We start from the raw sequence: 57,500 nt of genomic DNA, 5'->3' as shown, positions 1-57,500 counted from the left end.
GTGAGAAATACTTAGAAAAGCAAATGGATTTGTATGTAGCATTTATGGATCTAGAGAAGGCATATGATAGAGTTGATAGAGATGCTCTGTGGAAGGTATTAAGAATATATGGTGTGGGAGGCAAGTTGTTAGAAGCAGTGAAAAGTTTTTATCGAGGATGTAAGGCATGTGTACGTGTAGGAAGAGAGGAAAGTGATTGGTTCTCAGTGAATGTAGGTTTGCGGCAGGGGTGTGTGATGTCTCCATGGTTGTTTAATTTGTTTATGGATGGGGTTGTTAGGGAGGTGAATGCAAGAGTTTTGGAAAGAGGGGCAAGTATGAAGTCTGTTGGGGATGAGAGAGCTTGGGAAGTGAGTCAGTTGTTCGCTGATGATACAGCGTTGGTGGCTGATTCATGTGAGAAACTGCAGAAGCTGGTGACTGAGTTTGGTAAAGTGTGTGAAAGAAGAAAGTTAAGAGTAAATATATATATATATATGTATATATATATATATATATATATATATATATATATATATATATATATATATATATATATATATATATATATATATATATATATATAAATATCCCTGGGGATAGGGGATTAAGAATACTTCCCACGTATTCCCTGCGTGTCGTAGAAGGCGACTAAAAGGGGAGGGAGCGGGGGGCTGGAAATCCTCCCCTCTCGTTTTTTTTTTTTTTCCAAAAGAAGGAACAGAGAATTGGGCCAGGTGAGGGTATTCCCTCAAAGGCCCAGTCCTCTGTTCTTAATGCTACCTCGCTAACGCGGGAAATGGCGAATAGTTTAAAAGAAAAAAGAAAGATATATATATATATATATATATATATATATATATATATATATATATATATATATATATATATATATATGTATATATATATATATATATTAATGAAAGGTAAATCGTACTTCGGTAGGAGATGAAATGGTTTATTCAACTTTCCAATACACGACATGTTTCGTGGAGACAGTTCACCTCATCGGGTGTAAACAATTCATAAACTTTGAAATCCCAACACCAGCACAAAGCCTCGTCCATCAAAGATAGCCACAGTAATCTACGAATTCATGATACCCCTACAAAATTTGTTGATGTGCACATATTCATAATTACTAAACCGTCTAGCTAAGTCACTACTTGATCTAATATTGACGTCAAAGTTTCAGCTATCGATGAGACAATGTCACCTGGGGATAACAAAGATTTCCTCTGGGTTATTATTAAACTATTTCTCGTCTCACCAAGTACGAAGGCTGTGTGGGCCCTCTGGTGATCATCGGTCAGAGCACCAAAGTTATTGGCTGGGGCAGAGACACGCAAGTGATAGCTGCTGGTGAGGGATAAACTGCGAGGCGTCAGGCACTGACACACTGTTGACCCAGATCCGCATATGACAAGAGGATGGGAAAGATATCTAAACATTCTAACATTTTTTTGCGACGTAAAGAACTGTAGGGATGAATCTTATATGTATATACACAGACACTGTATCTCTCTCTCTCTCTCTCTCTCTCTCTCTCTCTCTCTCTCTCTCTCTCTCTCTCTCTCTCTCTCTCTCTCTCTCTATATATATATATATATATATATATATATATATATATATATATATATATATATATATATTCATACATATCTCTGGAACCTGATTTTCTAATTTTATAAGAACCCTTTTCCAAAGGCTACTAAAGCTGTAAGGTTGCGCTGCACTCAGTAGCAGGAACATAATGAACTCTTTTTTCTCTCTTTTTTCAACAGATGATGATGATACAGCCGTCCCAAAAGAATGGCAAGTACTCATATATATTTCACATATACCTGATAACATCTGCCTCTCTCTCCTATACTTCGCCTTCGTGTTATTGTCGCTGTGTCTGGACCAATGATAATTTGTCTTCCTGATCAATCATCAGCCTTGGACGTCCGGGATTGGCGAGATGACACACGATTAATTACTATCCTGAAGGCCCTTTGCTATTCCTGGCTTGACGTTGATAATCCCCACACCTTCGAAAGCGTTTTGGCTGAGCGATTCCGTTGAACCAACAGGTATCTGAGAAATGTGGAACAGCCTAATGTAATCAGAAGGTAATAAGAGATTAGTGATCTATGCCTAATGTAATCAGAAGGTAATAAGAGATTAGTGATCTATGCCTAATGTAATCAGAAGGTAATAAGAGATTAGTGATCTATGCCTAATGTAATCAGAAGGTAATAAGAGATTAGTGATCTATGCCTAATGTAATCAGAAAGTAATAAGAGATTAGTGATCTATGCCTAATGTAATCAGAAGGTAATAAGAGATTAGTGATCTATGCCTAATGTAATCAGAAGGTAATAAGAGATTAGTGATCTATGCCTAATGTAATCAGAAGGTAATAAGAGATTAGTGATCTATGCCTAATGTAATCAGAAGGTAATAAGAGATTAGTGATCTATGCCTGATGTAATCAGAAGGTAATAAGAGATTAGTGATCTATGCCTAATGTAATCAGAAAGTAATAAGAGATTAGTGATCTATGCCTGATGTAATCAGAAAGTAATAAGAGATTAGTGATCTATGCTTAATGTAATCATAGGGTAATAAGAGATTAGTGTTCTATGCCTAATGAAATCATAAGGTAATAAGAGGTTAGTTATCTATGACTAATGCAATCATTAGATAATAAGAGAATAGTGATCTAATGCTTCTGCAATCAGAGGTAATAAGAGATTAGTGATCTATACTTTTCATACTGCATTTGTTAACGGAGAGGGAAAATATTTCATGATGTTCATGCAGCATTAAGACATAAGAGAAGGTCAGTATTTCCTGTTGTTAATGCATTCATGCTTTTAATGATTCTGGAAGAGATGGGGATTTTGATACACCACCCTGCTCGTACAGAGTTCCATTAGAGGAGATGGTTGAAACTCAATGCTGTTCGTGCAGCATTAAGACACAGGAGGAGGTCAGTATTTCTTGCTGTTCATGCTGCATTCTGACCGATGAAAGCTGATGCTATACATACTGACGAACGGAAAGTTGAATATCGATAATCCATGCTGCTTACACAGAAGCAAAGGCTACAGGACACTAAAGCTGAAACTTTTCTTACACATATTGTTTTTTTATGACATGTAAATACTGTCTTCTCAAGCCAGAGATTAATTCTGATCAGTACTCACCTTGGAACAAGCCAAGGTGAAGAGCTGGCCGAGCAAAGGTGAGGAACTGGCTATGCAAAGGTGAGGAACTACCTAAAAAAAAGATGAGGAACTACCCAATAAAGATGAGGAACTATCCAAGCAAAGATGAGGAACTATCCATTAAAAATGAGGAGTTACTCATTAAAGATGAAGAACTACCCAACACAGATGAGGAACTACCCAAAAAATGATGAGGAACCACCCAATAAAGATGAGGAACTATCCAAGCAAAAATGAGGAACTATCCAATAGAAATGAGGAGCTACCCATTAAAGATGAAGAACTACCCAATACAGATGACGAACTACCCATTAAAAATGAGGAGCTACCCATTAAAGATGAAGAACTACCCAATACAGATGAGGAACTACCCAAAAAATGATGAGGAACTACCCCAACTAAAGGTGAGCAACAACCTCATTCTTTCGTGCATGCTTTTAGCTTTCACTTCACTCTGGCCTCTTGCAAGGAGAGGAGGAGGAGGAGAGGAGAGCGGCGTGCGTCCTGAACATGGAAAGGGTCTTCTGATGTTATTCAGACTTGACAAAATATTTCATAAATTTCAGATGAGATTATCTTATGCTGACGCTGGGGTTAGAGAGAGAGAGAGAGAGAGAGAGAGAGAGAGAGAGAGAGAGAGAGAGAGAGAGAGAGAGAGAGAGAGAGAGAGAGAGAGAGAGAGAGAGAGAGAGAGGCTGCTGCTGTCGTGCTCCAGTCCTGCATATTGTCATCCGTCGAGGGTAAGACAATGGAATGCCAAGCTTATTCAGGGAAAGACGAAGCACTGAGAACATTACACTGAATATTGCTGTTTATCTGAAGTATCGTAGATCAGGCCTGTCATATCATGCATAACCTTAAGAAAACTTACACATGGCCTCTACTTTCAGCTACAAATGCCCTCAACTCTCTTACATACAGCCTTAACTTTCAACTACACGTGTCCTCAATCTTCAGCTACACACGCTCTTAACTTTCAAATGCACATGTGTTCAACCTACACCCAGTGTACCGAGTAAGCAAAGGCTACCACATACCTATCAATGTTTTTGACTGTTCACTTTGAACCCTCAGTCCGTTCGTGCCAAAAACACTCGTAAAGATCCATTGATATTCAAATCCTGTTTTATTCTGTATCATAGATTCTGAAGATGTCCCGTTACATGAATGAAAATGAGTTATATATATATATATATATATATATATATATATATATATATATATATATATATATATATATATATATATATATATATAATTTACTCATAAAGGATTTCTTCTTTTATCTGTACTTAGTTCGTGCAGAAATATATATACGTCATCGCCAGATTTGGACTAATCATTACATATAATTAATTCACAAGACTCTGGGGATCTTTTCAATTGATTTTTGATTAAGTTCAAACAAACTGTTCGTTAATATTCATTAAAAGGAATGATCTATAGGTCTTTTGAAAGGCAATTTATCAAATCTTCAGTAATGCCAAATTTATGAAAAGAGTCCTTTTGCGTCGCAAGTTTAAGACTTCCAATGTCTCCCCAGCGTTCTCCTTTGAATCTATTTTACAAAAAAGAACGTAAATTGTGGGTTCAGAGTGGGTAGAACTCTTCCCTTTCATATCCATAACAAAGGCGTCTTTTTTCAGTGCACAAGAGTTGGAAAAAAAACATGTTTTTCTATTCCAGGTTACTGTACTACAGCTTAACCTGAGTGATAGAATTTTTGAAAATATATCAGAAGTGTGAAAAATAGGACGACACACACACACACACACATACACACACACACACACACACACACACACACACACACACACACACACACACACACACACACACACACACTCATCCTCCAACCCACGATGGGGTAGGACGCGTGTCAGTGGCGTTCTCTGGTCATCTGCAGATCAACATGCCCACCTCGAACTCTTTCTCTCTTTCTCTCTTTCTCCCCTTCTCTTCCGGCTTGATACTGGGATTACGTCAGATTGGACCGACCATCTTCACACAGAGGTTTCTACCTTCAATGAATTGGATTGTGAGAGATATACATATTAGATACCTTTACCCAGTGAACACCAGTTACTCAGAGAGTTTCTGGAGGAGCATTATGTCAAAGCTTAAGTCGCCTCAGAGTAAACATTCACACTAACATATTCTCCAGGTCTCTGGGAGGTGAGACAATGACCCAGCGTCTCCATAACAGCTTCCTCGAGGACTAGAGGAGAGAATCCTGAGTGTAAACACTAACATACTGACAGCACCAACCTCATACCACCAAGACTAACCTTGACTGACCGACGTCCGTCACCACCATCACCTTGTACCAGCCAGTGCTCGACCACATACAAGATTTGTCCTATACCCACTCCTGTGAATGCCCTAAACAATCCATAAAGAGTTGCACTGCTAAAACAAGCAAATAGCCTAGTTTTCCCATTGTTTTGTGTATGTGTCATCTACTATATTACTCTGACGCAACTAATGTGAACATATTCATCACTTAATGTTCACCATTAGATACATAATGTATGTCAACATAGTATTACTGCAGTTCAACAAATATGTAACTTTACATCACTTAATGTACGCCATTAGATACATAATGTATGTCAACACAGTATTACTGCAGTTCAACCGTTATGTAACTTTACGTTACGATATGTTCAACAAATCATCGTTAAGTCTAAAATGTATAAACCATGAAATATGACAAGTAAAATTTCCTGTACAGTGAAGTTAGACTTCACTTATGTGTTTATCCAAAGCGTTGGATTACCAGCCCCACTTTGATCTTAAGCTCCCTTGTGATTAATTAACTACTAACTATTACAACCCCCTTAATTATCTAATTCCTCAATTGTAATTACCAGCCAAATGAATGCCTTAATTCAACAAACTAGTCTGTATTTATCTTATGTATCAAATTACATATCTGACTTAGGTTGGGGTGTGTGTGTTTGCATAAGAGTAAAGCTATAATACATATATACCATATATACAAGGGTAAGAGACAAGGCAACACGAGTGTAAAACTTTCTCTCCATAACACAAATTTGTAGTCACACACACACACACACGCACACACACACACACACACACACACACACACACACACACACACACACACACACACACACACATATATACTCACACACTGGAAAATATAATCATAAAGCAAATGATGATTTCTTTCAGAGAAAGAACTATCATAAATAAGTGAGAGAATACTTTTTAAGTGATAGGAGATCATAAGTATATTTCTACAAGAGGGTGAACTCTTTAAGCTTATTCTGAAGGTGCCTCACATAGCAAGCAATTTTGGAAGAATGAATATGAAAGCCTCGCTGGATTTTAAGGAGTATCAGACATAACGTTGGCATTCAAGGGTGGGCCGTTTTGATAACTGTTTCTTTCACTCTAATGTCTTTCCCAGTAATTATGGCCTGGTACGCCCTAAAAGACAGATCTTTCACTCCCTCCAAAATTACTAAATATTTATCCTTGTCACTTCCCTTCCCCTTTCTTCCCCTCTCTATATTTCAATTAAGGCCTGGACTTGATGTAGACATTCCTATAAAGAAAATATTAGACTTCCAAACGTGTAAATTTCCCAATGTAAGATCTTTTCAAAGTCATCCAATGTGATTTTGATGATGCTCAACATCTTACTCAGAAATACTTTCACTAAATTCATCATTCCAAATCTGCTCTTGATTTATTTCTTTTTTTCTTTTTTCTTTTTTGGTAAAAGCAAATACTGTGCTGCAGTAAAGTGAGACTTGATTGGAAATTACCTACGTTGCATTTCGGTCATGCAATGACCTGATCACTCACATCATTACAGCGTATCGCATGACATTAATCCCTGATTAGCAAGCCCTTTCAGGGGTCACGTCATGAACAGCCTCGTATCGACGTCTCTCTCTCTCTCTCTCTCTCTCTCTCTCTCTCTCTCTCTCTCTCTCTCTCTCTCTCTCTCTCTCTCTCTCTCTCTCTCTCTCTCTCTCTCTCTCTCTCTCTCTCTCTCTAACCGCATATTCCTAGTCACGTCAGCCGTTCGTGTACACCACCACTCGAACACGAACATTCTCTGCCACACTGAACACGGGTTTGCGCCGGAGTTTACTTCATGTCCTGACGAAGGGTAATCCCGCACCTCGCCCAGCGTCGAGGGGAAGGTCTTCAGCCATTCTGAACTCTGGTCTGAAGAGGATTACTCTGGCCTCTGCTAATGCTTCGATCCCTGGTACTCACCACCAGCCATTGCCCTAGGGGGTGTCAGACCATTCCAAGTGCATCAAAAGGAGAAAGTATTAAATCCATCTTTTACCTGCCAGTTTGTCTCTTTGTGGTCTTGTACTTCCCTTTTTATTATCTGCTCCGTTGTTCTTTTCCATCCACTATTCCTCCATTAACACCTGTGTCTCCCTTTATCCCTCTGTATCTCCCTTCTATGCCTGCTGGCCTCCCTGAATCTCTCCCTGCTTTCCTTTATATGTCTATCTTGATATATTTCAGCCATCTTGAAGTCCCTAACCTGCTTGTGTGTGTCCCGTCTGCTACATTGGTCTATCTGCTTGCCTACCTGCTTGCCCTTGATATATATATATATATATATATATTTTTTTTTTTTCTTTTTTATACTTTGTCGCTGTCTCCCGCGTTTGCGAGGTAGCGCAAGGAAACAGACGAAAGAAATGGCCCAACCCCCCCCCCCCCCCCCCATACACATGTACATACACACGTCCACACACGCAAATATACATACCTACACAGCTTTCCATGGTTTACCCCAGACGCTTCACATGCCTTGATTCAATCCACTGACAGCACGTCAACCCCTGTATACCACATCGCTCCAATTCACTCTATTCCTTGCCCTCCTTTCACCCTCCTGCATGTTCAGGCCCCGATCACACAAAATCTTTTTCACTCCATCTTTCCACCTCCAATTTGGTCTCCCTCTTCTCCTCGTTCCCTCCACCTCCGACACATATATCCTCTTGGTCAATCTTTCCTCACTCATTCTCTCCATGTGCCCAAACCATTTCAAAACACCCTCTTCTGCTCTCTCAACCACGCTCTTTTTATTTCCACACATCTCTCTTACCCTTACGTTACTTACTCGATCAAACCACCTCACACCACACATTGTCCTCAAACATCTCATTTCCAGCACATCCATCCTCCTGCGCACAACTCTATCCATAGCCCACGCCTCGCAACCATACAACATTGTTGGAACCACCATTCCCTCAAACATACCCATTTTTGCTTTCCGAGATAATGTTCTCGACTTCCACACATTTTTCAAGGCTCCCAAAATTTTCGCCCCCTCCCCCACCCTATGATCCACTTCCGCTTCCATGGTTCCATCCGCTGCCAGATCCACTCCCAGATATCTAAAACACTTCACTTCCTCCAGTTTTTCTCCATTCAAACTCACCTCCCAATTGACTTGACCCTCAACCCTACTGTACCTAATAACCTTGCTCTTATTCACATTTACTCTTAACTTTCTTCTTCCACACACTTTACCAAACTCAGTCACCAGCTTCTGCAGTTTCTCACATGAATCAGCCACCAGCGCTCTACCATCAGTGATTTATATATATATATATATATATATATATATATATATATATATATATATATATATATATATATATATATATATATGTATTATGATATCAAGGCAAGATATCATTCCCAACATTCACATGGCAGATTGTGTTTCCTCCGTATTCTATTACTCTTCCTGATGCAGGAAATTATTTCTCTCAGCCTAATGCATGAAGAAGAAAAAAAGAGGGGATCAGAAAACTGAATTTAAGGGTACAATTCAGTTTGGAAACAAGATTAATTTCGTCCCTGACCCAATTTTCTTCTTTTGTATCAGTTTTATTACATTTATATCAAAGACAGAAAAAAAATGCAACGTAGCTGTCTATGTGTAAATTACCTGTTGAATAAGGGTTAGAGATCTCCTGTGTATGTGTGTGTGTGTGTGTGTGTGTGTTTGTGTGTGTGTGTGTGTGTTTGAGTGTGTGTGTGTGTGTGTGTGTGTGTGTGTGTGTGTGTGTGTGTGTGTGTGTGTGTGTGTGTGTGTGTGTTTTAAATCCAACCTCACTTAAAGTCTTATCCACTGAAGAATGGATGTCTTCTTTTTTTTCGTTCGTACATTACGTCTTCGGGAGATAAGTGTTGGCGCAACACACAAATAGTATAGTCCAAACCTAGAGACAAACAGAGGAGTACTAAGGATAGAGAAACACATATATAAATTCGGATGTGGCCTAATTTATTAGGTCGAATGTTCATATATGTCCAATTATTGCTGGAAAATTGACCCTGGTAGTTCCCTCTGCCTGGGATAATAGCGTAGACAATGCAGGAGTTTGTGGTATACCCACGTAACAATTGCTTGCTTCAGAAATTGGTGAAGAAGAATGGTGATCAGAATCTCGTATTAGAAAACCCATTCGCCTTATGATACAGAGTCGATTAAACTATTCAATCATATATGTTTCATGATGGAAATGAGTTATTCACAATGAGAGAAAGGTGTGGAAGATAATGCTAAGATCATACACGCCTCAGTGTATATAATATGATACACGTTTGACGCAATATATGACCTTTACAAGAACATAATCTGTGGTTAAAGCTTCTTTCATTAGCTAAATGAAGTGATTTATATAAGATAAAGAAATCATATAAATGACTCGGATATATGTACAAGTCACTTATTTGCATGGATAATGTATATATATATATATATATATATATATATATATATATATATATATATATATATATATATATATATATATATATATATATATATATATATATATATATATATATATATATATATATCAAATTAACATTCGAAGCCTAGAAGTTCACAACCATCTTCAGAATTTTTTATTAAAAAAATAACACATCCTCACTATCATTACATAAACACATATGCAAACTTTAACATTTACATTATTGAATAATATTGAATAACCTTCAAGTAACAACAATTCCTAATTTATTTTTTCATGAAGATTAAAAACTTTTCGAAAGGTAAGAATCAACAAATAGTCTCGATTTGATCTTTTTTATATATAATTAATAGCACAAAAGCATCAACTTCTTTCCACACTATAGAAATTATATTTCCTCCACACAATAGAAATTATATTTCCTCCACACTATAGAAGTTATATTTCCTCCACACTATAGAAGTTATATTTCTTCCACACTATAGAAGTTATATTTCCTCCACACTATAGAAGTTATATATCCTTCACACTATAGAAGTTATATATCCTCCACACTATAGAGGTTACATTTCCTCCACACTATAGAAATTACATTTCCTCCACACTATAGAAGTTACATTTCCTCCACACTATAGAAGTTACATTTCCTCCACACTATAGAAATTACATTTCCTCCACACTATAGAAGTTACATTTCCTCTACATTGACATAAAACTGACTCTGAGAGATGATTACATCTGTCTCTCGCGAGATGGTCTGTGAACAGAATGATCGCTCCTTTTCCATATAAGTATTTCCAGGATGATGTTACCTTTGGAAGTGTTAGATAACTTTGTGACTCTCTTCTCCTTACGACTGGAACTAGAAATGCTGTGAAACTTCCGCTTCGTGTGTTTCCTTATGAATTTCGGAGGGTGAGGGAGTAAGACAGTGGAGACTTAGAAGAAAGGATTCTACATGTTGACTATATCTACATAGTAGATCTGACGGTGCAGTAGATAAGGCTTTAGTGCGAGTGGATGGATACAAAAAAAAAATAAAGTGTCTTAAGTTTAAGAAAGCTAGATGAGAGGAAACCCAGTTCATCAAACATCCTTTGGGGGTTATTTTCATAATGCTCTCTTATAATGCCTCCAAAATTCGTAAATCCTCTTCCTTGTCTCTTCTTTTTCCATTTCATAACCCATTCTACATTTCAAATAAGTCCAGGACTCGATTTGGACTTTTTGTCCGTGACTGGAGCCTCCAACGTTAAAAAAAAAAAGAAAACATATAACTTTTTGATGTAGTCCAATTCTGTTCGATCCTTGAGCACGACGATTCGACCCTTCTCTTACGATGGCCTGGCCTTTGATGTGACCCTTTTCTGGAACAGGTCATAAAGTTAGACCGTCGTTCCTTAAGTCGGACATTTAGGTTCAAAAGGTCGAACCATCGTGTAAGTACGGTTTACGACCTTCAGGAAATAATCGTATATATCAGCCTTGTGTAAGAAATGATTTACATTCAATAGTCGTACGTTTTTTAAGTCTTCCCTCCACACACTTGCAGCAGCAGTTTATTTCAGTGTGTCATTCTTTTTTTCTGGACATCTTAAGGGCAAATTTGCAAGCTAATTCCCATCTTTAAAAAGAAAATCAACGTAGGTCTTTAGGATAGATAATTCTCAGACTCTAGAAAGGATAGACAATCCTAAGACTCTAGAAAGGATAGATAATTCTCAGACTCTAGAAAGAATAGAGAATTATTCTTAAGACTCTAGAAAAGATAGATAATTATCCTCAGACTCTAGAAAGGATAGATAATTATCTTCAGACTCTAGAAATCACAGTCTCAGACTAGATAAAGAGCTGAAGATCGAGGACTGCAAATTTAGACTGTCTGGCCCATGAATCACGTCTCTCATTCCATAAAGAATAAATAAATCAGTTCGTTCATTTAATCACTTAACTGCCAATCTGAAGTGCTAATGCTAATCTTACAGTACGACCTCCCCAACATTTCGATAGGTGGACACATATACATTAAGTGGCTACAAAGACTTTATGAAAGATTCTCTGTTGTTTTTACTTTTAATGTTTCCCTGTTGTTTCGTATACCACATAAATGGATTTGGGTAAACTATTTCATTTACTGGTTATTGGTTTACTAGTTCGCGGATGAACCTCTGTAGGCTTTTCTTAGTAATAATGATAATAATAAAAAACAATAATGATAAAGAAGAGACTAAGATACAACTCTACTGAAATCAATTCGTATGAAGGGGCATTATCACTAGTGCCATATCTTTATCCTCTAAGAATCCTTCGATTTATTAGCCTCATGTGTTGCGCTAATCTCATCTGGCATGCGAGAAACACCTGCTGTATTAGCATCATTTACTATACTTGCTTTGCCTTGAAAATATGTGTTTCCAAAGAAAACTGGCAGGCTGGTCAACCAATAATTCTACTAATTAAGTGATGGAATAGATGAAGAATTAGAGTATAAAACGTTCCTCTTGACTAAGGCAAAATACAGAAGCACCGGGATTTCTAGGTTTGCAGAATCTCTTCTTAAAATCTTAAAAAGTACGAAATATAAGTGTGCAGAAAATAGCTAAGTTACCCTGGTTTTCCTTAAGTAGTGTATCAGTGAGTACTTTTACTTAAAACCCCGAGTACACTTGTACTGGAAAAAAAACTGGGATAGTTGAGAACACAATTGTCCTTGGGATAGAGACGTATCTGTCCCTGGGACAGAAATGTGTCTGCCGTGTTAGTCTTCCTAGTACTGTTGACACAGCAGGCTCAAGTTTTCTATGGCCTTGCCTCACCTAAGTAGTCATGCACTCCTTACATGTATTTCTCAACGTGCTTACAACAAAGCGTACAATGCAGAGTATGTTGGTTTCATATAATGATAATGCATCTAATCATGTCTTCTTTCGAGAGTAATTCTTATTCAGAACAGCTGCCATAATCATTAAGAAATGCGTCTCACGTTTACCAACTCTACTGAGACAATAGGAGATATAGTATTCATTTTGAAATCCCATCAAACCAGTAAAGATTTTAGATTCTCTGGGTATATACATCGGTGATCCTGTGTCTATAGCAAACTGTTTAAAAACCGTTTCATTATCGTGTCTACAACGGAACGTTAAAGTTTGTATGGCATCTACATAATGAAAACAATAATCCATATTGCACTGTGATGGCCAGTTGAACATCTGTAGGCTACATGAAGCTACACTACATAAAATGATCAGACATATCTCGGTATAGACGGTGAGCGATATATAATAATGTATCAGAAAAATAGCCCATTCACAACATGGCACTGTGATCAAGTATATCACATATATTGATATATAGTATTAATGATATAATGGTACAACTTGTTCCGACTGTCATGATAAGGACACGGAAAATATTCACATTTCAAGCTACGAAATTTGTGTTTTCATTTATGACAAGGGGGTTAGGGATTGGTGCTCTCTGGGCTTAGAGCATAAAAGATCAAATAGCTGGTCTGATAATGTAAAATACATTAGTTTATTAGCATCATTAAGCCATTTCCCCGCATACATAAGGTATTGAGCCCACAAAAATGTATGATTTATCAACGGCTGTAGTAGTGGGGAATTTTGGGTCAACAGCTGTAGTAGTGTTAGTTTTGAATAATCTCATCATCCAAGTTAATGAATCATATGGTCGAGAATGACACAAGCATCTAGATGGAGTACCACCTTAATGGCTGGGTATCCTGTTAGGAGACTAAAAGAATTTACTTGCCCCCACGCTACTTTGATCTGATTTGGATGTATCTTGTCCAAAGGTCTTCTTCACTGCTGTTGATAAATGAGTAAATATGTCGTGTGCAAACATCAAAGTTACTTCAACCATCTTTGGTAGAAGACGTACCTCATGATCCGTTAGATTAGATGAATTCCCAACATTCTCCAGGAATGTTCTTCAAACATCAGTGTTCACATCCATATCATGAAATGTTCTAGATATATATATGTATATATATATATATATAATGGTCGATCCTGTATAATCTCTATTTACATCGTATATAATACATCATATACCTGGTATAATGCAACACACACACACATACACACTGAATATGTCACCCTCAAGGCAAGAGGCGGAAATATACAAACAACTTCGAGATATACAAACGACTTCGTTCAACAAGACAAGATATAATATTCTCTGGGAACTTCATCGAGACATTACAACAGTTTAAGTACAAACAAATCTCTTACCTCTACGGCAACTCATTAACATTGTACCAGAGCTGTGAGATCTAATTGGTCGTGTGACAATTCAGCAGAAACCAACAATGACATCTTTAAGACAAATGTGTATATCCTATGTACATATTAACAAATGCAATGACCACAGGAGGGAACCAGCTAGTCTTCAAGGCTATAGGCTGCTCCCTGCACCCAAAGTGCACTAATCGAGCCGCGAGTACATGTTATGGACTGTGTTTTCGTAGTGGAGGCTTAGCTGCTTACGACGAAGCTTCAGTGCCGCCGTTACCAACCCTGTGTCTGGAGTCCAGGGTTCTAAAGTCAGGTACACGGCCGCTGGAACTTCCCACCGGTTCAATCCGCACTTCTTGCCATGAATCTGCAACTCCTTCAGGATGGATTCCTTCACTCTATCGTCCCTGCATAGCTCCTCCATGCTGACGCTCTCGTTGTCGATGCCAACGCTGGATGCTACTTTCCAGAGACGTTCTGCTGAGGGTACAACCACAGCCACAGTCTTGTCCTTGGTGGAGTCAGCGAAAACACAGATGTTCTCGACATTGGAGAGTGTCTTCAACTTGGACTCGGCGTTTCCAAGGGATACATATTCGCCGTGTTTCAACTTGACTAAGTCTTTCTTCCTGTCGATGATTTTCAACGAACCGCACGAGTTCATTTCGCCAATATCCCCTGTGCGGAACCACCTCATCCCATTTTCTTCGTAGAAGGACGCTTTGTTTTCCTCGGGGAGTTTGAAGTAACCTTTACCCACCACTGGTCCTCCTACTACTATCTCTCCGCGAGGGTTGGGCTTGTCGCTCACTCTGTAGTTCCCTTCCTCCCAGTCGATGAGCTTCATGATGACCCCAAGATTGGGTCCTCCAGTGTGTCCCGTGGAGACGTCATCCTCGTCCATCCCAGAGATGCAGGAGGACGTCTCCGTGGACCCATAACCCACCTGGATTGACACGTCGAAGATGGCCCTCATTGTCTCGTGAGTCTGGGGAGATAATGGAGCACCGCCCACCACCAGTCTCTTCAGGTACCCCCCGAGCTCCTCTTGGACCCTCCTGAAGATGAACATGTTCAGGAAATAAGACGTGAATGGGATGTATTCTAGCCAGAACTTGTATTTCACAGCCTCATTGAAGATCAAACTCTTTATCCATCCCTGTTGCTCAACTTTTTGAGAGACGCCTTTGATGATACGGTCTAGCACCAGAGGCACGGCGTTCATCACGGTGGGTTTGGCGACTTTGGCATCTCCGTTTGTGCCTTTCATGACCTTAGGACTGGTGCTGGTTAGCGTGAGAGGGGATGAGTAGAGAATAGTGGCACCCAGAGAGATGAGTGCTGTCTCTGAGGCCAATTCCATGATATGAGCAAGTGGTAGGAAGGAAAGATACCGGTCCTCTGGACCAACATTCATCTGGACGGAGTAAGCAATCACACTGGCTAAGATGTTGGAGTGTGAGAGTTCGACACCCTTGGGAGTGCCCGTGGAGCCACTGGTGTACATGATGATGGCCGTGTCATCGGCCTCAGGGACGGGTGTAGAAATATCGACCGATTTTGTATCGGCAATCAAGTCCTTGAAGGGCACTAACCCGACATCTTTGGGGAACTTACTAACATCTCCAACACCTTCTAGTTGGTCTTCCATTACGACGACCGTCTTCACCTTCGGACACTGCGACAGGATCCGCGTGACCCGGGGCAACAAGTCGCATGTAGTGAAGACGAGGGGCACCTCCGTCTCGCTGATACCATGGGCCACGCCTGCGTCCGTGAGGGTGGTGTAGAGTGTGACAACTGTGATACGGTGCTGGAGACAACCCATGGCTGCCACTAGCCACTCGGCTCTGGTCTCTGCGAAGACCACCACTCGATCTAGCGGCTGAAGACCTCTTACCCTCACGCCTAAACCCACGTCCACGGCCATCTGCTGCACCTCCGAGTAGGTCTTCCATCTGTACTCCCCGAGTCTGAGCTTCTCAAAAGTTTTGCCATTCTTTTCCGTCCTCTCCCTCTCCAGCAGCTGGCGCGTGGCGAGGCAAGGCTTCGAGCCGTAGACGGAGGTGGCATATCTGAGGGCCCCTGGGAGTGTGGTCACTCCAGCATCAAGGAACTTGGGTGCGAGTCCTGAGTCTGGAGGGTAAGGCTCTCCCGTCGGCTTAGCCTTCACATACCAGCCCTCAGCGGTCTGGACGCCACGCACCGCCATCCTGGAACTGGAAAACGGAAAGGTGTTAGTGGAAAGATGAGGAGAGAGGAAGATGGAGAGAGAAAGAGTGGAACATTGAGAACAACACAAAAATGGCTCTAGCAAATACAAAGGAAAACAAGAAAAAGAAGATAAAAACACACAATGATTATCTATCTATCTCTATCTATCTATCCTTTCTCTAACACAGTCATCACTACCACCATTTCTAAGTCTGATAAGTGAATCAGGTAAATAAAACCGTCTTAGAATTTCACTTACATAATGCTCAACACGATGTGTTTGTGTGTGTGTGTGTGTGTGTGTGTGTGTGTGTGTGTGTGTGTGTGTGTGTGTGTGTGTGTGTAAAATGAATTCTAAGTCACCAGCATCAGGTACACTGAAGTATAATACATTACCACGAAGTATGATTTCAGTGTGACACCAAAATCGACGCCGCTTCATCCACTCAAGTTTCTACCTTAAAACCTAAACGTGGAACCAACTCTGAGAAAGACGTACACACTCGAATTCCTAACCTTCAATACATCTACCTTATCTCGTGCGACAACATCAGACCCCAGAGTTATGTGGGAATTCTAACCTCTCACTGGGATGATATCGATCCAGACCACAGCAAAGCTTCATTCTTTCCCATCTTCCTTCTTCTTAATGTAAATGAATGCAAAAATTTTCATTCTGTCATTTATCAGAGGTAAATGTCCCATTTTCTTCCTTCATCGTCAATTTCTTCTTGCAAATTACGAAATGGAATCGCTATAATGTGAGGTTTGTTCATTTGTTGTTTCTATACCTATGATTTACCAGAGGCTGTGGGGTGGTCTCCCCTGATTACACGCCAGTGTAGGTGAATGATGTGGGCGCGACTTGTGAGCAGAACAGGCATCATGATTTGTGCGGAAGGATTTGGTTTGTGTGTGATCGGTGATGGAGGCAGGGTTTGTGACTGGTTTGTGGTGCGAAGCGTGGCTTCACACAAGGTGTGTGTGTGTGTGTGTGTGTGTGTGTGTGTGTGTGTGTGTGTGTGTGTGTGTGTGTGTGTGTGTGTGTGTGTGGTGTAGTATACGTCTAGTGATAGACTTGACCCCCAACCAAGGCGTAGCGCCTCAAGCAAGCTACCAACCTCCAACCCACACATCATCCTTCTGAGACATCAGTTCATCCCACCTGACCTCGACTTGCCTCTTACCCCGCAGGAGAACCCCGTCTATCATCCTCCCTTAATCACCGTGTAGGTAAAATGGCCCAGGAGTTTGTTTAAGGGATCTCCTGCAGGTGAAATAACCCCTGAGTTTGTGTAAGGGATTCCCCAGGTCCTTGGAGCAGCGGGCTCCACTAGGTAATGCCTGCTTCATAACCTTGCCTCAGTGGGGACCAACTCGCTACTCACACAAGGCTGAAGGCCACACTGAGGATTAGCGAGCGAGTCTGCCTTTTATAGAAAAGAAAACAGGTTGTAAGGGTCTACAGGATATAGCCAGATAGACTGACAGTTAGATGAACAGAGAAAACAGTGAGGGAAAAGTTGGTCAACTTATACAAGTAGTTTCTTATCTCCTTAAACCTCTTTTATACAATTAGATTAAAAGAGATTAGTTAGAAGCAAAGTGAGAAAAAGATAGAGAGAGACACATCAACATATGAACAAATAGAAATGGTATATAAGTGATAAGAAAGTAGAAATGAATACTCATTTATACTGGCAGCTGCACGAGATTTATATAAAAAGCTACACTAAATTTATATAGACAGTTATTCAAAGAAAAACAAACAAACGTATATGGTAACCATTGTTAAATATTTCGTCAAATTTTCCTTTCCTTGCACAATACTTAGAAGACTACCTATCCCAGAGAAGGCTATCTATCATAGTTATCCCAAGGGAGGCTATCTATCCCAGGGAAAGCTGTCTATTTCAAAGCAGGCTATCTATTCTAGGGTGGGCTGCTTATCACAGAGAAGGATATCTATCCAAGAGAGAACTATCTATCTAATGGTTGCCCTATCTGTCTTAGGAAATTGGAGGTCGATATTTTACGTAACCTATGACACGAGCTCCACATGTGAATTGCAGAAGCGACCAGCTGTCTGGCGGGATATATCAGAATCACTATCAGTATAAGCACATTGGTAAGGTAATTTTCAACCCTGTTCTTAGTGAGCATTAGGGCGAAACTAAAATATGTTCTTTGGTTTGGTTACCACATCTAAAGGAAGCATCAAGAATTAAGGCCAGAAGGGCCAGAGAAGGGAAACAAAGATGCTACACAATATCTAAAAAAAAGTTAGGTTTTCAGAGAGAGGTTAAAGGCCAAAAACGTGCCAGTTATGTAAGAGAGAAGAGTGTGGGGTGATTTGATCACAATGCTCAAGTCTATCAATCATTCTGATGAACAGGTCTTCGAAATATGCAAAGATAGAGCAGCTGGAAATACATGATAGAGCAGCTGGAAATACATAAAAAAAAAGGGGGGTTTAGAAAAAACGTGTTGAAAGAAGATATTAAGAATTGCTAAGATGATATCAGAATAGTTGATGAATGGATTAAGCTAAGGGGCAAGAGTGTGAATGATGAGGGTATACAAATTACCTATGAAAAAAGTTGTATGATTTGGGAAGTTCAAAAGATAGGAACCCCTTCGAGTGTGGAACACCATCAAACCCTGTCCAGTACAACTGGGAACTCTCTCTCTCTCTCTCTCTCTCTCTCTCTCTCTCTCTCTCTCTCTCTCTCTCTCTCTCTCTCTCTCTCTCTCTCTCTCTCTCTCACACACACACACACACACACACACACACACACAAGCCATGATGGCTGGATGAGGCAACCTGCCATAAAAAAAAAAAAAGTAACAGGTTTAATATTTTTTCCTCGTTTTCAATTTCAGAATTTTCGTATCTTCTCACGAGAGATAAAAACTGGGTTCACAGTTTTTTTTCAGTTATATCTCATCCTTTAAAGAAACGCACAGAGCTGCATAATGCAGGTAAAATGGCTAGAATTACAGATGAAATGTTTTTGAATTTTTGTATAAGATTACAGATGAAATGGTATCAAATTTCATATAAATTTGTTCTAGCTAAGCTTTAAAGCCGGGAAAATTTATTTATATCATGACTTGTCCGAGAATATAATACTAATACACACAAATGATTCACAAAACACATGCGTCATAATCTCTAGAAATATCTCAATTTTCATCATCTCTTGTATTTAAAGTCTAGTAGATTCACTATTAGTAATACATATTTATGTTTAATCCATCCAGCTCGCGTTATACATTTCTCATTGTCCACATCCTATTTAAAATCGTTAATATAATTCATGTTTCATCATTCATGAGATATTATACATCACCCTCACCGTACACACCTGCATGAGGTATTATACATCACCCTCACCGTACACACCTACATACATCACCCTCACCGTACACACCTTCATACATCATCCTCACCGTACACACCTTCATACATCATCCTCACCGTACACACCTGCATGAGGTATTATACATCACCCTCACCGTACACACCTACATACATCATCCTCACCGTACACACCTTCATACATCATCCTCACCGTACACACCTGCATGAGGTATTATACATCACCCTCACCGTACACACCTACATGCCACATGTCACCTGTACTCATTTGAAAACCCCTTTTTTCTTGCTAGTATTCGGGCGTGCGCTGCATCAAGCAGGAGGAACTAGGAAGGTCATGGAGGAGATATCTTACCCCACGTTGTTGTGGGTCACGCCCCTGTTGCTAGCAGGGTAAAATAGCTCGGTCTCCGGGCTTGTGTGAGAGTGTGGGGGGGAGTGTGTGAGAGTGTGGGGGGGAGTGTGTGCCCATAAACACCCTTCGGTGCTGGCCCTCTGAAGCTTGGTGACGGTAAAGTGTTTCTCCTGGGATTAGTGTGTGTGTGTGTGTGTGTGTGTGTGTGTGTGTCTGTGTGTCTGTCTGTCTGTGTGTGTGTGTGTGTGTGTGTGTGTGTGTGTGTGTGTGTGTGTGTGTGTGTGTGTATTCATATGCTTCTCTGGGTACACATACATATATTAAGGACATGTATGTGTCGATATTGAGTATGTGTGTATCTTTTTGTGTGTGTGTGTGTCTGTCTATAACACGCGAGTGTGTGTATGTGGACGGCTGTCGAAATGAACATTATTGCCTGGAGAGAGAGAGAGAGAGAGAGAGAGAGAGAGAGAGAGAGAGAGAGAGAGAGAGAGAGAGAGAGAGAGAGAGAGAGAGAGGCACCCATCATCGACACATCTCTACCACACTACTCATCAAGTCATGAAGTCTTTGTAAACTCACATAATCTACATCGGTCAAAAATCCTCTACATGTAGAACTACTGGACGATGATATTCCCAATAATATTCGTTCACTTGAATATTCGTAATGCCTCCCACATCTTATCACTTGTCGTAATACAACACAGGGTGTCGTCCATCCTTAGTTTCCCATGCATCCTGAATCACTTCTTCTGGTAGAAAGATAAAACGAAAATTGTCCAGTTGGTTCCTCCATGAAGACCTTCCCTTCTCCAAACAGGTTGATAAAACTGTTCTAAGCTTGGTTATGACAATTGTACATAACCCACCCCCACCTCACCCATACACACACACACACACACACACACACACACACACACACACACACACACACACACACACAATCTTCAGTCCAGAAACAAGTATGCCATTTCGACCTTGGCAGACTGGAAGAAGTTGGTAATTTCCTGGATCAGGTTCATCCCTTGTTTTTCTTCCAGGAGTGAGTCTCTGGAACCTCAGAGAGAGAGAGAGAGAGAGAGAGAGAGAGAGAGAGAGAGAGAGAGAGAGAGAGAGAGAGAGAGAGAGAGAGAGACTGGAGCCTCCAGCTGAATTCAAAGGGTCACTAAGAGGGAGTTAGTTTTAACTGCCTTCTGTTTTTTCCTCAACTGTTGTTAAATCTGTCTCTCTTTGTCTTCATCTTTCTCTCCTTCCCTGACTTTGACTCTCTCTCTCTCTCTCTCTCTCTCTCTCTCTCTCTCTCTCTCTCTCTCTCTCTCTCTCTGCCGGGCTGCCTGTCACCAGCCTTCACATTACCATATATAGGAGACGTAGGGAAATCTGGAGGCGGGAAAGACCGATAAGCAGTCTCCCCTCTCTCTCTCTCTCTCTCTCTCTCTCTCTCTCTCTCTCTCTCTCTCTCTCTCTCTCTCTCTCTCTCTCTCTCTCTCTCAGGTCTGTCAATACTGCCTCCAGACCGGCCATCCAATTAAGCCAGAAACAGTGTCCTTGTTACCGTTCACTCTACCTACAGATTTTCACCATTTCATACAACCCAACCCAGCCAACAGGCTAACAAACGAAAAAAAAAAAAAATTCAAATATATATCACAAGTGATAAAGCCAATGAATGTTCACATATATGCATGTACGCTTATAAAGATAGAACACACACACACACTCCCCTGGCCTAGGATGAGGTGTGTGTGTGTGTGTGTGTGTGTGTGTGTGTGTGTGTGTGTTGATATATACTCAGGATAACAAAAATATGGCACGTATACACAAGGTTAAGAGACAGGGCAACAGTACTGCAAAACCCTCTCCCTGCAACACACAAATAATCATCGCACATCCAACTTTTATTGTCTATGTAACTTTCCTCCCTATGTGCCAGAGATGTATGCACATACATTTGACAAACCACTTGAAATGTTATTCATAATGTCGTTGGGGAAAGGTAGGGCGCTACGGAAGAGGAAGAGGACAAGTCATATCTATCTTTAAGAAAGGAGACAGCGAGAAGCGGCTGAACTACCGACCAGTCTTCTTGACAAGTATAGTATGTACAAACTGGAAGAGATAATCTTGAAAAGACTTCTTACAAAGGAAAGACTACCTTAAGTGAGTACCAGCACAGGTTCTAGGAAAGATTCCTACGAAGGAGTGATCCCCGTGTTCGATGAAAGAGAAGATTGGATGGATTGTCTGTAGCTGGACTGCTGGAAAGCCTTTGACCCTATTACCACGCAAGAGGTTGATAATGGTGGTGGACCTTAAGGAAGAAATAAGCTGAAAGCTGTATCGAGAGAAAGAAGATAATGTCGGTGTGAGGGAACAAAGGACGCATGTCAGGGAAGTCATCTGGAAATGGGTTGTGGTCACCAGTGGCATATGGTAGGGCTCTGTTCTGGGACCACTTCTCTTCTTCATTTAGAGAAAAGACTCGATGGAAGGATTGGATTCCTAATCTAAATACGTTTGCGGATGATGCTAAAGTCATGAGGGAAAGAAGGAAGTGTGGAGGGTTGCATAAGCTTACAATATGACACAGACAAGCTCTAAAGTTGGAGTGGTATATGGTTGATGGAATTCATCCGCGTGTGAATTCAAGTAATGAAACTGAGACACACACTGAGGGAAGGACTCAGTAAGAATATCATCAAGCTGGATATAAGCTGCAGGAATCTGTGTATGAGAAGAACTGGGGAAATGGAATCACCCTTGACGTATCACCAGAGTCCTACATTAGAAGAATTGGAGAGGAGACAAACTGTCTGTTGACAAATAGAACCAAAAAATTCAAGTAGTTGGTTCAAGAAATATTCAGTAAGCTATCCTGATCTTACATAAAGCCAAGACTAGAATATCAGTTTGGTCACCGCACCGAAAGAAGCCCAGAGAACTAATAGAGAAGGTCCTCAGGAGACTAACACAGATAATATCAGATATAGAAGAGCTGAGTTACGGAAAGGGGTACAGGGCCTTAAATTTTACCAAAATGGATGACTGAAGAGTGAGGCGTGACCTGATCACAAATGTGAAGTTTTTAAAGCAGTTCGATGATTCAACAGTGCACAGTTCTTTGAAAGGTGCAGGGACACAACAATCATAGACATATAACGAAATTGAGCTAAAAATTTCTTAGAAGAGATGCAGATAGAATACTCTTATAGCATACAAGCGTATGAATGGAGTCAATTATATAACAAAACTATGAATGTAGACAGCATACTAGGGTTTAAAATGCGGTATAATAGTGGGGAAAATTCAAGAGGTGGGGACCTACGAGTGTATAACTACCTCCCCCATACAATATGAATATGTAATTACAAATGGATAAATATAGGAACACACTCAACACACACACACACACACACACACACACACACACACACGGAGAAGCGACTCCAGCCTTAAATTTTCCATTACCCAAACACACACAGACAAGCAGAACTAACACTGTGAAACAAACGCCCAGATTGGAATGCCTGAACTCCTCTGTCGGGGGCCCAGGTTGGCTGAATGTTTCCCTACGCAATATAACTGTACTTAGAGGCGTAATGGGGCATTCGATCATAAAAATTGGCCGATTGGGAGCATGGCACGAATACTGGGAGTTGTTAGGACTGAAAATGGGTTTTTAATATGGAATTTATTGTGGGCGAGAGCTATAAGGGGAAGGTATGCTTTACGGAGATGTGGGGTGTGTAAGTGTGTGTGTGTGTGTTTGTGAGAGAGAGAGAGAGAGAGAGAGATCAACTAAACCGATCAAAATGATCTACATTAGACTTACATAACGCGATAACAAAGGCATTTACGTTGATTCTCATCTGTCAATAATCATTGATAATGGTTCTACAATGCAACAATAATAAAGTCATTTATGATTTATGTATCATAGCAGATAACTGATCATAATTGGTCTATAAAGAATCGCAGGTATAGAGTTCTATGATGCCTGTCTATACCTCCACACCAACGTTCGTGTTCAAAGGGGATTCGAATGCCAGTTCTCCGTGTGAGAATGGGTTCATAGATGCTCACTTGAGGGTTCATGTTCAGGGCCTCACGAGAGTGTAATCCGAGCCTATACACATTAAGATTTGGAGAACGTCTGAATGTGGAAATCTTCCAAATTTGGAGACACTTCAAATGTAGTAATCCTCCAAAATAAGGTGGCCCTCCAAATGTGGTGACCCTCCAGATGTGGTGACCCTCCAAATATGGTGACCCTCCAAATGTGAAGGAGAAAAAAAAAAGAGGAGGAAGACGAAGACGAAGAAGGAGAGTAAGAAGATTAAGAAACAAAAGAGAAACAAAGAAAAGGGGAAAAAAAAAAAGGCCTGTCAGAATCCCATATAAAAACAAAAAAAAAAATCTCTAGATCTCCTTTCCTGTGTTGGTATCCCCGTTTTCGTTCCCAGAAGTCGGCATCCCGCTGGTCGTTTTCGTGATATAACGCCACACTGAGATGGAGCATTGGGGAAGTAGGGAAATAATAGGGCAGGGATCCAGCAGGACCTGGCACTGCTGGTGGCGCCCTTCAGACTGAAACACCTATTGGAACAGCTTGGGATGACTGGGATATGAAGACCAACCTGAGTGAATGGGCATGGAAAAGAAATGATTGTGGATAAAACTGGTTTTAAAAACTGGTGGAAATAGGTGGAAATGGGGGAGGAAATAATAGGCGTTGAAATTAGGTGTGTGGAATGGGACGTGGAATTAGGACATTTCACCTCCGGCTGAATTGTGGTAGGAAATGTGGTGAGGACATTACACCCAGCAAATTGGATGAGACCAGAAATGGTAATGGTGTATATGGAGTCTTAAATCCTCGGCAAAACTGTGCTAAATACTGACACCTAAAAATTTAAGATAGAGGGGAAGGTAATTCGATAATCCTGTGCTATGAATCTCTGAAATAGTGGTGCATATTAATGTAATCAGTGCTGAAAAATAGGAAACCCTGATTTGAAACATGTGGTACCGGTAGTTCAGAAAATTTGGAAATGACTCTGTGCCAAACTCAATGTTAAAATCATGAAACAGAAAAATTAGTTTAACGAATGGCAGAAAGCGAGTGAAACAATTAAAGAAATTGGAGAAGTGATGATTGGAAATTGGGCGATTAGAGTTTGAGACCCGGGAGAGATGATTGGAAGTTGGGCGAACTTGAGTCTAAAAATCTGGGAGTGATGATTGGAAATTGGACGATTAGAGTTTGGAAATAAGGGAAGTCATGATTGGACATTGGGCGATGGGATCTATAAATTGGGAAGATTATTAGAAATTGGGAGGATAGGGCATGAAATTGGGGAAATCAATGAAATAGGACTACCTGACCAATTAGGTAAGGTAAAGAAAAATTAAATGTCTAAGGCCAGAAACTGGTAAAAGTAAAATTAAGGAAAAATTTAGAAATTTTCCATGAATTTTCAAAAAATTTGCGAAAAGACATTGAATATGAAAAAAAAATCGTCATATCAGTTACAGTCATAAAAAAAAAAATTCAAAGTACACTCCTTTTTTTATAACTTTCTCGAGCAAAGATCTAAAATATCGTATTGAAAAAAATATGTAAAGTGTCGCTATACGTAAAGTGTGAGTGCCGCTATATGTAACGTGTGAACGTCACTATATGCAAAGTGTGAACGTCGCTATATGTAACGTGTGAACGTCACTATATGCAAAGTGTGAACGTCGCTATATGTAACGTGTGAACGTCACTATATGTAAAGTGTGAACGTCGCTATATGTTAAGTGTGAACGTCGCTATATGTAAAGTGTGAACGTCGCTATATGTAAAGTGTGAACGCCGCTATATGTAACGTGTGAACGTCGCTATATGTAAAGTGTGAACGCCGCTATATGTAACGTGTGAACGTCGCTATATGTAAAGTGTGAACGCCACTATATGTAAAGTGTGAACACCGCTATATGTAAAGTGTGAACGCCGCTATATGTAAAGTGTGAACGTCACTATATGTAGTGTGAACGTCACTATATGTAAAGTGTGAACGCCGTCATATGTAAAGTGTGAACGTCACTATATGTAAAGTGTGAACGCCGCTATATGTAAAATGTGAACGCCGCTATATGTAAAGTGTGAACGCCGCTATATCAAAAGTGAGACCAACCGTTGTGTACCCGGTGAGGGCGTTCATCTCCCAGTATGAATATTTATAGGTTTCTCTGTGATACCTGAGCGAAAATACCGGTAGCGAGTATGGAGACCACTGCAGTGAATGACACATGCGACGAAAAGCCTTTGAAGAGAGAGAGAGAGAGAGAGAGAGAGAGAGAGAGAGAGAGAGAGAGAGAGAGAGAGAGAGAGAGAGAGATACTCGGCTCAGGGGAAAAATCTATTGAAGTTCGGTAAACCCGTAGGAAGGTGGTGAAATATCGCCCTTGTCGGTATCCCCGGGGGGATTACTATGACATCTGCACACATGCAGCTAAGTGTCTGAGACGAAAAATAAAGGATAAGAATATGGACGATACGATGTCTTCTGAAACACTGTATAGACTAATGATTAGAAAAGAAAAATAATCTTGTCCTTAAATAATGAGAGTTGGTTTCTGGTGTATGGACGAAGGTGTGACCTGACCGTGAGGTGAGGTCAAGACACACACACACACACACACACACACACACACACACACACACACACACACACACAGACACACACATACACACGTATAAACAAATTACCTCAGCACTATATCTATTTCCATTATCCCCCTCCCCTGCATTGTGTCTACTTCCTTTGCATTATGTCTACCTCCCCTGCATTATGTCTACTTCCCGTGCATTATGTCTACCTCCCCTGCATTATGTCTACCTCCCCTGCATTATGTCTACCTCCCCTGCATTATGTCTACCTCCCCTGCAATATGTCTACCTCCCATGCAATATGTCTACCTCCCTTCATTATCTCCCCTCCTCTTCCCCTGCACTATTATCCTCTCCCCCCTGCATTAACCCCTCCCACACACCATCATCACCACCTTCCTTCCCCACCCTGCACTACCACCAGAACCCCTCCCTCTCCTCCCTCGTTCACCTAACCCCCCCCCCCCCAGCAACGTCTTCCACATCAAAATGTAATCAACATTCTCCAGTCCCATCATACATCTTCACATCACTAGTTCGTGTTCACATATATACCCTGCACAAGTTGGGTATTACCCACCTTGTGTGGGGGGGTATATACATTCCCTAATTACCCAAAGTAATTAGGGAATGACTAATTAAATCCTTTGGCTATAAAGTCCATAACGGGCATCATCGACTTTGGGTAATTACCTGCAATTACGCCACTAATAACAGTGGTCATTTCAACCTTTTTTTTTTCTCATCATTAGGATCTTATACTCCAGATCAACAAAAAAAAATGGTCTCGATGCAGACGCCATGCACTCGTTAACACAGTTCATTAATCTACTCGTTAACCGTTTCGTTATACGAAGCGGTTCGTTAAATTGGGTAACTACCGACCAGTTTAAGTAATCGCAGAGAATTGCTGTCGAAGTCAGAAACTCATGCATCACTCGAGGGGGAAAACATCCATTTATGCAGGACCAAGATTAACACAAAAGTGTACAACTAGCACTGAAATACTAGCAGACAACAAACATCAAAATACTAAGATGAACACTAATACTAGACCACTAGCATCAAGTGCTACAGTGCTAGTATCAACAACTAGCACTAAAGTACTAGCATCCCTAACTAGCACTTGAGTATTAGCATCAACAACTAATCCTACAGTACTAGCATTTACTTGCACTACTACTAGTTATAGCATCAAAAACATAGCAGTAAAATACTAGGATTAAGAACTAGCATTACAATACTAGTATCAGTAACTAGCACTACAGTATTAGCATCAACAACTAGTACTACAGTACTACTAGCATCAACTAGCATTACTGCCAGTAATAGCATTAACAACCAGTACTACAATACTAGTATGAACAACGAGCATTGCAACGCTAGTATCAGTTACTAGCATCCTCTCTCTCTCTCTCTCTCTCTCTCTCTCTCTCTCTCTCTCTCTCTCTCTCTCTCTCTCTCTCTCTCTCTCTCCCCCCCCCCACAGCAGGACCTCTATACACCCCTGTTCCTCCCCACCCGTCTCTTGCCTCGTCTTACTAAAATCCCTCTCCTCCTTGAGGGCCCACAATACAAGGCCACTTTCTCTCCTTTATTTCCCCGTGGAAAAGGGCCAATATGTTTAACAGGAAGAAGCATAATAAAACCACAGGAGTCTTTTCTTTACGACAGACCCAGCCATGTCTACGTAAGTCTTTCTTCTTTTTTTTTTTTGTTTAAATTTTATTTCCATCTTGATGCATATAAAATTCTCTCCCCCTGCCCCCTCTCCTCCATACTTTATCACTGTTTCCCGCGTTAGCAAGGTAGTGCCAGAGATAGACGAAGATAGGCAGCATTTCTTCATATCCATTCTCCAGCTGTCATGGGCAATGCACCGATGATACAGCCCCTTATCCAAAACCAGGCACCACGGATCTCTTTATGGTTTCCCCCAAGCCGTTTCTCCACCCATTATTTGACAGTACGTCGACCCCTGTATACCATACCGTCTCAATTCACTCTATCCCGTGCATGCCCTTCATCCTTGTGCATGTTCAGGTCCCTGTCTTGCAAAATCTATCTCACTCCAACCTTCCATTTCCAATTAGGTCAACCGGTTCTCCTTCCCACCTCCACATCTCACACCCACATATCCTCTCTGTCAACCTCTCCTCACTCATTCTCTCCATAAGTCACTTCGTTGTGTATTTTCAATTTCTCGTTGAAATTTTATGCATATGTTTTATAGATCTTTCGAAATGATTTATGAGATTTCTTGTAAATTCTGTGTTTAGAGCGTATGAGAAAGGTGAGAGGTGGGCAGATTAGAAAGGGTAGTGAGTGGTGGGATGAAGAGGTAAGGTTGTTAGTGAAAGAGCAACGAGAGGCGTTTGGACGACACTTACAAGGAAGGAGCGCAAATGACTGGGAGATGTATAAAAAAAAAAAGCGGCAGGAGGTCAAGAGAAAGGTGGGGTCAGTGTGTTGTTGATTGCTTGGTTGAGGATGTTCACTGTATGTATGGAGCTTGGTAAGGTGCATGAGGATTGGCGGAATGCATGCACAGTGCCAATGTACAAAGGCAAAGGGGATAAAGGTGAGTGTTCAAATTACAGAGGCATAAGTATGTTGAGCATTCCTGGGAAATTGTATGGAAGGGTATTGATTGTTTACCAAATGGCGTCATAGCTTCATCTCTTCGTTGTATATCTACTGGCTGTTATATTTCCCACTTGTGTCTCCCCTGATGATGTGATTATTACACGAAAGTGCACTTGGGAACTTATCGTGTTTCATTTTCCCCGTGGACTCGTAGGAATATACTTGATCACGCGCAAAATTGTGATCCTTTCCAATATATATACATATATATATATATAAATTGCATGATTCTATACATAAAAATCTATATAATCGATATTAATACGATACTGCAAAAAGGACATTTATTCTCTTGGGAATTAAGATCACCATTCCTATCAACCATCGCCGTACCTTCACGTGAAAGGAGACATAATTCTGATCAAAAATCTGTAATGAATATTGAAAAATAAAAAGTGTCAGAATTCGCACAAGAATTTTAAGAATTTTCTATTGAAAGCATATCTTTATAAAATCTAAACATCGCATCACATGCAAATGCAGAAAGAAAAAAATGTTATTGAAATAAACTCTAAGATTAAACGGTTTCTCATCTTTTTTAGCTTTTTCGTCTTTAGTATTTTTAGATATGTCTAAAAAGAAAATTTTAAAGATCCAAAGAGATAAGGGGCCTTAAATTGCTCTATTGAATGAGTAATTGAATAAACTAATATATATATATATATATATATATATATATATATATATATATATATATATATATATATATATATATATGTATATATATATATATATATATATATTATAAAGTCATGAGTAACTTTCATATATGCATAATTATAGGCCCCCAAGTATAGGGTTTTACGATGCATCTAACCTCAGGTAAGAAGTGAATTGTAAAAACTTTCAAAAGAATATGACTGATATTCTTACAGGCATACAAACTGGTCATAATGAACTGAGGATAACATAAGATCACCCTGTACTGCTGGGATACAGGTACAGCAAGATACGTGATATCGCTTACTTAAGGAAGACTTTTGAGTACATTGTTGACTTCAACAGGACTTTGAGAAAATACTTGACCATTGGTCAATAACTATTGATAAAGTGTTGATTTCTTAGTTATGTTGTGTGTGATAAGGTACTAAGTGTGCAAGGTCATTATTATCTGACATGAAATTCAGGGTACGAGCGTCTGATTTCAGGGAAATCAGTATTACCATCATATATCATTGGTCCATCCTCACACACCTATAATACATATACAGCAGAGGGAGTTCTTAACAGGGGTATTCAATTTCAGATTTTTTCCTTCAACCTCGATACTGTCAGCTGTTCAAAGTAATACACCAGCCTTTCTCTAAGCTCAAAGAAATCCACCAGACTTCCTTCTAGGCTCAAAGAAATCCACAAGCCTTTCTCTAGGCTCAAAATAAGTCCCCTCAGTCTTCCCTTTAGGCTCAAAATAGTTTTACTAGCCTCAGTGCTCTCCTCTCTAGACATACTAGAGCTTAATATTTTCCTTTCTAGATTCATAGAAGCCCACATACCCCCCTCCCTTCCACTCACCTTTAAGCTCACAAAAGCCCACTACTCTTTATACTCACAGGAACTTATTTGCCTTACCTTAAGGCTCAGAGGAACTTATCTGCTTCTCAGCAAGTCTCAAAGGAACTCACATGCCTTCCCTCAAGGTTCAGGGGAACTTATTTGTCTCCTCTTAAGGCTCACAGGAACTCATTGCCTCCCATCAAAGCTCAAAATATCTCACTTGTCTCAATACTCAAAGAAACTCATTTGTCTCCCCTCAGGGTTCATATAGACTCACTTGACGCACCTCAAGACTTATTGGAACTCACTTGTCTCCTCTCAAAGCAACGAAGAAGAAAGCAGAAGCAGTGAGTGAAGCCACAATAGTGATGTCCGAAGTGGTAACGAAGGAAGCAGCATTTGTGAGGGAAGAAACAAAAGCTGTGAGGTTAGAAACAGCAGTTGAGGGGGGAGAAACCAAAGTTGTGAGGGAAGGTACAGCAAGTTGTGAGGGAAGAAACAGCATATGTGAGTTTAGGAACAGCAGTTGTGACGGAAGAAAGAACAACTGTGATGGAAAGAACAGCAGCTTTGAGGGAAGGAATAAAAGCACTAGGGGTAGAAACAGCAGCTGTGAGGGAGGGAACAACAGCGGCTAGAGAAGGAACAGCAACAGTGAGGAGAGGAACAGCAGCTGTGAAGGAGAGGAACAACATCTGTGTAGGGAGGAACATAGTAATCATGTAGGCAACATATATTTTGCCAGTGTGTTGCTTAGCTCAGCAGTCATGAAAGTCTCTCTCTCTCTCTCTCTCTCTCTCTCTCTCTCTCTCTCTCTCTCTCTCTCTCTCTCTCTCTCTCTCTCTCTCTCTGTGCTTTGCTATCCTCCCTCGTAACTGCTTTTAAGGTGACTTCATCTTTTTCTTTTCAGTGATATTAAGGCCAGACTGCCTTGTTTGGACTTTGGGGTCTATGTGGTCTGTGTATTGATGTAACGCTCTCTTATATTGTACGAAAATAGTCCCTCTGTTGATAGTACCAAAAACGAAAAGCAGATATTATCGTTATATACAAAGTACTCACACATCCAGCGACTTTTTCACCTGGGAAAATTATGAATACAATGCGTATCGAACCTGCAGATCAAAGGATCATACAAAATCTACTATAATCTACTTTAAATCATGAAGCTCTTCCTCGGAAACCACCTTCTTAATCGATCCAGAAAACATAGCGATATCTGGGAGACAATCCATCCAGGTTTAAGCGAATTTTAAAGAATATTTGGACCTAGGGAGAGAAACAATCATAAGAACTTTCTCCACTAAATTTCAGTTATTCGATATTTTTCTTCGTTCTTTTCGTGGTATTGGCACCACAGGTGAGCCAACATTTGGGCCATCTCCAACCACAATACCGGACGACATGCTTGGTACCGGAAGGAACCAGAGATGCAACTAAACTCAGCACATAATAGCCCATATTGTCACCAACTTGTACGAGCTAGAATTGCCTGTGTTTCGAGATGCCATCTCGCCTGTCTTCCGCCCCTTGCCTATAGCACTACAAATACGCCCGTCGGCTCCACTGCTTTAATAAGAAAAATGTGAAAAGGAAGAAAAAAAAGTTATATTTATATCACTAATATAATAGGGGTAGTAAAATATGTGTCTCAATAAGAAAATATAATTGGAAAATAACGACAGGCAACTTTTCCTCCAACGTTTTACGTCCGTTCGGTCCTACACAACACACTCGCCTCCCAAACCATCGCTTCAATGTACCATATTGAGCATCTGTTCTGTCTATTTCTTCCTCTTAATCACCTCAAAATGACCTACAAACACAAGATGGTGTCATGGGTATCATAAGAGCACCTGGAAATTGATGGAAATACTCGAAAATGAGGAATTTATCAGAGAATTCAAAGTGTTTCGCTGTCCACCTCACCCGAGTGTTGCCAGCTCACGCAGGGCGAGGACCCCGCTAACAACACCCAGGTTGCGACGAATCTTGCAATCTAGTGCAACATTTGCGACAACCCTAGCCTTATGATCCGGTCATAGACAACCATGGGGGAATTCTGAAGAACCTGAATCATCTAAGATGAATATAAGAATCAAGGGTACATCACTGTCAAAGATTTACTTGATTCATCGATTGGTGCCGGATCGGGGGAGGATGTGAGGACCCTGTTATAAGGAACATGGTCGACAAGCCGCATTTGCCGGTATGCTTTAATACACCTCGAGGTTCTTGGCCATCCCGTGTTACGTAATATCAAAGCTACATACTTTCATCTTGGTCACTAGAACACACTAAACCATCCATAGATAACCAGCGATAGCCGTCTGATGCATAATACACCACAGGAAGGAAAAAATATCAAGACAGTGAATCAGTAACGCATGCGCATGGCGTATCTTACCTGCTCTGGCTAACGTATGAGAAATATCATCACATAACGAGTAATCTATTGCTAATTACTAAGTCATAAGATAATCCTGGACACCCTAATTAGTTCAGACAACACCGCTCACGTAAACACTGTATGGTACGTTTCAATTCGACAGATGTAAACAAATCCTCCATAACTTTCCTCATTTGAAGGGATGCCTTGTGCTTCCTACTCCCCTAAAAATCCTACAGAAGGATCCTCACGTCCCTCGAGAAGCCCTACAGAGCAAGGACACGCGTCAGGCAACCAAAATGACCTCACCTGGTTGGTTGGAGGAAGGATATAATCCTTCAAGTTAAGTCGTCGCGAGAGAGGGCGCATACAGTCCACACTCGCGCAGGGTATACGTTCCTCGTGTTTAACCTTCTCTCTTTTCCTAGTCCACCGCACTCACAAGCAAGTAGTCCTGGAGGCCTCAGAGGGCGTGAGACACGAGGTGAATGCAGGAAGGGGCAGCTAGGGGTGTCGGCACCACGAGGTAAACACACGCTTGGCTTGGACAGCCCCCCGACACCACACGCAGCCACTGCAGTAACTACTGAAAATATTGATCGTTGGAATCGTACGATGCGCGGGCTGGGGGGGAAGTGAGGCGGGGTTGGTGGTAGGGAGACGGGTAGTGCTGAGCTGGCAGCGAGGGAGTCCCACTCTCCCCCTACTGGGGTAATGGGAGGGGAAGTCAGCTGTTTCGCTCTCCCCCGCCTCTCGTCTCCCCACATGGCCTCACCCTCCCTCCCTCCTTCTCCGGCCACCACCAGACCACCACCGGACCCCCTGGCCAGAGGACGTACGTACCGTGACCAGAATTCGGATGCGACACTTCCCCACCCCCACAGTACTGCTCTCCCACACTCACCACAAGGGAGCATAGAGAGGGGGTAACAGGGGAAGGAAGGGTGGGGGTAGATGGTCCAGTGAAAGGGGGGTGGGGAAGATAGTCCAATGAAAAGGGGGAGATGGTCCAATGAAAGGGGGGTGGGGAAGATAGTCCAATGAAAAGGGGGAGATGGTCCAGTGAAAGGGGGGTGGAGAAGATAGCCCAGTGAAAAGGGGGAGATTGTCCAGTGAAAGGGGAGTGGGGGAGATAGTTCAGTGAAAAGGGGGAGATGGTCCAGTGAAAGAGGGGTGGGGGAGATAGTTCAGTGAAAAGAGGGAGATGGTCCAGTGAAAGGGGGGTAGGGGAGATAGTTCAGTGAAAAGGGGGAGATGGTCCAGTGAAAGGGAGGGCAAATGGTGTAGTGAAAAGGGGAAGGGAGATGGTCCAATTAAGACGGGAAGGAGGAGATGGTCCAGTGAAAAGGGAGTGGGGGGTAGATGGTCCAGTGAAAAGGGAGTGGGGGGTAGATGGTCCAGTGAAAAGGCGGAGGGGGGGTGGAAAAGTAACATAAAATCGACGACCTCACAATCAGAGAATTTCAGGTCAAAACAGAAGCGTATGACCCTTCACGGAAGGAGATAAAGTCATTCTGATTACCTCCCTCTGTTCTGATGACCACTTCATTTGCGGGTTATCTCGTCCACTTATAATGACCGATGACTGTTGGAGACCGAGAGATAACTGCTACTCAACTCCATGTGAAAGACATAATGTGTTGGATAAATGATATCCCGAGAACAATGTTGTTTCACGAAACGAATTCATGGAAAATCTAAAATGCACTGCTAACTTTATTATCGTCTTTACTAACCTCATTATTACCAGTACTGCAACGTAACATGAAGTTGGAGACATAATGTAGGCTTTACTAACTTTATTTTATCATGATTAATTACTTTGTTGTGTATATTTGTTTCACCAAAGCGAAACCTTCCTCTTTTACGCGTATGTGCCCACAAGTCGTCCAATATCTAACACTATAATTAAATCTCTACTCTCCATTCCTGTGTTGATATTTATATAGAATTTAAACTACAGTTCCCCAGCAGATAATCTCATCAGGTCTTCTGTTCTTTCCCCCCGACGTATATACGTCCCCAGAGAATGAACTTGAGGGAAGCAGTGTTTCCCAAAGTTTGGGAGTATGGTTACGAAACCACGCAGGCCAACCCAGCCCACCCGTTCGTGCCGTGGGCGGTAGGCGTAGGTCGGGGGGGAGTGGGGGGAGGGGGGGGGGAGGAATTAGGTTTGACGAGGGCGGGAAACAGCGTCTGTCGTTGACCTCACTACCTTGCATTTTACCGCCTGGGGCACAGGTGAAGCGAGGCGGGAGGGCGAGCGAGCGGGCGTCTCTGAGAAGCTGGTTACGGAACCTGCTTCGTTGACTGCAACTTCCCCCAGATCGAAAGTTCAATGGAAGGAGGTTAACGCACCGTTTACCCCGGAGGGTTAGGAGGGTTACCCAACCTGTGCAGTCCTCCTCACAGATCCAGCTGCTCAGCATTCATACCAAGAGAGAATGAGGTAACCACCCAGTCTGTCATTATGGACGGTGTGTAAATCCGCATTTTCACACGCAAAAGTCTGTCCAAATAAGTAAACCATGCACACTTTCCAGAATATTAAACGATATATATATATATATATATATACATAAATATATATATATATACATATATATATAATATATATATATATATATATATATATATACATATATATATATATATATATATATATATATATATATATATATATATATATATATATATATATATATATATATATATTTTTTTTTTTTTTTTTTTTCTTTCATACTATTCGCCATTTCCCGCATTAGTGAGGTAGCGTTAAGAACAGAGGACTGGGCCTTTGAGAGAATATCCTCACGTGGCCCCCTTCTCTGTTCCTTCTTTTGGAAAATTAAAAAAAAATGAGAGGGGAGGATTTCCAGCCCCCCGCTCCCTATATTTAATAATATATATGTTAAATAGATACTTTTGTATGTGATTGTGCTGAGAGGGGCAGCTGGTGGATGTCTGATCACTATCTTGTGGAGGAGAGGATGAAGATGTGTAAAGGTTTTCTGAAAAGATAAAATGTTATTGGTGAGAAGAAAGTGGCAGGTAAGTGAGCCTGGAAAAGACACACACACATATATATATATATATATATATATATATATATATATATATATATATATATATATATATATATATATATATATATATATATATATATGTGTGTGTGTGTGTGTGTGTGTGTGTGTGTGTATTCTTCCTTCACCGGATTCTAAGGGAATTAGATGAAACACGTAGACATCTGGGGCTCAGAAATAGTAAGGGTCATCGCTATGTATGATATATCTATACTGGGGTCACCAGCTCCACTATCTGGGGTCACCAGCTCCACTATCTGGGGTCACTTGCTCTACCAGTTCAGAACAGGCGTTAGTGTATGATTAATTTTGAAAGCATTAGTCTTTAGCTAAAACCTGTCCTAGTTAATATAAATAAAGAGGATGATAAGGGATTAATGTTTGCCACTTCCTGGCTGAAGGATTAATGTATCAACACATATTTTTTACATGCATTGATGGATATATATATATGAATATATATATATATATGTTCATTTTCCAAAAGAAGGAACAGAGAAGAGGTCCAGGTGAGGATATTCCCTCAAAGGCCCAGTCCTCTGTTCTTAACGCTACCTCGCTATCGCGGGAAATAGCGAATAGTATGAAAAAAAAAAAAAAAAAAAAATATATATATATATATATATATATATATATATATATATATATATATATATATATATATATATATATATATATATATATATATACACAGGGATCTGTTTGTGGCTAAAGAAACAAGGTGGATTTATATGTCTGTAGGCTAATGTTTAGCATCTAAACATGTTTAGATTTTCGGGGAAACAATCCTTTCTCTCTCTCTCTCTCTCTCTCTCTCTCTCTCTCTCTCCCTTATTGCAATATTGCTTCGATTTCTTTTCTATTGTTTTTCTCATTCGTAATCCGATTAACGTAGACTTTCAACATAATCAGGCCACAGTTTAGAAGTTGCGAAAAACATGTTCTCTAAAGAAGATGTTTCGTAAATATCGATATTCCATTTAACAAATATCTATATTCCATCACGCTAAGGTAGCTCACTTCACTGCTACTGGCGCCCCTGAGTTTGCACTACGTACAGCGAACGCATCACAAATATCCTTCCTCTTTGAGGTAAGTCTCTGGTGATGCCTCACACTTAAGAACTCTACAGATACGAGTCAAGATGGAGGAAGATAAGCTGAAAAACTTTTCCATCCAATCATCTGTCACGAGCAGCGTATATTAGCCCCAATACGTCTCACGGACTCTTTCAGCCCTTGTAACAGATTTGGATGAGATCGGCCTATGCCAGCACCAGGAAAGGTGGACGCATCATTGATAAAAGATAAGGAATCACCGGCTGCCTAAACACTCGTGTCACACAGGTGATGCTTCTGAGGGCAATAATCAGTTGACTATGAATACAGCTCGAGTGATTATGTAGGTCGGGTGATCTCTAGTGGATAGATAGAGATGTGGGGGAGATGTTGATGGTGTTGTGAAGGCTTGAAAGATAAAAAAAAGGACGAAGAGACTCGATAGTGATGCTGATAACGTGGGAAAGTCAAATAAAGAACAATGTGAACAGGAGAGCAGATAAGAAAGGAGATAGAGATAGAGAAAGGAAAGAAATAATTGAAAATAGAAAGGATAGTGGAAAAGATGATTATAAACGAAAGAAACGGAATAAGAGGAATTAGAGAAGTTTATTCGTCGAGAGCATAACGAAGATGAAGAATATATATATGTCAAATAAAGACTGAGAAGGAAATGAATAGAAATAAGAGGAGAAAAATAGCCCAAGCTGAAAAAAGATCTGTATTTTGAAACTTGGGCATTTCGCATTTGCTTTTGCTCTTTTCATTGTAAGAATTCATCGTTCCAACCTTCTGTGTCCAGTAAAGATACCAAGGGAATGATCTCTTCCTCCTATAAACCTGGAACCATCTCTAGATCACTATTACATATAGTGTATAGCTTTTAAAAGAGAATCAAGTATCTTTCAGTCATCTCATAATGGTTCAAAGGAATTCAGGAGTCGATGCACTGCTTCACGTTGGTTTTAAAAGATTCAGGAGTCATTCTGCAACTTTAAGAAGGTTTAAAATTATTCAGGAGTCAGTCTATTGTTTCAGTATTGCCCATAGGGATTCAGAAGTATATACTTGACTCTTGTTGCTTCAGAAGAATATTGGTGTAAATCTATCGTTTCAAGATGGTTCAAAAAGGATCGGGAACTACTCTTCCTCAAGGTGGCTCAAAATGAGTTTCGAGTCATGCAACGGAATCACATCGGCTTAAAGGCTTTCAGGTGTCACTCTATTGACTCACATTGGTTTGAAATGAGTCAAGGGTTCTTGTATTATCTCAATGCTGTTTTAAACGTATTAGGGAGTCATTCTATAGTCGCCTTTTGGTTCAAAAGGCTCGAAGAGTATCTTCATTGTCTCAAACTGGTTCAGAGAGATTCATGTCTCTCTCTCCTGTCCTGAATTAGCTCACGCAAACACTGAAGTGACGTTCTATTGTTTGATATATGTTCAAATATTCCTTGATATCACTATACACTCGTCATCTCTCAAGAGGAGAACCATGAATAACAAAACAGGTGATATTCTGTTGCGTACAATTGTGGAATTATGTTCAGGTTTCCATCAAGTTAAATGAAAAGCGCTCTGGGATAACATTATCCTGTTTGGCCGTAGCCAAGGACAATCCTGCCTATATTTGTCCCTTAGGTGGTCTCAGTGACAGACCTGTTTATAGACCTCTTTGGACAAGAAACAGCTATGCTAACTGTACTTTTAGGATCAAAAGCAGCAATCATACAACTTGTATTATATCCCTATCTGGATATACTCTCTTTAAGCACCCTTATGAACACTCTTGCATGAACATGTATCATGTTGAGAGAGAGAGAGAGAGAGAGAGAGAGAGAGAGAGAGAGAGAGAGAGAGAGAGAGAGAGAGAGAGAGAGAGAGAGAGAGAGAGAAGATTGATACTTGCATACCTCAACCAAATCTAAATGACGAAAAAAGAAATGGGTTATATAACTCGTTTCCTGAGAAAACCAAGGCCAAGTGTCGCTATTTTCTTTTTTTTTTTTTTTTTCTTGTCCCGTGCACTATGTAACCACTCGCCTCTTTGCCCTATGTATGTCACCATCTGGCTAAGCTTTATGTAAGTCGTGTAAGCTCGAACACAGGCGGGATCCCATATCGTCGTCGTAACTCGTAATCTATTACCAAAAACAAACGAGCATCATGTATGAATGTGATATGTTGGTCATAACATATTCAACATGATCTCTCTCGTTTTTATAGGTCTAGGGATAATAAGTGGCATAAAAAAGGAACAGAGATGGGGACCAAGTGAGGATTTCCCTCCAAGGGTCGTGCCTCTGTTCTGGACGCTACCTTGCTAAGTCGAGAAATGGCGGATATGTGTGTGTATACACACATATATATATATGTATATATATATATATATATATATATATATATATATATATATATATATATATATATATATATATATATATATATATATATATATATATATATATGTATATATATATATATATATATATATATATATATATATATATATATATATATATATATATGTATATCGCCCCAGATCCGATTTCTATGACAGCACTGCTGTTACCCAAGACATTTCTAAAGAACCTTAGAGTCCAAGGCTGCTCCACCTCCGGTAGCAGGGAAATGTAGACTCCTTTGGCGTGAGAAGATCTTCGTCGAGACTGTACTCCTAACGGTACAGTCTCGCCAGAGGTGACCTTTCACCCGTGGTGTAACCTCGCGCAGGCGGAGTCCGGTAACACCCTGAGAGAGAGAGAGAGAGAGAGAGAGAGAGAGAGAGAGAGAGAGAGAGAGAGAGAGAGAGAGAGAGAGAGAGAGAGCTTTGGTGGGAAGCATCAGCTCACACCCTAAGATAAGCTTAGCTAAACCCTGTTGACGAGGGTGGCACGGAAGCCCTAGGAATGGCTTGAAAGTTAGATAAGCGTAGGGAGGAAGGAGGAGAAGGGAGAGCTTAGAGGCCAAGGGAGAAGGAGAGGTAGAGTGAGAAGAGAAGGGAAGAGGGAGAGTAAATTAAGAGGAAAAGATGTATAGAGTTAGGCGGTGGAGAGAGTGAGTGGAGTGGAAATAAAGGAACGAGATTAAGGTAAGATTTGATGGAAGGAGAAAGAAAATTGATGAGAAAGGAGAATAATGGGTAAAAGGACGAGGAAAACCGCAGTGGGGAGAGAAGGGAGCGTAGGGAAGACGTGGGTAAAGTGTGCTGGGCGGGAGAAAATGTCAGGGAATGATGGAGGGTCATAGCCAGTAATCACCTAAGCTCGCGCATCGTCAGGGAATACTTTTAACGCACATAGAAGATCCGGATAACTGTGTAAGTGGAGGCAGAGAATAGCCACACACACACACACACACACACACACACACACACACGGAGACCCACTTAAGGGAATATTTTCCTGCCTTGGGTTCTGTCTCGGGATGATTGAGGGAAAAAGATGGGAGATTAAGGGCCGTGAGTTCCCGACAATTGGTTCTGTTTTGGGATCTGTAATGAAAAAGACGTTGGTTGAAGATCGTGTTTCTTCCATGAGAAGTTCTCTGTCTGGGCTTCAGATAGAAATAGGGTGTTTATAGCCATGTTTCTCCAATGAGGAATTCTACACCTAGATCTAAGATGGAAATAGAGGGTTTATAGCCATACTTCTTCAATGTGAGATTCTATATCTGGATTTCAGATAGATATATTGCGTTTATAACACTATCTCTTCAATGAGGGATTCTATATCTGAGTTTGCGATGGACGACGTTGACACAGAGGGCGTAGAAGAGTCTTATATAACTTCTCCCACCAGTAAAAGTGTCAATTGTAAGAGGGACGACACAATGGCGTTCTCCCTGATGGTGGGCCACGAGCGGGTTTTTGATGCAAGCAGACGCATGCAGCTGAGGTGAAAATAAGGTATCCTCTCTCTCTCCTCTCTCTCTCTCTCTCTCTCTCTCTCTCTCTCTCTCTCTCTCTCTCTCTCTCTCTCTCTCTCACACCTGGGTTCTTTTTTCCCCAGTATGCCAGCAATCAACGCGTAAAAACTCCCTGTTCTCATACCATTAATGCTCAACTCAGGGTGTGTGCAAGCTCCCACACTGAACACAAGCGGTCCATCGACTGGGAGACAAAACCTTCATTGCTACATAGGAACGTCACGCGGGGGGAAAAAAATCTATTCCAATCCTCGCAATATAGGTGAGGGGGTGAGCTCACTCCTCCCTCCCTCCCTCATACGAGGAAGTGAGGGAGCGAATGTCACACATTTTCATGTGAGATTATGAGCTTCAAGACCAAGGACTTGTATACTTGGAAGTGACTAATATCATAGGAGGATTCCCAGGACACGAACTTCTGAAAATGACATAAAATCGTGACGCTTAAATGGTCACAAACTGAAAGGGTTATCCACGTCGTCAAAGAGTTGATTGGCAACACTAGATCACATCCAAGATTCAGCTACCATGAGTGAATACTTGACTCATCACACTCACCATGTGAGGAGAGGCGATTCACCTTCATCCAAAAAGAAAGAGAAAAAAGTTTGAGATCATTGCACTGAAAGGGTTCAACGTCCGAACTACAGAGATTTGAACGCTACAAAGCAGCAACAGGATACAGATTTAAATCCTACAAAAATCAAAGCAGCAGGATAATGCAGTGATCAGTTAGCTACAAGGGTTTTTTAACCACTGGGGTAAAGAGGTTTTATATTGTGTTCCAATAGCATTTCTAACCTATTTCAACAGATGAGATAGACGATTGAACCCCATAAACGTAATAGGAATTACGGTATATGTATATGACAGGTTCTTGCCTCTATATTTTTCGATCTGGTAATTAATTTCTCTCTCACTCGCAATTCTTCATTTTCTGGTGTTTGCTACATAGCTTTATAGCAAACATGTTATTAACTGTGTGACTTAGTGCAGTCTAATCTACATGCGCCACACGTATAGCGAAAGTTAGTTGTCTTCGCATTATTCTTAACACATGAAGAAGGTGTCAAAGATATTTCTTTTTTTCTCTTTCTCTCTCTCGACCCAGGCAGTTTATGGATCTACTGGCCAGACAGCCAATCAACCATTTCTTCTACTGTTATCATTAAAACGAACTTCGAATTAAGAGATACTCTTGACAGATGCTTCCACATCTGTTTTAATGTCTTTACGATTTTGGGGACATGAATTTGGCACATCTGTTTGAGGCAGATGTTTCAGTAAGTAACAAGGGTTCAAACAGGTGTTTGATCGACGTGTCAAGGTTCGAAAAAAAGAACTACGCATATGTGAAAGTAGAACACCTGTTAATGATGTTTCCACAGATGCAAACACCTTCACAGATGTCAGATTTATATCTGAGTTCGCTTCTATAAACTTGTATCTCTTCTATAATACTATCAAGGCTAAACAAGAACACTGAACACATCAGCGAGTAAATCAGCAACTTTTCATGGAAAGAAAATTAGTTCAAGTTGCAGCTACAGTGTAAATGAATAAGAAAAAAGAGATTTGCAAACAAATTAACGAGTGAAATACGCAAGTGAACACGTAAGTATCTGCGCAAATCAACGAACAAAGAAAAATTATGATGACACAGAAAGGGAGCATTTACCTCGGATGATATTATGAGAGCAAAGCATATGTGTGAGGGAGCTAAAATGTAAGAGGGAGTCTCTTTCTCTCTCTCTCTCTCTCTCTCTCTCTCTCTCTCTCTCTCTCTCTCTCTCTCTCTCTCTCTCTCTCTCTCTCTCTCTCTCTCTCTCTCTCTCTCTCTCTCTCTCTCTCCACACTTCACCTCCTCCCATCCATCATTCTCCGCCTCTCTACCTCTCACCTGTCCTCTCTGACATAGCCTCCCCAGTCCATCCCTGCTCCCCTGTCCTCATCCCTCCCACACACACACACACACACACACACACACACACACACACACACACACACACACACACACGAGCAGCTGTCCACACCGTTGCCACATCCTCGGAAGCTATACACATACACCATCGTGATCTGTGGAGGGCAGTAAATGGAAGGGTCCGTGCTAACCTCGAGGTTGCTGTGTGTGTGCGAGTGCATGGGTACAGAGGGACTGCTCTAAGGTGGAGGAAAGCCATAAGACACGTGCACGACCTCATTCCCGAAGGATACCGGAGAAGAGAACATGTCTTGTGCTTCCTGACCATATGTACAGTTTGTGTCTAGATGATGTAAATGCTGATAGTAAAGTGCAGTTATATGCAATGGATGTAAACAAATATGTGTGTGTGTGTGTGTGTGTGTGTGTGTGTGTGTGTGTGTGTGTGTGTGTGTGTGTGTGCGTAAATAACAGACATAGAGGAATAAGTCTTAATCATATAACAACAGCTCATTATCTATCCCCTTCACAGGCTTATAAATATGTAATGATGCTTCACACAGTTATGAGAGGGAAAGGTACAATAGAACTCATATATTAATCTGTATTTCATCTTGACGAAAAATGACTTCTGGTACATAATAAACAATTCTAGACCCTCTTAAACCTAAGTGCTTAAGCTGGTAGACTATATAGCAGTGATAACAGTCTTAGGAGAATCAAATTCCGTTAGTAATAGTGCTCGAGTGTTCTATGTACCTAATCCCATATCACGGAGGGAAGTCCTTTTATACAACGGGCAAGAAAAATATATGATGTGGCGATGTGTTTAATCTCACGTTGGCAATGGAACAATGATATGTATTGTGGATGTGTTGAACTGGATAAGAGGATATGTGGGATGACTATAACTGATACTTATAATGATAACAGTGATGTCGATAATAATGATAATAATGAAAATGATAATAATAATGATACCAACAACGATGATACATTTTAATGTTAGCTGAGACAGTACGGGTAACTGAGGCCATCTCATTAACGCCGGGGGTGGCGATGCTGTTTCTTGTGGGGCGGGGTGGTGCCGAGAATGGATGAAGGCAAGCGAGTATGAATATGTACATATGTATATATGTATATAGCTGTGTATGTATATGCATTTATTTGTGTATACCTTGATATATATATATATATATATATATATATATATATATATATATATATATATATATATATATATATATATATATATATATATATATATATATATATATATATATATATATCTTTCTTTCTTTCTTTCAAACTATTCGCCATTTCCCGCATTAGCGAGGTAGCGTTAAGAACAGAGGACTGGGCCTTTGAGGGAATACCCTCACCTGGCCCAATTCTCTGTTCCTTCTTTTGGAAAAAAAAAAAAAAAAAAAAAAAAAAAAAACGAGAGGGGAGGATTTCCAGCCCCCCGCTCCCTCCCCTTTTAGTCGCCTTCTACGACACGCAGGGAATACGTGGGAAGTATTCTTAATCCCCTATCCCCAGGGATAATATATATATATATATATATATATATATATATATATATATATATATATATATATATATATATATATATATATATATATATATATATATATATATATATATATATATATATATATATATATATATATATATATATATATATATATATATATTCCTATGAGTCCACGGGGAAAATGAAACACGAAAAGTTTCCAAGTGCACTTTCGTATAATAATCACATCATCAGGGGAGACACAAGAGAGAAATATAAGTCAGTTGAATTACATCGAAGAGACGAAGCTAGGACGACATTTGCTAAACATATGATTGTCCAAAACATGTTTTAGACAATCACATGTTTACATATATATATATATATATATATATATATATATATATATATATATATATATATAGCCTTCCGCTAGGTTAACACCTCGCCTTCCGCTAGGTTAACACCTCGCCTTCCGCTAGGCGATACAAATTGTGAGTTTAATGACTGGAGTCAGGCGATGGCCAGGACGATATCTTTTAAGACCGAGGCAGCTGTTGTGTCCCACGGAATGTTTGATGGGTCGGTAATGGGCAGATGATAGCCTAATGCTGCAGTCACACACAAGGGTACGATTATGGCACGGCACAAGGCTACGCTGTGATGGCATGTCTCTGATTCCCTCGATATCCTCAAAGATGTTATTGTTTATAACCTTCACGTTGTAGTAGATGATGTCATGTGGCGTCTAGTGTTGTAGAAATACCGTTCTGTGTTATTCGCGTCTAATGGGAGGTTTTGGTAATGGGTGGTAATGGGGGAGGTGGTGGTATTCTCAGAAATGGGTTGGATATAATGGTATGGTAATGGCTTAGCAATGACAACGCGATCACCCCAAAAGCGCCACGCTCTGATTAATGGCGCGATGTTTATTGGATAGTTATGTCGACGTTATTGGAAAGGAAAGGAAAAGGATCCGGTGGAAGAGGACGAATAATGGAAGAGGAATGAGAGAGAGAGAGAGAGAGAGAGAGAGAGAGAGAGAGAGAGAGAGAGAGAGAGAGAGAGAGAGAGAGAGAGAGAGAGAGAGAGAGAGTATCCAAGGTAATGTGTTGGAATGGGCAGCAAAGGTATTCGTTATCTTTGATACACACACACACACACACACACACACACACACACCCACTAGACAGAAGCTTCTGCCAAGTCTTGGCCGCTGAGTGTCGGCCAACAAGGCCAGCTGAGCCTTACGCCAACAGGGTCAGCTAAGCTGCCAAGTGCCCTGATGAGGTCAGGATCAAACACCAGCTTGAAGCTTAGAGGAGTCCTGGGTATGTCTCTGGTGTCTGTTGTGTCTATAAGGCTCTCTTTATCTCTCTTTCTCGCATTCTCTCTCTCTCTCTCTCTCTCTCTCTCTCTCTCTCTCTCTCTCTCTCTCTCTCTCTCTCTCTCTCTCTCTCTCTCTCTCTCTCAGTGAGTCAAACACAACATGGCTGTGTTTAGATAATGCCAAGAGGACCAACGTGCGTAGAATCGATAATCCAATAGCTTATCGTCTGCTTATCATCTCTATCTCCACGAGGAGACGAGACAAAATATCTTTTAGTCATGTCGGTTTGTTGTCCATAAGCCACTACATTTCAACGTATATCTTTTTCTCTCCTTTGGGTTGGTTCACAGTCTCTCTATACCGCCAATACCAAATGCTTGATATGTCTTTACTTTAATTGCTGTTTGTGATTAATGTTATGAGTTACGACCCATCGTTAGTATTCGATAATAGTTCGTTGGACCTCACACACTGCTAGTTATAAGCCATCAGCACCGCTTGATGTTAACTAAATATCACGGTTTGGAATGCACGAGAAACACGCCTTCCATTCATCAACAAACTCTCTATAGAAAATCTTTTTTTTTTTAGAGTCGATAATAAGAGGATCTGATTCTGTCATCTATACTTCAATACCAACTCCCAGGAACCTATAAAGGATTGATCTTCCTCTTTCCCTCAAAAGATATGAGTGACCCCTTCCTCTAGTGCTATTGACAAGAAATAAAGAAAACCGAAGTTGGAGCAGATATTTTTTTTCTTTTCAGATTTGTTGATTTTCGAACCCACTTGCGATCAGAACAGCATCGCCTGTACGGTTTTAGCGGATCAAGATGAGTCACGGGGATAAGATGAGTCAGGTTTGGTGAAGATCAGAGAAATGCGTCATTAGATGTACCTAGATTCTACACCTGAAATCTACATTCTTATGGTAGCTTAGACGACACATGGTAACTCAATGCCCACATCAAGGCCATCTCATTAGCAATATATATATATATATATATATATATATATATATATATATATATATATATATATATATATATATATATATATATATATATATATATATATATATATATATATATATATATATGGAGGTATTTTGCGTACCTAGCAATCACGCAAATGATGCGGGGTTCGAATCCTTGCTCTTGGAAGGCATTATGTGTTCTACGAAAAGTGCATGTTCATCTATTGTGTTCATGTACCTCCACATGTGACAGTAAGCCCTGTAAAATTGCTGACGCCTGGGTAATTTGAGCCTGAAGAGATATGACCAGGGTAGATCCCATTGTTCATGGACGTGAAACGAAGGGCATTCGATTACTAGTAATCGAATAGTCATCTCCCTATTAGGGGAGATCATATCCGAGTAGTTAGCGTACCCAGCAATCACGGGAATAGTGCGGGGTTCGAATCCTTGCTGTTTGAGGGCATTATGTGTGTGTATGAAAAGTGTTCTTTAGTCTGCAATATATATATATATATATATATATATATATATATATATATATATATATATATATATATATATATATATATATATATATATATATATATATATATATATATATATATATAAATAGATATAGAGAGCCTAATCTAGGCATTTGTATCATTAACCAGATCTATCGGGGAAGATGAACAGCTGGATGGACTGTGGACAGAGCACACCCTGAATTCGAACCTATGAATACATATTCAGAGAAATATTTCTTCATCGTCTGAGCGATAGCGAGAAAGATTCTTGATGGCAAATCATCGTCCTTGTTTGACATGGCTTATCTGGAGATCAAGAGAGGTTGATCTGGGGAGAATCATTAGCGACCCTGGAATCCATACAGTCGCCCACGGATTATCAAAGACTATGTGTATGTGAGTGGGTGAGGTGAGGTCAAAGCACCAGAAGGGTACATCAGTGGATGTTTAGGTTCTCTTCATATTTAGTCATAAAGGTCAAAGATCGCGGGTGTATTTGTATCAAATTATGTTTTGACGTACAGAGGACACGAAGCCCCAGTATATCATTGTAGTATCAGATTCTTGAAGTTGAAATATGATCATTATGGCCAATCCACAGAACCCACGTTCAGAACTCTCATACATTGTCTATCACAATCATTGACAGATATAGAAAACAAATAATAGATCTGCATATCCTCCATAGATAACTCAACATGAATATCATATGAATAGGAAAGCAGAGTGAACTCTCTGAAGAAAATAAGCTGTGGGAGACAAAGGTAAAAAACAGACACAGAAAATGAATCTCATAAAACTCAAGAATGATGTTTCATAACTCGATTAATCACTCAAGTTCCTCACGTACTTAATCAAAAACGATTCATCATTCGATCGAAAAATAGACAATAAACTTTGAACTCTGAACGAAAATGACGCCTGAATTAGGGAAAAGAAAGAAAAAAAAGTAAAGACTCACATAATTCAAAGTAATTGGTTAACTCTTCTAGGTCTTCGCTCCAAGACACAAGGCATTCCTGTCCACAATGTTGCGTATTACCTGAGCTGGCCACCACAGCTTAGGAAGATGTTAGAAGAGTTCTATTTGTTCTTATTTCAGAGAGAACAAGTCTCACAATCCTGCGAAATTTTTTAACGCTTCTTATTTACCTATTTCTTTTATAATTATCCCAGGACTCATTTATGAGGGGGTTCTGGTGTTTGCCCAAGTCCTCCTTTTTGTTTATCCATGGGCCCTAGTGGCACAATGACTGCACTACACTCAGCAACAGGGTGAGGATGAACTCTCTCTCGAAACGAGATGATCTCTCGACGAAAATGTAATTTCTTCACTGACGATATTACAGCCGCACCGAGGGAGACTTTTCGTTCCTTAATGAACGGCGATCATAGATGATCATAGATAATCATAGATAATCATAGATAATCATAGATAATCCTACAGTGATGCATACGGAAGAGGAACAGAAGCCAGCAACAGTAACATCCAGCAGTAACAGCAGTGGGGGATATACAGAAACAAAAGGAACAGCAGGAGCAGCAGCAGCAGCGACCAGCAGTGGGTAGCTCTTTCGTAAACCATTCCCCGAGTGTAAACAATACGACGGTATACAGGAAACCTTTTGTTTCGGCCGCTCCCCCTTCCCCACCAACCCCCACCTTCCTCAGGTGAGGGACTTAGTGCGGCAGGTGCCTCTGGCTCTCCCAAGGGAGAGAGAGAGAGAGAGAGAGAGAGAGAGAGAGAGAGAGAGAGAGAGAGACTAGTGAATAAAGCCGGGAGAGGCGTGGCGTAATGGTGTGACTGAAGGGGGTTGCCAACTGTCACCTTGCCAGGTCAAAGGAGCTCTGCACACGTCGCCAGCCATACCTCGGCCATGTAACCTTGCCATACGCACACTGCCTGACCCGTGTACACTATACCAGTAAACTAACTCGACCAGAACACTTAAAACGTCGACCAACACGACCTAAGTAGACTGTGTTGAACTGACGACCAGTTTGTGATAGCGTCATCATTTTGCATCACTCTGTTCATATATATATATATATATATATATATATATATATATATATATATATATATATTCCTATGAGTCCACGGATAAAATGAAACACGATCAGTTCCCAAGTGCACTTTCGTGTAATAATCACATCATCAGGGGAGACACAAGAGAGAAATATACGTAAGTCAGTTGATATACATCGAAGAGAGAGAGAGAGAGAGAGAGAGAGAGAGAGAGAGAGAGAGAGAGAGAGAGAGAGAGAGAGAGAGAGAGAGAGAGAGAGAGAATATGATCATTGGCTTGACGCAGATGCTGCATTGTTTCACGAGTTTGTGTGTGTGTGTGTGTGTGTGTGTGTGTGTGTGTGTGTGTGTGTGTGCTATCACCTGCTTGCACCAAGCACAGCAAGAGCAATATAATTTTTGTGGCCTACAAAGATTAATTATCTATGCATCATGCATATCACTCTACTGGTTTATTAAGATTATCTAAGTACGATACACAGTGTTTTGGGACCTAATGAAAGATTAATGTAATTTTTCTATGCATGTGGCATGACAAGTTCCACGGAGACAATGCACCTCATCAGGTGCTAATAATTCATAAAGTTATTTAAATCCACAAAATTGTTGTCACAGCTCTGCCAATGTCGCCCACACACTAGCCTGACCGTTGAAGGGGGAGTGTGGGGTGTCATGTGGTTAAGGGGCGTTGTGTGGAGGGGGTTGGTCTGGGTAACAACCCCCCCTCCCCCCCTCTCCCCTTTGACCACATGACACCCCCCCCCCCCCCACTCTGCCTTTAGCGGTCACCGGTGGTTAGGCCAGCGTGTTGGGTAGAATGGCAGAGTTGTGACGGTGGGTTTTTGTGACGGTGTTGTGATGTAAATAACTTTATTACTGACCTTTGATGATGTGGATTGTCTCCATGAAACATGTTCCGCATGTATACCAAAATTTAACGTTAGAAATAATGGTATATACGAGTTCACGGAATGGATCAGAGAGAGAGAGACAGACACACAGGCTTCGTAAGTCAATAACATGTTCCTGAAATACCATGAGCTATCGAGACGCTGAGGTATGTCTTGGTCAGTTGACCAGTGTGTCTTGTGATGATAAGGATGGCCTCATAGGTCACAGGTTCAAGGGCGTATCATGTCACCTGAAGATTACTGAGCACAGCTGATAATAATGATAGAGACTGACTACCGTAATCAGCTTTGAAGACACGAGATAATTGCCATGATTAACAGTGTCTTGTCACAGGGTGCGATACGACAATCTTTATTGCAACACTTGACTTGCTTCGCTCAAGTTAGAATTATTCATAGAGTAACTAGATATCTCCTAAATCTTGACTGCTAACTCAGAATAATTCATAGAGTAACTAGATACCCTCTAAATCTTGACTCCTGGCTCAGAATTACTCACAGAGTAATTAGATACCCCCTAAATCTTGACTCTCAACTCAAAACAAGTCATAGAGTAATTAAGTACTCTACCAAACCTGACTCTAAACTCCAGGACGCGAAAGAAATACAAATAGAATGAAGGAATGATTCATTGGACACGTTCTCCTGTGTGAGGAAAGAGAATGCTTGGGGTCAGACTTTTCAAACGAAGCAACTTTCTGAAAGTTTGACCTCGCATGGGTCACTGGCATAACGAGAGTGTGTGTGTGTGGTGTTATCTTTAGCATAGTATGAAGACAGTGCTATACTTCTTCTTTTTTTCCGGTTGGTGTTGTAATGACTTGAGGTTGACGGTCCTAATGACTCTGGTAGTTGATATAGATCTAAAGGCCAGACAGTGAACCAGCCAATCTGATTCCTGAAGTGTACAGGTTTAGAATGGTTACAAATCCAATTGGGTCTACATAAGTAGCAGAAAATAAAGTATTTAAACTCTTCACAAGTCACTCAAACCTCCCATTTTCATCAGGTTAGTATACAGTCAAACCTTCCATTTTCATCAGGTTAGTATACAGTCAAACCTCCCATTTTCATCAGGTTAGTATACATTAATTACAAGAGGTGATCAACATTCCTAAGAAAATAACTTCCATATGAACAACTGTTTTCGTTGCTCCTCCAAAATACTTCATGATTACGGATTGCAAAATACCGTAATCCTTCCTTTGTATTGGAGTTACATGATACACTTTCTCAATAGGTGGACGTCATCTGTCTTAAGCGTCTCTCGAAACAAAGCCACTATCGAAAAGCCCACAAAGCCAAACCTATTCACTGGGATACTCACAGAACTAAGCTTGCTCACTGAGGCGACCATAAAACCAAGCCAGGAGCTAAACCCACAGAGAGACGTCCCGGAAAGCCATATCTACTCAATGAAGTGCCCACAGAACCCAAGCAGAGGGCCAGGTTATCACAGATGCTGCTCACAGACCCATGTCAACTCAACTATGACATCCACAGAACCCAAGCAAAGAGCCAGGTCATCACAGAGAGTGCTCACAGATCCATGTTAACTCACTATGACATCCACAGAACCCAAGCAAAGAGCCAGGTCATCACAGAGAGTGTTCACAGATCCATGTTAACTCACTAAGACATCCACAGAACCCAAGCGCCAAGGGGCAAGCTACCACAGAGATGGGCCACAGTGCCAAGTCTACTCACAGACTGGTTCATCAACGCCGGCGTAGAGACTCACAACCTTCCTCGCTCGCTTCAGGACTCCACTAAACTGATAATGTCACACGTGGACGAGGTGTATCACCACCCTGCCACCTCCTCTCTCCCTCTCTCTTTCCCCGACCTACCCAAACCCCCTCCCCTCCATCACCACCACAGCTTCCCCCCCCTCTCACCCCCTCCATACTCCCTCCCCAACCCTCGTACACCTGCCTCACTCATCCTCCTTCCCAACTATCTCCCTCTTTCTCGTTCTTAATCCTTCTTGTGTAACAAGCCACTTCCCTACCACGGCAACGTCTCATATTCTCCATCTCTCTAAGAATACCTTCCTCCTATCTCCTTCTATCCTTTCCCTCACGATCCTCCATCGCCTTCACAACCCTCCATCTAGCTTACGTCCGTTTAAAACGACCCTCTCTCTCCTTCCCTCCCCCTTCCCCTTCCCCGACATAAGACCTTCCGCTCCCGCATGACGCAACTCTACGCTATAGTTAGCACGACCTTCTGTCTGGTGTTCTGAATAGCACCACGCGGTTTCGGTGCCAAATGGCGTATGCACCACCATCACTCCACTACCCCTCGACAATCCCCCACATCTCCCCACCCCACACTTACCCAGACTCTCTCCCACGTAACTCCCTCCTATCTACGAATCTTCAAACTCACGTTGACCATATAAACTCCCACATCCTCCCATCGCTTAGTCCTTTGCATCTCGACACTCTCCTTCCTCCCTCGTTATTCGTACTGCCCTGTGTTCATTCAGTCCTCCCATACACTCTCCCCACAGTCCTGAGTAATTAGCATCTCCCCAACGATGTACTTCCTCACCTCCCCATCGCTCTGCCCTACCTCAGTAATAATCTCCCCATTCCTCCCCTTCGCATGAGATCCTCATCCACCCTATCTCAGGACTCATATCCCAGCTCAGGCTTTTCACAAATCCCCATCCCTTACCCTAATCTGGCACTTACCTTCCCTAACAAAGTACTTAATCCCTCCCCACCAATGCTTTACAACCTGACCTAGCCATCTCCCCAGACTTCTGTTTCACCCCTGGCCCCTTCTATCCCTGCAGGAACAAATTATATATATATATATATATATATATATATATATATATATATATATATATATATATATATATAATGAACAAAAGACCATACGACTCCATTAAACTTCTTGATACAATTAGTGGCCGTACTGGAAGCCGATTTCCCATGACTGTATTTTTGTTTGAAACTTTAATTACAGAAGAGATGTTCCTGTAGGGTGAACCCTGAAGTAAGGCTCGAAGGTCAGCACATTGGCTCTCCCCTGCTGGCCAATCATGAGGTCTGGGAGGTCCCTGGACGGTGCTGGAGGATCACCCACCTCTCTTGACCTTGGTCTGAGTGGCACTCAAGTGATTGGCCAGGGTGCTCGAAGTTATGTAATGCATTGCCTTTGACTGAATTCCAGTTTGTGTGTGTGTGTGTGTGTGTGTGTGTGTGTGAGTGTGTGTGTGTGTGTGTGTGTGTGGAAAGCGAAGCAGGGATCAAAAGGGGAAACTGAAATCTATAAGGAATCTCCTGGCAGTTCCTTTAGGATTTATACAAATCTCACGAACGCTACATTTCACGAGAGTTCGCTATATGCCAGCGAGCATAAATATCTCGCAGTAGAGGGACGCTTTGCCGTCACAGCTCACCCTTCACATGACAAGTTATGAGAGGTCGTATGTTCCGCACGTTTATTCTTGCCGTTTTTACTGGCCGTATTTATTGCTCTGTTCTGGACGTCCTTTTAGGTAAATCATAACTTTCAATTGATGCATAAAGATAAAGAGGAAAATTTATGGCGTTTCCATATTTTTTTTTCCACGATAATTTCCCGTCTTGTCTCTTTATTCCTGGATGTCGTACGATTCCAATACTCAGTAAAGGGGAATATTCAAAAGAATATTCTTTTTGCAGAGAAATGGTCAAAACGGATGATATACTGTTATATATATATATATATGTATATATATATATATATATATATATATATATATATATATATATATATATATATATATATATATATATATATATATATATATATATATATATATATATATATATATATATATGGCTTTACGAGACTCCTCTACACAAATATGTACAAACACACACACACACAGCCACCCATACACCACACATACACACACACACACCTCTTCAAAAGGAAGAGCTATAGAGGACGATCTAAAGACAAGCGAGGAACTGATCACTAGCTCAAAAGTGTTTTCACAGTGGAAGACACTATAACCCCCAACACTTGTGAGGTACTGGAAAAGATAAACAGGAAGTAGATGGATACCTCTCTGCGGAGGAGAAACTATAGACGTGGGGGAAGACATGCTTTTAGGGACGGGAGGTCATGTGACGAACGTCTAAGACGTCTACGAGAGAGTGAACTCTGCTTCAGACGAGAGAGAAGGCTAGGTGGATTATCCGTGTCTGCACTACCAGAGAGCATTTGAGACTGTCACACAGAAGGCTGGTAAAAATGCCAGATATTCAGGCAAGAGTCAGGGAGAAACTTCTTCGATGAATATAAGATCAAATCAGTGGAAGTGAACAATGGAGGCATATCAGGGCGAGCCCCTCTCGAAATCGTTCCAGGTGTCGTGCCGCAAGGGTCTGTTCTGGGACCATTGCTCTTCCTGATCTATGTAAATGTACGTCTCAGAACGACCGAAATCTTTCCTGAACATGGTTTCAGAAGAGACAGAGACCCTAAGGGAATTGGAAAGCGTGAGGATTGGATCAAGCACTAAAAAAAGATGAACAAGGTCAAAACTTGATCTGATTCACTGTTCATGGAACACACCGCCTCGTCTCTGTACTCAGACACATGAGTTCGGACTCCACTTCTCTACGCAGCCCTTTCTCAGGCTGAAGTACCTAACTTGACTACTGCCACAGTGAGGTAATGGGGAAGGGTATAAAGATTATGAAACCCTCCATGTAGGCGTTAGGAACAGTGAGAACGGACTGTGTGTCTAAATTTGATGCCGAGACTCCATCGTACGCAAAATAGCAACACTCACATTTAATTACTGATGTTGTGATGACATCATACAAAAGCAACACTCACACGTAATCACTGATGTTGTGATGTCATCATACACTTTGGTCCTTCCCGTGCACTTACACGTTAAACTACCCTTGGTGCTTGTTAAGCACCGAGTGCCACTTTAGCGTAGAGGTACACTACGCATTTTGCACAAATTCCACACTAAATGAAGCATCGGAATTTTTGACACACAGTGCGGTACACATCGCATTTGGCGAATATGCATTGAGATTCGAACTCTGCAATGCTCGCTGGAAGTCGCTGGTTATTACTATTCCCGACCAATGCCATCAATGCAAATGTCATACGTCATGACTGCCAATAGCGGCAGCTGGACCAGCTGATGCTCATTTTCATATACCACGAACGTGTTTGTGAATACCATTAAGTGGGACTCATTTATCTGTAGGTGATTATTGCCACAGGTGTGCATGGTCGATGATCAACGAGTCCGTGGCAGAATAATGACCCTAAAATGCAATGAAGCTTTTATCAAAAGGTCACTTATTTACATATTTTTTTTACGAGTAATGTAAAAAAAGAGTAATTATAACTGAGCTAGAAGGGCAGTTACAAAGTCATTCTTTCAGTATGGGAACAAATATTAAACCCATGAGACACGACTACATGACGCTTGATCATGACGGAACGTCCCATGAGCACGACGGTACGACCCATGAGTACGACGGTACGACCCATGAATACGACGGTACGACCCATGAGTACGACGGTACGACTCAAGGGTCTTATAGTCGTACTCAAGGGTCGTACCGTCGTGCTCAAGGGTCATACCGTCGTGCTCAAGGGTCGCACCTTCGTGCTCAAGGGTCGTACCGTCGTGCTCGAGGGTCGTACCACCGTGCTCAAGGGTCGTACCGTCGTGCTCAAGGGTCGTACCGTCGTGCTGTAGCGGTTAAACATCGAGATTAATCCCACCTTCACAGTAAGTCATTCAGTTCCAAGTGCTTTTGAGACCCAAGATTTTCTTCGTTCCTTCAACAACACACTTGCATAGCTTCCTGACCCGCTGCCATATTGAACGTGTCAAACAGTGTACTTAAGACATTTTCCTACACAGGAAAATGCCTCCAAGAAGCAAAGAAAAAAAAAAAGACATACCCCGTGCACAACGAACGCTGTGCCATGAAGAGCTTTTGTTAAAACTGATTTAAAAGAAAAAAACAGTGCAGATAATCTCCTCTTTACATTTCACTCAGCGTGAAACGGATAAGTCAAATCATTTGCAAGATCTTCGAGCGAAAGGTCTGAGCTGAAGGACTGTGATGTGAAGAAAAGAGAAAAAAACATTGACTTTTAAAAGATTCTTGTACAAAAGACGATTTGTCTCTCTTGTTTCCTTCTATGAATTTTCTGTGTGTGTGTGTGTGTGTGTGTGTGTGTGTGTGTGTGTCAAGCCTCCACCGGGTATTTTTGGAATAAGATCTTTGGTACACAGATGATGGTTACAACATTTGGTATTTTCTGCAGAGATTCGAGTAATCATAATTGCAGAACAAGGTTCGAACCCCGCCTTCTACGCCGTGGATATGTGAAGCACGTTCTGTTCTCTGTTTTTACGTTTATATATATTTTTTCTTTACGTAACTGTAACTGTTTTATTTGTTGTGGGTGGAGGCAGGCTGGCGAGGGTTTGAAGATATATTTGTCGACAGAATTGTGTAAGAAAATGAGAAAAAAGAGAAAGAAAGAGAGAAAGAGAATGAGAGAACCACATAGTTTTACAGCATCAAATCCTCCACCTTCGAAAAGAAAAAAAATTCCAGGAAATAAATGAAAGTCTTCACAACACCAGTGATGGAGCTGGATACCGACTCCCAACACCAGCTTGCAAAGCACTTCATTCAAAGTGAAATTTAAAGTTCAATCTTTTATCATTTTTCTGCCTTGGAGAAGACAGATGGCAGATGAGAGAGAGAGAGAAGGAGAGATATAGTGAGATTAATCCTTGAGAATATTCCTCTGGTCTCTGATAGAGACATTTTCCTCTGGTATTTGATAAGGATAGACATATTTCTCTGGTCTC

General features: G+C 40.9%; 1 protein-coding gene across 3 annotated transcripts; it reads right to left on the bottom strand.

The window, feature by feature from the left end:
- Positions 1-9,477: 9,477 nt before the first annotated feature.
- On the bottom strand, positions 9,478-52,457 carry LOC139765029 (long-chain-fatty-acid--CoA ligase 4-like). 3 transcript variants are annotated; one of them, XM_071692107.1, is made up of 2 exons: positions 52,337-52,457; positions 9,478-16,451 (listed from the first exon to the last, which is right to left on the bottom strand). In XM_071692107.1, the coding sequence occupies exon 2, from the start codon at positions 16,442-16,444 to the stop codon at positions 14,423-14,425; it is 2,022 nt and encodes a 673-aa protein (XP_071548208.1). In that variant the 5' UTR covers positions 16,445-16,451; positions 52,337-52,457; the 3' UTR covers positions 9,478-14,422. The 3 variants fall into 3 exon arrangements, with proteins under 3 accessions (XP_071548208.1, XP_071548205.1, XP_071548207.1); XM_071692104.1 differs by lacking the exon at positions 52,337-52,457 and adding an exon at positions 52,263-52,285; XM_071692106.1 differs by lacking the exon at positions 52,337-52,457 and adding an exon at positions 33,679-34,021.
- Between the last annotated feature and the right edge of the window lie 5,043 nt (positions 52,458-57,500).

This window comes from Panulirus ornatus, chromosome 52, assembly GCF_036320965.1.
Source record: "Panulirus ornatus isolate Po-2019 chromosome 52, ASM3632096v1, whole genome shotgun sequence".
Classification (NCBI taxonomy): domain Eukaryota; kingdom Metazoa; phylum Arthropoda; class Malacostraca; order Decapoda; family Palinuridae; genus Panulirus; species Panulirus ornatus.
This window is presented reverse-complemented; position numbering and strand designations above follow the sequence as displayed.